At 35.6% G+C, this 72,089-nt stretch overlaps 1 pseudogene; it reads right to left on the reverse strand.

Moving 5' to 3' along the window:
• Nucleotides 1–20,620: 20,620 nt before the first annotated feature.
• Nucleotides 20,621–21,153, reverse strand: LOC115859382 (large ribosomal subunit protein uL6-like; annotated as a pseudogene).
• Between the last annotated feature and the right edge of the window lie 50,936 nt (nt 21,154–72,089).

Raw genomic sequence — 72,089 nt, forward strand, 5'->3', positions numbered from 1 at the left:
CAAAGGTCAGCTATATTAGTTTTACTCATTTTTAAATTTACTTACTATTTTAAAAAGGCATTTCTGAGAGGGCAGACAACAGAAGCAGGAAGAACTACAATCCTGCAGCCTGTGGGAAAAAAACCACATTCAGAGAAAGGTAGACAAGATGAAAAGGCAGAGAGCTATGTACCAGATGAAGGAAGAAGATAAAACCCCAGAAAAACAACTAAATGAAGTAGAGATAGGCAACCTTCCAGAAAAAGAATTCAGAATACTGATAGTGAAGATGATCCAGGACCTCAGAAAAAGAATGGAGGCAAACATCGAGAAGATGCAAGAAATGTTTAACAAAGACCTGGAAGAATTAAAGAACAAACAAACAGAGATGAACAATACAATAACTGAAATGAAAACTACACTACAAGGAATAAATAGCAGAATAACTGAGGCAGAAGCACGGATAAATTACCTGGAAGACAGAATGGTGGAATTCACTGCTGCAGAACAGACTAAAGACAAAGAATGAAAAGAAATGAAGACAGGCTAAGAGACCTCTGGGGCAACATTAAATGCAACAACATTAGCATTATAGGGGTCCCAGAAGGAGAAGAGAGAGAGAAGGGACCAGAGAAAATATTTGAAGAGATTATACTTGAAAACTTCCTTAAAATGAGAAAGGAAATAGCCACCCAAGTCCAGGAAGTGCAGCGAGTCCCATACAGGATAAACCCAAGGAGAAACACACCACGACACATAGTAATAAAATAAGCAAAAGTTAAAGACAAAGAAATATTATTGAAAGCAGCAAGGGAAAAACGACAAATAACATACAAGGGAACTCCCATAAGGTTAACAGCTGATTTCTCAGCAGAAACTCTACAAACAAGAAGGGAGTGGCATGACATGCTTAAAGTGATGAAAGGGAAGAACCTACAACCAAGATTACACTACCCAGCAAGGATCTCATTCAGATTCTATGGAGAAATCAAAAGACTTACAGAGAAGCAAAAGCTAAGAGAATTCAGCACCACCAAACCAACTCTACAACAAATGCTAAAGGAACTTCTCTAAGTGGGAAACACAAGAGAAGAAAAGGATCTACAAAAACAAACCCAGAACAATTAAGAAAATGGCCATAGGAACATACATTTTGATAATTGCCTTAAACATGAATGGATTAAATGCTCCAACCAAAAGACACAGGCTTGCTGAATGGATACAAACACAAGACCCATTTATATGCTTTTTACGAGAGAGCCACTTCAGACCTAGGGACACATACAGACTGAAAGTGAAGGGCTGGAAAAAGATATTCCATGCAAATGGAAATGAAAAGAAAGCTGGAGTAGCAATATTCATATCAGATAAAATAGACTTGAAAATAAAGAATATTACAAGAGACAAGGAAGGATGCTACCTAATGATCAGGGAACAATCCAAGAAGAAGATATAACAATTATAAATAAGTATGCACCCAACATAGGAGCACCTCAATACATAAGGCAACTGCTAACAGCTATAAAGGAGGAAATCGACAGTAATACAATAATAATGGGGGACTTCAAAACCTCACTTATACTAGTGGAAAGATCGTCCAAAATGAAAAAAAATAAGGAAACAGAAGCTTTAAATGACACAATAGACCAGATAGATTTAATTGATATTTATAGGACATTCCATCCAAAAACAGCAGATTACACTTTCTTCTCAAGTGCACACGGAGCATCATCCAGGATAGATCACATCTTGGGTCAGAAATCAAGCCTCAGTAAATTTAAGAAAATTGAAATCATACCAAGCATCTTTTCTGACCACAACACTAGAGATCAGAAATGAATTACAAGGGAAAAAAAAAGTAAAAAACACAAACACATGGAGGCTAAACGCTATGCTATTAAATAACCAAGAGATCACCGAAGCAAAGAGGAAATCAGAAAATACCTCGAGACAAATGACAATGAAAACACGACAATCCAAAACCTATGGGATGCAGCAAAAGCAGTTCTTTTATAGCTATACAAGCCTACCTTAAGAAACAAGAAAAATCTCAAAAAAATATATAACCTCACACCTAAAGGAACTAGAGAAAGAAGAACAAACAAAACCCAAAGTTAGCAGAAGGAAACAAATCATAAAGATCAGAGCAGAAATAAATGAAACAGAAACAAAGAAAACAATAGCAAAGATCAATAAAACTAAAAGCTGGTTCTTTGAGAAGATAAACAAAATTGATAAACCATTAGCTAGACTCATCAAGAAAAAAGAGGGACAGGACTCAAATCAATAAAATTAGAAATGAAAAAGGAGAAGTAACAACAGACACTGCAGAAATACAAAGCATCCTAAGGGACTACTAACAGCAACTCTATGCCAATAAAATGGACAACCTGGAAGAAATGGACAAATTCTTAGAAAGGTATAACCTTCCAAGACTGAACCAGGAAGAAATAGAAAATATGAACAGACCAATCACAAGTAATGAAATTGAAACTGTGATTAAAAATCTTCCAACAAACAAAAGTCCAGGACCAGATGGCTTCACAGGTGAATTCTATCAAACATTTAGAGAATAGCTAACACCCATCCTTCTCAAACTCTTCCAAAAAAATTGCAGAGGAAGGAACACTCCCAAACTCATTCTATGAGGCCATCATCACCCTGACACCAAAACAAGACAATGATACTACAAAAAAACAAAATTATAGACCAATATCACTGATGAATATAGATGCAAAAATCCTCAACAAAATACTAGGAAACAGAATCCAACAACACATTAAAAGGATCATACACCATGATCAAGTGGGATTTATCCCAGGGATGCAAGGATTCTCCAATATATGCAAATCAAGCAATGTGATACACTATTTTAACGAAATGAAGAATAAAAACCATATGATCATCTCAATAGATGCAGAAAAGGCTTTTGACAAAATTCAACACCCATTTATGATAAAAACTCTCCAGAAAGTGGGCATAGAGGGAACCCACCTCAACATAATAAAGGCCATATATGACAAACCGACAGCAAACATCATGCTCAATGGTGAAAAACTGAAAGCATTTCCTCTAAGATCAGGGAGAAGACAAGGATGTCCACTCTCAGTGCTATTATTCAACATAGTTTTGGAAGTCCTAGCCATGGCAATCAGAGAAAAAAAAGAAATAAAAGGAACACAAATTGTAAAAGAAGAAGTAAAACTGTCACTGTTTGCAGATGACATGATACTATACATAGGGAATCCTAAAGATGCCACCAGAAAACTACTAGAGCTAATCAATGAATTTGGTAAATTTGCAAGATACAAAATTAATGCACAGAAATCTCTTGCATTCCTATACTCTAATGATGAAAGATGTGAAAGAAAAATTAAGGAAACACTCCCATTTACCATTGCAACAAAAAGAATAAAACACCTAGGAATAAACCTACCTAGGGAGACAAAAGACCTGTATGCAGAAAACTATAAGACACTGATGAAAGAAATGAAAGATGATACCAACAGATGGAGAGATATACTATGTTCTTGTATTGGAAGAATCAATATTGTGAAAATGACTATACTCCCCAAAGCAATCTACAGATTCAATGAAATCCCTATCAAACTACCAATGGCATTTTTTACAGAACTAGAACAAAAAATCTTAAAATTTGTATGGAGACAAAAAAGACCCTGAATAGCCAACCAGGCTTGAGGGGAACAAAAAGGAGCTGGAGGAATCAGACTCCCTGACTTCAGACTATACTACAAAGCTACAGTAATCAAGAAAATATGGTACTGGCACAAAAACAGAAACATAGATTAATGGAACAAGATAGAAAGCCCAGAGGTAAACCCACACACCTATGGTCAACTAATCTATGACAAAGGAGGCAAGGATATACAATGGAGAAAAGACAGTCTGTTCAGTAAGTGGTGCTGGGGAAACTGGACAGCTACATGTAAAAGAATGAAATTAGAACACTTCCTAACACCATACACAAAAATAAACACAAAAGAGATTAGAGACCTAAATGTAAGACTGGACACTATAAAACTCTTAGAGGAAAACATAGGAAGAACACTCTTGGACATAAATCACAGCAAGATCTTTTTTGATCCACCTCCTAGAGTAATGGAAATAAAAGCAAAAATAAATAAATGGGACCTAATGAAACTTCAAAGCTTTTACACAGCAAAGGAAATGATAAACAAAATGAAAAGACAGCCCTAGACTGGGAGAAATTATTTGCAAATGAATCAATGGACAAAGGATTAATCTCCAAAATATATAAATAGCTCATGTTTCTCAATATTAAAAACACAAACAACCCAATCCAAAAATGGGCAGAAGACCTAAATAGACATTTCTCCAAAGAAGACATACAGATGGCCAAGAAGCACATGAAAAGCTGCTCAACATCACGAATTATTAGAGAAATGCAAATCAAAACTACAATAAGGTATCACCTCACACCAGTCAGAATGGGCTTCATCAGAAAATCTACGAACAACAAATGTTGGAGAGTGTGTGGAGGAAAGGGAACCCTCTTGCAGTGTTGGTGGGAATGTAAGTTGATACAGCCACTATGGAGAACAGTATGGAGGTTCCTTAAAAAACTAAAAATAGAATTACCATATGATCCAGTAATCCCACTATTGGGCATATACCCAGAGAAAACCACAATTCAAAAAGACACATGCACCCCAATGTTCATTGCAGCACTATTTACAATAGCCAGGTCATGGAAGCAACTTAATGCCCATCGACAGACGAATGGATAAGGAAGTTGTGGTACATATATACAATGGAATATTACTCAGCCATAAAATGGAACGTAATTGGGTCATTTGTTGAGACGTGGATGGACCTAGAGACTGTCATTCAGAGTGAAGTAAGTCAGAAAGAGAAGAACAAATATCGTGTATTAACGCATGTATTTGGAACCTAGAAAAATGGTACAAATGATCCAGTGTGCAGGGCAGAAATAGAGACACAGATGTAGAGAACAAACGTATGGACACCAAGGGGGGAAAACCGTGGTGGGGTGGGGATGGTGGTGTACTGAATTGGGCGATTGGGATTGACATGGATACACTGATGTGTATAAAATTGATGACTAATAAGAACCTGCTGTATAAAATAACAAACAAAATTAAATTAAAAAATTTAATAAAAAAGTCATTGCCAATGTAGTCTTTTGTGACTGGTTTGTTACTAAATATTGTCTTACTGAAATCCATTCATTTCTTAATATGGACCTGTATTATGTTCAATTTCACTATTGTATAATTTTCCATGCGTGAATATAGCATATTTGATTAACTATCTTCTATTCAGTGAATATTTAATTTGCTTCCAATTTTCTTCAACAGTGCTGCTTTGGACATTTTATATATCACTCCCATTGTACAATTTCAAAGGTATTTTCTTGGGTTACATACACTTATTTTACAAAAGAAACCCAATTTGTTTTCCAAAGTTATCATACAAATTTCCACTCCCACGAGCAATGTATATAAATTGCTGTTTATTCACATTATTTTGAATGCTTGGTACATTTCTTTTCTAACAGTATTATCAAACTGCATGATTTTTTCAACGCAACATGTACAAGATAGTATTTTAGTATCTTAAGTCATTTTGATTTTATAGCCTTGGTTTTTTGAGAACCTTTTTTTATATATGGTGCATATATATATTTTATATGTATACAAATGTGTATATATATATATATATATACCCAATTTACACATATAAAATTTATATATAATGGTTATATGTATATTTGCTATATATTAATCATATATATTTATATAAAATTTGATGAAGTCAGTTGGTGAAGCCATGTTGCACACACAAACACACACAGACATACATATACGATGAACTGACCCATTATTGTGTAGTGTTTAACTTTGCAGGCTTTGGTGATAGATATAGGTTCAATAGACTCAATTTCTAATTCTATTACTACAAGCATGGTTTCTTAATCTGCAAAATAGGATAATAATAATTACCTACATTATATGGGTTTTGAAATAATCAAATGATATCTGACCAGAAAGTAATTAATATATTAGCTAGAAAATGTAAAATAATCAGTGAAATTGATTTTGATATTATTGATATTGCCATTTAATCTCTATACTACATATGTCATAAATTGAACTTACATGTCATGTACTTAAATTTTTTCCCATCTCCCTCATGTTATTTTAAAAGATTTAATGGTTTTACTTTTAAAATGAAATATTTTAACTACAGGGAATTTATTCCAATATAGTTTTTTTAATCCTACATTTCCATATAGATTTGAAACACCAGTACCACATTTTAAAAAGATACACAAAACACAGCAGAATGGGTCGTTCTGCTTGGTGTGAAACACTGGGTTTTTTTCTACATCTAATTTTGGAAAGATTCAATTATGGGATATAGGAAGGGAATGAAAATGGCAGAGATTCGTTGTGTTTAAGAAACCCATGTTCCCAAGAGGCAGGGGAGAATTGAGTCCATTATTTTGCAGCATTATTGAAAATTACTCCATTTCCACTCTGGCTTGCGGAGCAGAGAAGAATTTGAGGCCATCTAGTTAACTATACGGCATTACTGATGTAATACATTCCATTGTAACCTTTCAGCCTAAAAGAAGTCATGTTTTTCAGTTTCTAACTTATTGCTAGGATCCAAACCCTTGTATAGGTCCAGGGTTTGATATATCTGGATAGACTGTTAATGTTTTCCTTTTAAAAGCTGTTTGTGCTATTGAATCTGCTCAATTCTCTTTAGATAAAGCAAACATCAAAAGAGAGACATGCTCTAGCATTCTAGAATCTCTGCTCATCTCAGTCATGTATGGATACAGTTTTAAAGAAGATGAAGAGAAACATAACCAATAAAGGCGGTTTTAGTAAACTATTAGAACATACTTTTCTATGAATTAAAACCTCAGTTTCCTCAATTTTAAATGAGTACATATATATTTCTATAGCGTGTGTACAGAGATTAAGTGGGAAAAATATGCCAAATTTATAATAAACACACAACAAAGATCAGTCATTTTGTTAATTATCAAATTCTAGCAAGGAATATACATTTTAAATTATTTATGATCCCTAATGAATGATAAATAGTATATATCTTACAGGTAGTTATAACAATCCCAAATCCTAAACCATACTGAGTAAAAACATGTTCGGTAATATGCCTGTGAATGTGCATAGTGCCCTTTTATGTTTTTTTTAATATGGAAATTAGTGTTTTATTTATTTATTTTTAACATCTTTTTTGGAGTATAATTGCTTTATAGTGTTGTGTTACTTTCTGCTGTATAACAAAGTGAATCAGCTATATGCATACATATATCCCCATATCCCCTCCCTCCTGTGTCTCCCTCTCCTGTCCCTATCCCACCCCTCTAGGTGGTCACACAGCACTGAGCTAATCTCCCTGTGCTATGCAGCTGCTTCCCACTAGCTATCTATTTTACATTTGGTAGCATGTATATGTTAATGCTACTCTCTCACTTCGTCCCCACTTACTTTTCTCCCTCCCCGTGTCTTCAAGTCCATTCTCTACGTCTGCATCTTTATTCCTGTCCTGCCCCTGGGTTCATCAGAACCATTTTCTTTTTAGATTCCATATATATATATGTTAACATATGGTATTTGTTTTTCTCTTTCTGACTTACTTCACTCTGTATGACAGTCTCTAGGTCCATCCACCTCACTACAAAAAACTCAATTTCGTTCCTTTTTTTATGGCTGAGTAATATTCCATTGTATATATGTGCCACATCTTTTTTATCCATTCATCTGTCAATGGACACTTAGGTTGCTTCCATGTCCTGGCTATTGTAAATAGAGCTGCAATGAACATTGTGGTACATGACTCTTTTTGAATTATGGTTTTCTCAGGGTATATGCCCAGTAATGGGATTGCTGAGTCATATGGTAGTTCTATTTTTAGATTTTTAAGGAATCTCCATACTGTTCTCCATAGTGGCTGTACCAATTTACATTCCCACCAACAGTGCAAGAGGGTGCCCTTTTATTTTTAACATTTAAATTTTGGAAAATCCAAGGTAGAAATACACAGAAACAGTTGAAAGAGAAAGCGTAGATGATTGAATCAAGAGAGAACATAGGGAGCTTCCCTGGTGGAGCAGTGGTTGGGAGTCCGCCTGCCGATGCAGGGGACACGGGTTTGTGTCCCGGTCCGGGAAGATCCCACATGCTGCGGAGTGGCTGGGCCCGTGAGCCATGGCCGCTGAGCCTGCGCATCCAGAGCCTGTGCTCTGCAGTGGGAGAGGCCACAACCGTGAGAGGCCCGTGTACCGCAAAAAAAAAAAAAAAGAGAGAGAGAACATAATGTGATTCCTCATGTATCCATCATACAGTGACAGTAAAGTCAGGATGAAAAGGTAAAGAGAAGAGGAGATAATATGGTGCATTCATCTCCCTATTCCCAGCACCTTAACATCCTGTTCGTCCTGTAGGGTTACTCTGATCTGTGTGACAATCTGCTTCTTGTGAACTAAAGGGCCATCTGTGTCTGCCTTTGTTGTGTTCTAATTGCCTGGTTCAGTTCCTGGCAGGTGACAGGAGCTCAATTTCCTGAATGAGTGAATCTGAAAGTGACTAAGTGAGTAAATGGATAAATTAAAAGATGTGTCAGCAGAAAAATCTCTTATTTAAGTTAATGTTAGAAGCTCTTATTCAATCTGGTAATGTGAGCAGTTTCCTTTGAATCTTTGCCCAAAGCCAACACAACAAGCACAATGTGGAGAAAAGAGGGCAGCAGCCTAAGGGACTACAAACTGGGTTCAGGGCTGAAAGCATGTGACTGTTTTGAGTAAGAGTAAATTCACCCACAAGAAGAAAGCATGGAAGTGGCCCGGGGTGTCTGTGGTTTAAAACTATCGAACGCTACCTCTCTTTAGAGACCAGATTCCACTCTTTTACCAAAACTACCAGATCACTCACTTTTAAAAATGAAATAATTATGTCTTAGATATGGGAGAAACACATTTTAAAATCTCAAATAAATTGTTTCACAGAATTCTTGCCTCTGCTTTTCCCTCTATAACTGACTTGAATTCTTACACGCTGTTTGCATTCACCATTTTACTTATTGGTTCTGTGTGATAAAGGAAAACAGAGAGTTGAAAAAATATCCTGCATATATATTAAGGGAGACTGCACATGAAGGGAAAACATAAAGGTACTTATGTCCTTAGCTTCACTCGCAAAAGCACTGTAGCTGAAATGCCCATCATCAATCATTCCAGTCTTCATCCTTCTTGATCAACGAAATGTTTGATAAACCTCTCTTAAACACTCTTCTATATGCTGAATCCTGTACCATTATGTAAATTGCTAATAGTTACTTAGGTAATTATCTGTAAGCTTTTATGCCTCAGGACCTTTGCTCATACTATCATTTTCACTTGGAACAATCAACCCACCCCTACTGTCCCACTCCAATCCGTCATGCCAAGCTTCACTTAAAGTTCATCTAAAGTGAGGGCTCTCTGTTTGAATTCCTATTGTACTTTGCTTTCCTTTCATATGGACTTTTTAATATTTTGCCTTTATTTTTATTTACTTCTTGCTTTTCCTATTAGAGTTGTCCCTCGGTATACATGGGGGTTTGGTTCCAGGAGCCCCGCGGATACCAAAGTCAGCAGACGCTCAAGTCCCTTCTGTAAGGGGGCTACTAATACAGTCTACTCTCCATATGCGAGGGTTAAGCAACTGCGATTGGCTGAATCCACAGCTGTGGAACACGCGCATACAGAGGGTCAACTGTATATACAATTTTAAGAAGTGTATTAGTATATTTACCTTTTTGCCTACCTCCACACTCAGAAACATAGTATTTTATGTAAGTAAATATTAAATAAGTATTGGTTGTTAGATGAATGAATTGCCATTATGATTTCATATTAGCAATAAATAATGGATACATGAGAGAGTGAGGCTTATGGTTGGTTTGGGTAGAAGGAGAAATCCCAAGGAAATATGGGATTATTAAATCAAGTACAAGCCTGGATAATGGTTAGTTACTTAAAATAGATCTTTTGAAGAGGTATTTGAGGATAGTAGAACATGAAGAAAAACGGCATGATATCCTATCCACAGTTAAAGTGATATGCAAGCAAAACTCATGCATTTAGACTGGGTCATTATAACCGAGTTCTGTCTTGTTCCTTTTAGAAGACAGAGTGTTAGCCATCCACAGGGGGGGAAGAAAAAAACATTGCAAGTATTAGTGAATGCACCGTATTGTTAAGGTAGACAATAAGAGAAATCAGCTGAAAGAAATGAGAGATTTCTAAAAGGTGCAGTTATCACCCTATCACGTATTTTAACATACTTTCTGTTCTATTGAATATATTACTTTTTTATTTCCCTCAGTCTAGAATCTATTCAGAAGTGTATATATATATATATATATATATATATATATATATATATATCCTTGTCTTTATGTTTCCCCTTGAGAATTGATCATGTTTGGTAGCAAAAGGAAACCCTTATAGGCTATTCAGGAGCAAAACATTTTGTTTTTTAATAATTCTTTCTCAGTATAAAAACTATCAAAGGAATCAGCAGGCAACCTCTCCATGGCAATTAGTGAGATCCATTTGAATTGTATGCTTCCAAGAAGCACCTCTTGGGGCCACCCTCCACCGCCATGTCTCCCCTGGGTGAATTGTAGTGTCGGCCTTTGTCTAATGGAGCATGAACATAACATATCACAAAGCAATCAGGACACAACTGGAACAAGCTGGTTTGAAATAAAATTGTAAACTTAGGCTGCAGTTGCTACTAAAGTACTACTATTTATTGTATGCAGCAGTTTGATGACCTAATGATGTGAATCCAGCTCAGCATTTGGACAGTTTTGGAAAGTGAAAGAATAATTCCCATTATTGAATGGGAATTATAGTGACAACACACAAGGTCAACAGCAACATGATCCAAAGTGTATGCGGAAGCTTTAGTTACATCCATGGGGATAAACAAACAAAAGAAACATTAAGAGGCCTGAACTGGAAAGAGATTTAATTCTGGAGATAATAGAGTTAGTTTAGTTTAGAGAAATAATGTGAGTGGTGATTTTTCATTTAAAACATGTGCTTGATGTTACTAATGATGGTTAAGTATATGTGGCTTCATAAGAAATACAGCATTCTTTAAATGGGTGAACCATTGATTCAACCAAAGAACACCCCCTCCTCCTCTCCCCTGAACTTCTGTTATTGACAATAGACCTTGGCCTTTTGGAAATTTTAACTAACTCCCATTGGCTACATTCTCCTATTTTGTAACAGGGCAACATGAGTTACATACACATCAAGAACATGGGTCTGATGACACTGTGAATGTTTTTCATTAGAATTTTTTTTTTTCAGCAAAGACCACTGCTTTGTTAAAGGCTATGTTCTCAGAGTAAAGCAAAACTGTAGAAAATTGACATCTTTAACTTAAGGAAATCATTTTCCTCACTAATGTTGCATAGACACAATTGGAATGATTCTATAAAAGTGTCAACAGGTTTGGCTGAGAAAACACACATTTTGGTATTCTCTCTTGCAAAGTAATGATTTCAAAGGTTGTGGTATCACAGAATGAGGACTCTTTTTAAAAAATAATTCCTGGAATAACTAGGAAATCTTATTAATTTACACTTTTCATTATTGATATCCATCTGGTTTTAGAAAAGTTTATATGCTGTACGACGGCAGTATTTAGAAGTTTAGGCACCAGAATTTTACTGTCTCGGTGTATTCACTTGCCTAATATTTTGGAGCTATCACAATAATTTTGGATATTTAGTGTAACATGTACTAATAAGGATTTTGAGCAGTGTACTGAATCATTATTAAATTAAATTATGTTCAGTTTTAAAGGTAGAACGCAGATCATGTACTGTTTAATATGCTTTCTAATTATAACAAAAAATAAACCCAGGCAATTCTGTCATAATAAGCCCTAAGCTAGAATAACAGTTCATGAATTGTTAGTAGCAATCCATATTTTAGCAAACTCGTTTTGAAATAAACATACACTCCATGACCCATCTAAAATTTGGTCTGGTTCACTTGTTCCCCCACTCTTTTATCTTCTTGGGAAGAAGACTTATACAAAATAACACTTTGGAGCTAATTAAAAATGGCTAGTCATTATTCTGGATGCCTCAACCTTAACTGATACCTTTATTCAATTAGAATTTCTATAAATTTTATCAAATAACATCTTCTGATTTTCCACTGTTAATCTCTCTATATCCCTACAACTGTGAGACTCAACTGCTTCCTCCCTATTTATTGATTGCCTGCAATGTGCAAAGCATCGTGCTACACATCGGATATGACTGGAAAGCCCTTCGTGGAGTCTGGATGAAATTCTAACTTTGATAACTGCTACTTTCCTTCAGTCTGATACCTTAAACTGTCCCGTTGATCATATCACACTAAAGTTTATGCCTTCACATTTCTGATAGAATTTACTTTTTAAAGTCATTAACAGTTGTAAAATTTAAAGTCACGGAATGGTGAATGTAGTAGTTAAATTTTATAGCTAGAATTTCTTTTTTAAAAAAATATGACTGCTTTATGGTGTACAAATTAGTCAAGATGGATTCTGATGTTCTCAGTTTAATGCAGTGGTTCACCGGTAATATAGGATTATTATTTCAGTCACAGTCTGGTTCAAAAATTCATTTCTTTCTGCTATAGCTGTCTCAAACAACTGAAGGAGTCACAACTGGGTTTGGAATATTTGGGAGGATTGGTGTCTAAGCTCCTTACTTGGATAAGTCTTATAAAAGTGTATTGCATTCATATACTGTTCTTAGTGTTGCCACAGATGCCACTCTCTCCAGCATTTTTTGGGTCTCACAACTAAGGCTGAGCCAATTGCCTCTCTGATTAAAGTAGTTTTTGTTTGTTTCTTTCTTTCCCCAACTGCCCTCAGCAGTAGACAGTGTACTTCCTTCTCAGTGTCGTCACATTTTTTAACCAAGGGACTTACAAATGTAGCACTCCAGCTTTGTTCTCACCTCAGCTAATCTCCCATTTCCCATTCACAGTCCCAGTGAAGTTTCCATTTTTTCCAGATCCTCAGGAGCCATGAGGACTCTGAGGGTTCATGCTTACCGGTAAACGCTAGCTCATTATTTTTGTTAATCTAAAAATATCTTTATTTTGCCTTTTTCCTTGAAAGATAATTTCACTTTGTATACATGCCAGAGTGACATATTTTTTTTCAAAGTTCTTGGTGTATTTTTTTCAGCTTTATTGAGATAAAATTGCATACATTTAAAATATACAATGTAATGTTTTGACACATATACACTTTGAGAAATGATTACCACAATTAGGGTAATTAACATATTCATCACCTCACATAGTTACCAATTTTTTCAATGTGTCTGGTGAAAATTCTTAAGGTCTACTGTCCTAGCAAATTTTAAATATACAAACCTACAGTAGATACACAAAAGGTAGCAAAAAGGGAATCAAGGCATACCACTTTGGAAAATCATCTATTCATAAAGGAAGACAGCAAGAAAGGAAGAAAGGAATAAGGGAAATACAAAACAGCCAGGAAGCAATTAACAATATGCCATTAGTAGATCCTTACTTATCAATAATTACTTTAAATGTAAATGGATTAGATTCTCCAATCAAAAGGAATGGCATGGCAGACTGGTTAAAAAAATCTGAGACCCAACTAATGCTGACTGTGAGAGACATTTCAGATTTAAGGACACACATAGGCTTAAAGTGAAGAGGTAGAAAAAAGTTATTCCATGTATATGGAACCCAAAATAGAGCAAGCGTAGCTATACTTATGACAGGCTGACATATATTTTTAATTAGCAAATTGAGAAAATTTCCTGCTTACTTCCTTCCATTGTTAAATTTCTTACTTCCATTGTTCCTTTGAAAAAGTGTGTTGTTAGTATATATGTTATTTCTTTTAAATAATCTCTCTTAAATTTCTGGTGGTCATTAACCTCTTCTCTTTTGGTTTTGTGTTCTGAGATGGTAGTTTGATCTTTCTACTTTTCTCAGGGGGAGGGGTTGCTTTTAACATGCTTAACTGGTAATTCATTGAGCTTTGTTAATATGAGTATCATCGTTATTTAAATTAATTTTTGGATATTCTCATTTATTAGCCCTTAAAATATTGCCTCTTCTATTCTCTCTCTTTTCATCATCTGGAATTCAAGTAAGATATAAAGTCTTATTACCTTAACTATTATTTCTATTAATTTCTTATCCATATCCTCTGTGGCTTTTTCTCTTTGCCTTTAGGAAAAAAACAAAAACAAACACAAAAAAATCTTAGTTTTACTTTTGGTTTACTAATTCTTTGTTTAGTTGTGTTTGTGTTTAATTTATTCTTAAACAATCCAGTTAATTTAAAATTTCAACAATTATGTATTTATTTCTAGAAGGTCTATTTGGTTGTATCTCAAAATATGCTTGATTATTTTTAATAACTCTTCTCTAACTGATAAGAGTTCTACTTTCACTTTGTTTTGATCTCTGAGGATTTCTTTCTTGCCAGTTCAACAATGAATGAAAATGTTTATCTTTAAAAAGATTTTACTTGCACTTTTATTAATTTTTTTTAAGTGAGAAGATTGATCAGATTAGATTGCTTCCATAATGTTGATAAAATAATTTGCAGGGTTAATTTTACAGATTTTTCACTCAATAAATGAGTCTCATTCGGAGACCTTCATAAACTTCCCTGTGTAGAGCTTTCTTAATATGGGACATGGGGACTGGGATAGGGCAGGAGTTCAAAACCAGTTTTATATTTTTGTGACTCTGTGCACATATGCCTGGTATCTTTCAGGTCTTGAGATAATTTATACTTACCCTGGTGGTTTGTTCTACAAGCAGGCTCTTTCCCTCAAGATTGGATAAGATTCAGTAAAATGGAAAAAGGACTCCCTGGTCATCCAGCCACACTGGGGTTCATACTGGGGCTTACCTTTGAAATTTTGTTATAAAATTCCTTTATTCTTGCTCAACAACTGAAATGTTCTGACCCCTGTGACCTGTCTACATGTGTATATCTTTTCAGGTAGAAAACTTAACTTGTTAACTTCAATTTCTTGAAATGTGTTAATGCCTCTGCATTTTGAATAAAGAAGTAGTAAAGGAAAGAAAAGAAGACCAAATATCATACACCATGAGCCTGCATTGGACGTACAAGGTCTCATGCTCTCATTCCCTTTGCTGCTTCCTCTCAGGCCTGGGCTATTTCTACTTGGAGTGGTAAAACCAGACACTAATGTGGACAAAATAATGGACTTAGAACGCTGTGGGTTTTGATCAATTTGGTCCGACTGGACAGCATTAAAAAGAGTTGTCTTGTATCTCACTGGAATTTTACCTTGAGCTTTTAGGCCAGTGTCTCTGAGAAACAACTGGCCTTTGTTTAAACCTGTGTTATCCCAAAGACGTCCAGGGAAATAATTTGGCTGCTCAAGAACAGAATTTGTAGTATCGGGAATCCTGTGAATTCAGCTTCTACTTTTCTGTCTCTGAATAACTAATGCAATACATTTTAAAAGCCATCTCACTGAAAATGTCAAGAGCTCACCTTGGGAAATCAGGGATAATGTCTGGTAATTTGTTTATCATGCTCCTTCCCATAAACATAGCCCCCATCGATTCAACATACCAAGCAGTTTTCCCTAATTTGAAATGAATAGAAAACAGATAATAAAAATTGATCCATCAGGTAAACACAACAGAACCACAGTTAGAGAAAGAAAGAATTATTGTAAAAGTTTGTCTCCCATTTTTAATTCAGTAAATTCCTTTTTCCCTAGGAGACAGCCGTGCTATTACACAGTAAGGCATGTTTTGATAAGGGTTTCATTGCAAAACTGAAGAGAAACAGAAGTCGCAGGAGATAGGATCGCTGGGTGCTGTAGTGGTCAGCCTTGGGGGTATAATAGAATCACCTGGGGAGCTGTTCTAACAAAATACTGTTAGGTAGATCCCATCACCAGAGAACCTGTTTTAGTTTATCTTGGATGCTGATTTGAGACACCCAGAGGCATGAAAGCTCTAACATGCAGATAAGAGTGAGAAAAACTGATTGTGAATTCCTTGATCCTAGCCTCACATTTGGTGTGGAGTAAGTGCTCAATAAGTGTGTAGTGTGAGCAAAATGAGTAACAGTGAAATTTGTTAACAGACTGACAAATGCTGACTATGGGGCAGAGTGCAAGCATAAAGCCCCTAGGGAGCTGCATACACAAGAAGAGTTATAGCTTTTCACAGGCTCTTTTCTAGGGTAATCGTGAGAAATACTGGGGACAGTGCTGCAGATGGGAGAAAGCATTCCACTCGATGTCCCGATGGAAGGGATAAGAAGAACTAACCCATGGGGGGGATGGGCAGCAATCTCTTTTGCCCACAGGGCACAGGTGAAGACCTACTGTAGCTAGGAAAAAGAGAAAGGGGGGAACCATTACAGATCCCCTACATATAAGAGTTACTTCACTGGGGGAGGGTTCAGATCACGGAGACCAGTCCTGAGATCAAGAAACACAATGGCTACAGAGGACAGAGGAGCCCCGAGAAAAGTCCTTCCCTATAAGCAGGCTAGCAACTGAGGAGTAACAAGCACCAACAGTCTACTGCTGAGACAGAAACAACTGCATAGAGACAGACCCATTTTGAGGTGCCAGCACACAGAGGACTACAGCAGGGGAAGGTCATTAAAAAAAAATTCTTCAGCAAACTAACCACAACCCCAAGGACAAGATAACAGTGGGGGAATTTGAAACAACAATGAAACCTACACAATTCAATTCTTGGATAGGTTAAGTCAACACACCCCACTCACATACTAGCAGAATATGCATACACATTTCTAGTCATAAATACAAAGTAGAAATTTCACACTCAAATATGATCTAACTGTTAAAACAATGACGGAGATTTTTAAATATTTTTAAAATTTAAACATTTAAAAATAACTTGATTAATATGTTAAAGGCTCTAGTAGAAAAGGTGTCCAGCATGCAAGAGCAGTTGGGGAACTGCAGAGAGAAATAGAAACTTTAAGAAAGAATCAAACGGAAATGCTAGAAGAATGGTAGCAGAGATTAAAAAAATGCTTTTGATGGGCTGATCAGTAGACTTGACACAGATGAAGAAAGAATCAGCGGTGATAGGTAGATAGAAATTACCCAAATTAAAGCACAAAGAGAAAAATAGAGTAAGTAAATAAATATATAAATAAAATCTTAATATAGTATATATAATATATATAAATATGCAAGCAAACAAGATCACAGTCTCTAAGAACTGTGGAAACATTTCAAACAATTTAACATACTTGTCAATGCAATCCTAGAAGCAGAAGAGAGCATATAGTATAAAAAAAGGTTTGAGGACATTGTGTTGAAATATTTCTAAAAATAATGCATGAAAGCAAACCACGGATCCAGGAAGCTAAGTCAATTAAAGAGGATAAATATCAACCAACAAACAAATGTATACACATCATATGCACATTATTACATTATTGCATATTAAAGATAAAGAAAAAACCATGAAGGCAGCTTGAGAATAAAAAACATATTGCATAAAAAGGAAATACTGTTTAAGTCATAAGATAATGGATTAACAGCTCCAAAATGCTGAAACAACAATAAAACTACTGCCAATACTGAATTCTATGTATAGTGAAAGTATTTCTCACCAAAAATGTTGAAAGGCTTTTCAGACAGACTAAAGCTGAGAGAAATCACTACCAAGCTATCTGTACTACAAAAATGTTACAAGAAGGTCCTTAGGCAGAAGCAACAAACAGAAATGTGAACCTTTAAAAAGAAATGATGATCAAGAGAAATGATTAAAATAAAGGTAAATATAAAATGTTTTTCTATTTTTTAATCTCTCTAAATGAAAAATGAATGTTTAAAGCAATAATAGTACTGATGTGTTGCAGAGAATATATAAAAAGTAAAGTCTATAACAGGGATAGCACAAAAAACAGAGGGAAAAATTGGGAATATATGATTTATATGTTACATGTGAAGTGTAATATCCATTTCAATCTACACTTTGATAAATTACAGAAATATATTGTTAATCCTAGATAAAGGGAACATAAAGGTAGTCAAGAAAAATCCATAAAAAGGAGAAAAAAAGGACAAAAAATTGGATAAACAGTATATAGCTATATGTCAAATTTTAATACCAACTATTTTAAAAATTGCATTGAAATTGCATTGAGAGTAAATGATCTATTCACATTAGACTGTATAAGAAAATAGGTCCTGGCTATATTCTGTCTACAAGAATCACACTTAAAATAATGTTACATACATTGGTTGAAAATAAAATTATTGAAAATATACATCATGCAACACTAAGCAAGAGAAAGCTTTAGTGACGATAGTGAATCAGGAAAGGTAGACTCTAATCAGGAACACTACAGGGGGAAAAGTCTGTACACCTACAAAGAAAATCTCAGGTCCAGATAGCTTCTCTGATGAATACTCTCAAATGTTTAAGCAAGAAATAATACCCATTGTTAACAAAAATTTTCAACAGAAGAACACTTTCCAACTAACTTAATGAGCCCAGTATTATCCTGAAACCAGACAAAGACAGAGACACATCTTTTCTCAGAAAACTCATCATAGGAAAAGGAAAAAACAAAATTCACATGAAGATTGAAAAGAAATAAAACTACCTCTGTTCTCAGACTACATGATTGTCCACATAGAAAATCTCAAATAATCTATTAAAATATTACTAAATCTAATAAATAAATTTAGGATTTTCATAGAATACAAAGTCAATATGCAACATCTATTGTGTTGCTAGAAACTAGAAATAGACTATTATAATAGAAAATTTAAAAAAAGAAAGAACATTTATAATAACATCAAGAACAAAAAATATTATACATCTAATAAAATATATATGTGTAGAGATTATATGGTAAAAACTGCAGGACAATTTTGAAAGCAATATAAGAAACCTACACTAGATCAATGGGGCACCATTCTTTAAAAACAAAACCCAAAAACCAAAAAATAAAACCCTTCCTTCTACTTCATTCTCTATACCAAAAATTTTCTTGAATTTTATCACTAGGAAATTCTGGTAGGCATCAAAATGATATATAATTTAAAATAATTTAAAGGATTCCATCAATACTAGTGTTGGAGTCCACCCACAGAAGGCTTTAAAAATCCTTCTTATCATTTTTCTTCTGAATATGCCTTACAGAAGACACCTGCCTATATGTCTGACAATGCAATCTCCACATTCAAAGCAAATTGGCACCCATTTGAAAAAAAGGTTGCTAAAATGAGTTTTCCCCTCTAACAACTGATCAGTTTATTTTAGACAAAAATAAGTGTAAATCAAGCTATGCTCATATATTTCAAAACTTGTGTACAAAAAATAATCAGAACATGCATTGCTATATCTACTGCCACTGTAACTCCATTTCTTACACTCTGAAATGTAGCTTCTATGAAGGAATAAATGTTTAATTCATAGTTAAATGAACATTAATTATCCAACAGACTGAAAAGTCGTGGTTCCTACAGTGCTTGTATTTGTTCAATTTTATAAGTTACATAAAAGTCTTATTCCCTGAAAAAGATTCTTGTAATTTTTACACACTCTCAGTATATTTATTTAAATGTTTAACCTATTTATATGCGTTAACTCCTGTTACACAAATGTTGTTGTTTTAATTTTTCCCATAACATCACTACTCTTTTCTATTATTTTTCTCTTTTCTGTTGCTGTGGCCTAGTTTACAGCTCTTCATTACTTTTTTCTACGCATACTTACGATCAATTGAATCTTTAATATCAATCTATATTTTTCAAACTACCTATTTCTCTTTAGTTTTTCTGTAAACATATATCCCAGCTGATCTCATTGAGAATATTTACATATTTAATTGACATGTTTGACACACTTTAGATTGTCAAATTTACTGTGATGTTATTCAGTTTAATTTTTCATAGCAGTTATGCTCTCACCTTTCTAGTGGTTTCTTCTATTAGGTCATTCTGTTTTATGAGTATCAATTATCATTTTGGTAAAGTGTACACTTGTGATGCTCTAAAACTCAGGCCCTGGCTCTTTCCTGATGTGGCAAAAGGAGGTACTCAAGGATCTAGGCTGGATGGAGTTCCCCATCTCAGTAGGCTCCCCCTCCCACATACCAGGAGACTTTGCCTCAGAGAAGTTTCTTTCATTTCTGACAGAGCATGTCTCCAAGACAGTAGGGATACTTCACAAATTCTCAAATATTTAATAGGCTCCTCATATATTTGCTTCCAAATAGTTCCATGTGCTGCATCTTGTTTTCTGCCATTTCTAGATTGTTTAACAGTGTCCAGAATCTTTTATGTGTTCAATAATATTTGACGATTAGATGAAAGAACAAGCAAATACATGTTTTAAATGAAATAATTAATAACTCATTCTTGATAAATGGTACTGTAACAAGCATCGATTCCTTTTTTGTTCTTTTAATGCAGGGCTTTGTTGCATCTTTAAAATATCACAAATAGATCTTAAGAATCATCTGGCTTCTTGTTTTTTCCATAGCTGGACAATTCTTAGATATTATTCATCAGCCTGTTGAACTGTTCCTTTTCCAGAATTATAGACACAATCCAAATTTTTTTTTAACTATTGTGTTTTGCTGAATCAAAGTATCTGAGTATGACACATTTTCAATGTGTTTCCTTCAAGAATGAACTCATCTTTTGGGGTTTGAGATACTGAACAACAGATGATTGGTGTCATCCAAACGTTGTGGATATATTTTTTACCCAATAAATTTCAGATGTGAACAAGAGACCCATCCTCCAGAATAAAAACATTGATGGGAAGTGAGCATATGTAGACCTCAGCTTGTAAAGGAAGCCCAGTGCAATATCCCTGTACATGTCTACGGAGGGTCAAAACCATAGCCAGTTCCTTTCTACTTCCCCATCATTTGTCAACCTGGAATCTATTTTTCTTTCCAAGGAGACTTTTTTATGTTGATGTGATTGAAGTCCTCTGGGGTCCTTCATAATTACTGTGTGTCTCTTCTGAGCGATGTCGACATTCTCTGGAATGTCAATAATCTGATTGCTGAGAACGGTTTTCATTCTTGCAGGAAGCGGATTTCTCTTAGCATTCACCTGTTACGTACAAGTGACTGATAGATTTAAATTTTGGTGGCCCTGCCTATAATCACACCCTTTAATTAGCACTTGTTTGCTGCAAAATGCAAAACAAATAGGAGTGTTGGTGTTGACCTCTCAAAGACAGTATAGGATCCGAACCAACATACATCTCACTATTATAGAAGGGGTGACGTGAGTTATATGAGTTAGCTGAGATAATAATTCAAATTCATTCCAGAAGTTGTTTGGTACACCTTAAGGACTGATGTCTTACACAGTTGCTTAGCTGGCTGTTTCTTACATAAGCTTTGATAGTGACTAGAAAGTAAGTAAGGTATTAATGTGTGGTTAAGCCATAGGTAGCCATGATACAATGTGAAGAGTAGTAAAATAAATGCTCCAAGTGGCATGAAAGCACAGTGGAGGAATATGTTAGTTTGGAATAGATTTTTATAATACACAGCTCTGTGAAATCTTTCTTTTAGTGAATAATATGCTTTTAAAGAATCTCCCCACCTGTCCCCCCACCTCCTCCCACTCACTTTGTTCTGCCAGGTCCTCCTTCTCGGCTACTGAATTAACATTATATCTTTACTACACACACACACACACACACACACACACACACAGATGCTTATCTTGTTTCTTCTTATAAGAGCTAAGGTTTTGTCAGTTCAAGTTAGACAGTAAAAGCCTAAAATGCTTTTCTTAAATATATCTATTGTTGTTTGCTTCTGAATGTAAATTAGGTATTGAGTATTACTTCTTCATTTAAATGTGATTAACTTAAAAATAAAGTTAAAATAAAGGGTTAAAAATAAACCCTTTCCTGATCTGATGACATATTTATGCCACAACCTTTTATTTCTCAAGAAATAAAAAGGTGCAGAGGAACCAAGATGGCGGAGTAGAAGGACGTGCTCTAATACCCTCTTGTGAGAACACCAGAATCACAACTAGCTGCTGGACAAACATCGACAGGAAGACACTGGAACTCACCAAAAAAGATACCCCACATCCAAAGACAAAGGAGAAGCCACAATGAGACAGCAGGAGGGGCGCAATCACAGTGAAATCAAATCCCATAACCGGTGGGTGGGTGACTCACAGACTGGAGAAGACTTATACCACAGAAGTCCACCCACTGGAGTGAAGGTTCTGAGCCCCACGTCAGGCTTCCCAACCTGCGAGTCCGCCAACGGGAGGAGGAATTCCTAGAAAATCAGACTTTGAAGCCTAGTGGGAATTCACTGCAGGACTTTGACAGGACTGGGGGAAACACAGACTCCACTCTTGGAGGTCACACACAAAGTAGTGTGCGCATCGGGACCCAGGGGAAGGAGCAGTGACCCCAGGGAAGACTGAACCAGACCCACCTGCTAGTGCTGGAGGGTCTCCTGCAGAGTCGGGGGTGGCTGTGGCTCACTGTGGGGACAAGGACACTGGCAGCAGAAGTTCTGGGAAGTACTCCTTGGCGTGAGCCCTCCCAGAGTCTGTCAATAGCACCACCAAACAGCCCACGTGGGTTCCAGTGTTGGGTTGCCTCAGGCCAAACAATCAACAGGGAGGGAAACCAGCCCCACCCATCAACAGTCAAGCAGATTAAAGTTTTACTAAGCTCTGCTCACCAGAAAAATAGTCAGCTCTACCCACCACCAGTCCCTCCCATCAAGCCTCTTAGAAAGCCTCATCCACCAGAGGGCAGACAACAGAAGCAAGAAGAACTACAATCCTGCAGCCTGTGGAACAAAAACCACATTCGGAGAAAGGTAGACAAGATGAAAAGGCAGAGGGCTAAGTACCAGATGAAGGAACAAGATAAAACCCCAGAAAAACAACTAAATGAAGTGGAGATAGGCAACCTTCCAGAAAAAGAGTTCAGAATAATGATAGTGAAGATGATCCAGGACCTCAGAAAAAGAATGGAGGCAAAGATCGAGAAGATGTAACAAAAGTTTAACAAAGACATAGAAGAATTAAAGAAGAAACAAACAGAGATGAATAATACAATAACTGAAATGAAAACTACACTACAATCAATAGAAGAATAACTGAGACAGAAGAGCAGATAAGTGACCTGGAAGACAGAATGGTGGAATTCACTGCTGCAGAACAGACTAAAGAAAAAGAATGAAAAGAAACGAAGACAGGCTAAGAGACCTCTGGGGCAACATTAAATGCAACAACATTTGCATAATAGGGATCCCAGAAGGAGAAGAGAGAGAGAAGGGACCAGAGAAAATATTTGAAGAGATTATAGTTGAAAACTTCCCTAACATGAGAAAGGAAATAGCCACCCAAGTCCAGGAAGTGCAGCGAGTCCCATACAGGATAAACCCAAGGAGAAACACACCACGACACATAGTAATCAAATTGGCAAAAATTAAAGACAAAGAAAAATTATTATGAAATTATTATGAAAGCAGCAAGGGAAAAATGACAAATAACATACAAGGGAACTCCCATAAGGTTAACAGCTGATTTCTCAGCAGAAACTCTACAAGCCAGAAGGGAGTGGCATGATATACTTAACGTGATGAAAGGGAAGAACCTACAACCAAGATTACACTACCCAGCAAGGATCTCATTCAGATTCTATGGAGAAATCAAAAGCTTTACAGAGAAGCAAAAGCTAAGAGAATTCAGCACCACCAAACCAGCTCTACAACAAATGCTAAAGGAACTTCTCTAAGTGGGAAACACAAGAGAAGAAAAGGATCTACAAAAACAAACCCAAAACAATTAAGAAAACGGTCATAGGAACATACATATTGATAATCACCTTAAACGTGAATGGATTAAATGCTCCAACCAAAAGTCACAGGTTTGCTGAATGGACACCAAAACAAGACCCATCTATATGCTGTCTACGAGAGACCCACTTGAGACCTAGGGACACATACAGACTGAAAGTGAGGGGATGGAAAAAGATATTCCATGCAAATGGAAATCAAGAGAAAGCTGGAGTAGCTATACACATATCAGATAAAATAGACTTTAAAATAAACAGTGTTACAAGAGACAAGGAAGGACACTATATAATGATCAAGGGATCAATCCAAAAGAAGATATAACAATTGTAAACATTCATGACCCAACATAGGAGCACCTCAATACATAAGGCAGGTGCTAACAGCTATAAAAGAGGAAATCGACAGTAACACAGTAATAGTGGGGGACTTTAACACCTCACTCACACCAATGGACAGAACATCCAGACAGAAAATTAATAAGGAAATACAAGCTTTAAATGACACAATAGACCAGATAGATTTAATTGATATCTATAGGACATTCCATCCAAAAACAGCAGATTACACTTTCTTCTCAAGTGCGCACGGAACATCCTCCAGGATAGATCACATCTTGGGTTACAAATCAAGCCTCAGTAAATTTAAGAAAATTGAAATCATAGCAAGCATCTTTTCTAACCACAATGCTATGAGATTAGAAATGAATTACAAGGGAAAAAACGTAAAAAACACAAACACATGGAGGCTAAACGCTATGCTATTAAATAACCAAGAGATCACTGAAGAAATCAAAGAGGAAATCAGAAAATACCTCGAGACAAATGACAATGAAAACACGACAATCCAAAACCTATGGGATGCAGCAAAAGCAGTTCTTTTATAGCTATACAAGCCTACCTCAAGAAACAAGAAAAATCTCAAAGAAAAATATAACCTCACACCTAAAGGAACTAGAGAAAGAAGAACAAACAAAACCCAAAGTTAGCAGAAGGAAACAAATCATAAAGATCAGAGCAGAAATAAATGAAACAGAAACAAAGAAAACAATAGCAAAGATCAATAAAACTAAAAGCTGGTTCTTTGAGAAGATAAACAAAATTGATAAACCATCAGCTAGACTCATCAAGAAAAAAGAGGGACAGGACTCAAATCAATAAAATTAGAAATGAAAAAGGAGAAGTTACAACAGACACTGCAGAAATACAAAGCATCCTAAGGGACTACTAACAGCAACTCTATGCCAATAAAATGGACAACCTGGAAGAAATGGACAAATTCTTAGAAAGGTATAACCTTCCAAGACTGAACCAGGAAGAAATAGAAAATATGAACAGACCAATCACAAGTAATGAAATTGAAACTGTGATTAAAAATCTTCCAACAAACAAAAGTCCAGGACCAGATGGCTTCACAGGTGAATTCTATCAAACATTTAGAGAATAGCTAACACCCATCCTTCTCAAACTCTTCCAAAAAAATTGCAGAGGAAGGAACACTGATACCAAAATCAGACAAAGATATTACAAAAGAAGAAAATTACAGAGCAATATCACTGATGAATATAGATGCAAAAATCCTCAACAAAATACTAGGAAACACAAATCAACAACATATTAAAAGGATCATACACAATGATCAAGTGGGATTTATCCCAGGGATGCAAGGATTCTTCAATATATGCAAATCAATCAATGTGATACACTATTTTAACAAAATGAAGAATAAAAACCATATGATCATCTCAATAGATGCAGAAAAAGCTTCTGACAAAATTCAACACTCATTTATGATAAAAACTCTCCAGAAAGGGGGCATAGAGGGAACCTACCTCAACATAATAAAGGCCATATACGACAAACCCACAGTAAACTTCATTCTTAATGGTGAAAAACTGAAAGCATTTCCTCTAAGATCAGGAATGAGACAAGGATGCCCACTGACACCACTATTATTCAACATAGTTTTGGAAGTCCTAGCCATGGCAATCAGAAAAGAAAAAGAAATAAAAGGAATACAAATTGTAAAAGAAGAAGTAAAACAGTCACTGTTTGCAGATGACATGATACTATACATAGAGCATCCTAAAAATGTCACCCGAAAACTACTAGAGCTAATCAATGAATTTGGTAACATTGCAGGATACAAAATTAATGCACAGAAATCTCTTGCATTCCTTTACAATAATGATGAAAAATGTGAAAGAGAAATTATGGTAACACTCCCATTTACCATTGCAACAAAAAGAATCAAACACCTAGGAATAAACCTACCTAGGGAGACCAAAGATCTGTATGCACAAAACTATAAGACACTGATGAAAGAAACTAAAGATGATACCAATAGATGGAGAGATATATCATGTTCTTGCATTGGAAGAATCAATATTGTGAAAATGACTATACTACCCAAAGCAATCTACAGATTCAGTGCAATCCCTATCTATTTACCAATGACATTTTTTTATGGAACTAGAACAAAAAATCTTAAAATTTATATGGAGACAAAAAAGACCCTGAATACCCAAAGCAGTCTTGAGGGAAAAAAAAAGGAGCTGGAGGAATCAGACTCCCTGACTTCAGACTATACTACAAAGCTACAGTAATCAAGACAATATGGTACTGGCACAAAAACAGAATAGAACAAAGGAACAAGACAGAAAGTCCAGAGGGAAACCCACACACCTATGGTCAACTAATCTATGACAAAGGAGGCAAGGATATACAATGGAGAAAAGACAGTTTGTTCAATAAGTGGTGCTGGGAAAACTGGACAGCTACATGTAAAAGAATGAAATTAGAACACTCCCTAACACCATACACAAAAAGAAACCCCAAATGGATTCGAGATCTAAATGTAAGACTGGACACTATAAAACTCTTAGAGGAAAACATAGGCAGAATACTCTTTGACATAAATCACAGCAAGATCTTTTTTGATCCACCTCCTAGAGTAACGGAAATAAAAACATAAATAAACTAATGGGACCTAATGAAACTTAAAAGCTTTTGCACAGGAAAGGAAACCATAAACAAGATGAAAAGACAACCCTCAGAATTGGAGAAAATATTTGCAAACAAATCAACGGACAAAGGATTAATCTCCCAAATATATAAACAGCCCATGCAGCTCAATACTAAAAAAACAAACAACCCAATCCAAAAGTGGGCAGAAGACCTAAATAGACATTTCTCCAAAGAAGACATACAGATGGCCAAGAAGCACATGAAAAGCTGCTCAACATCACGAATTATTAGAGAAACGCAAATCAAAACTACAATGATGTTATCACCTCACACCCGTTAGAATGGGCATCATCAGAAAATCTACAAACAACAAATGCTGGAGAGGGTGTGGAGAAAAGGGAACCCTCTTGCACTGTTGATGGGAATGTAAGTTGATACAGCCACTATGGAGAACAGTATGGAGGTTCCTTAAAAAACTAAAAATAGAATTACCATATGATCCAGCAATCCCACTACTGGGCATATACCCAGAGAAAACCTTAATTCAAAAAGAGTCATGTACCACAATGTTCATTGCAGCACTATTTACAATAGCCAGGTCATGGAAGCAACCTAAATGTTCATCGACAGACGAATGGATAAAGAATATGTGGTACATATATACAATGGAATATTACTCAGCCATATAAAGAACGAAATTGAGTCATTTGTTGAGATGTGGATGGATCTAGAGACTGTCATACAGAGTGAAGTAAGTCAGAAAGAGAAAAACAAATATCGTATATTAACGCATGTATGTGGAACCTAGAAAAATGGTACAGATGAACCAGTTTGCAGGGCAGAAGTTGAGACACAGATGTAGAGAACAAACGTATGGACACCAAGGGGAGGAAACCGCAGTGGGGTGGGGATGGTGGTGTGCTGAATTGGGCAACTGGGATTGACATGTATACACTAATGTGTATAAAATTGATGACTAATAGGAACCTGCAGTACAAAAAAACAAACAAAAAAAAACAACTAATACTAAACTTTCTTTGGGTTATTTGCATGGAAATATGTTAACATAAATTTTTCAGACATTACATGAAATTTCTAAAAATCTTATATGTTCTGGTATAATGTTATAAGTCATAATTCTAGTTATTACTTTAAAGTGTATATCTCAGAAATAACTAAATTTCCTTGTCAATTGCATTATTATGAACTTTCATCAAATCTTTAACCATGGTCATTTTTAAGTCTTTTGTAATTTACAGACAGTTCCGGGTACACTCTGATGCTTTTGCAAAAATGTTCCTATAAAAGGTTTTCATCTTCAAGGAATTCATGGAAAAGACTCTCAAAAGTACAGATTTCTGGTAACTGACTATACTGCTGAACTGAATAAATAAGCATTTCCAGAACTCTAATGGAAAACTAATGAATCCATAAAAGTGTTTACAAAAGATCAAGATGAAAAAATATTTAATTACATGGGACTGTGTGAACTGATGAAGATGATTATAATTTTTGTGACTTTCTGTTCGAATAAAAAAAAATCCCACAAGAAAAAAGAAATAAAAAAAAAACCTTTGTTGTACTGACAACATACATTTTAGTGTAGGCTGACAAAAAACATGCAAGCCCAAATAATCACATTAAAGCCATCTTGTATCAGAAGAAATGTGCATTAATTTTTGGAAATAATTTCTCATGTAACTCTAATTCCTAAAGAATTTTTGGAAAATATGTTAAATTATAAGTGCTTGTTAAAGATGTTACTTTATGTCTCAGAATATTCTGGTGTTGACAGTTTTAAGAAAATCATTTTTCCAGGCTTAGTAGAAATACGTAAGTAGTCAAATAGGCCATGATATATCATGTATCACTGGGGAGAAAGAAGAAAAATTATCAAAGTTTAGAATTCCTCAAGTCTGGTAGAAATGAAGCTACTAACTGTGACAAGTCTCTGCCTTTTCTGCTGCTCAGAATATAGCTGAGAATTGGGAATTATGCTTGGTAATAAGCTCTTAAGCACATCTGTAGTGTGGATAAAAGTTCTTACTTGGAAAAGTGATGTTCATTCAACTAGAGCTGATTTTAAACGGATAGAATATAGGCCAGCAGATTTCTGTGACATACTCATAACCTTTCTGTAAATGTGCTGCCTTTATTTTTTATATCAAATGAATATAGGGGTTTCAAAAGGTATTATTCATAAATAGGATATAGTTCCTCAAAGGGGAAAAAAACTAGCCCATAACATACTGACCCTTGGGAAATAAAACACCAAATCATTTCTCCTTTGGAAGAAGTTCTCCTTTGGAACTCCAAAGGAAGCCTATATCTTTTCATCAGTCACTTTTTCAAAGGAAGAAATCACTTGAGTTTCACCATCTATCTGTACGTATTAGGTTGTCAATTTGGTTTGAGTTTTCATCAGAGTTGGGTTAACAGCTGGAAGGAAGAGTTGTCTAATCCAAACATTCACCAGGGGGTCATGAGAAAAATCTGTTACATGTGACATAGGACAATGGTTCTTGTTCAAGAAGAGACTTTGAACATTTGTAACGGAAAGGCTACTTTTTGTAAAAATTGTTCAGATAATTCTCACAAATGTAGAATTGAAAATTCTATTTAATTGAAAAAGAAGTCTAATTTAGTAAAGGAGAAATCTTTTCTATATCTATTCATATTATTAATTAAGGAAGTTTTGTAAATTAAGTAATTACTACAAGGCCCCAAAGGAAAATATAGTAAGAATCCAAAAACTATCAATGCTAGAATCTAATGCAAAATAATAATTCTACATAATAAAATACACATATTATTCCTAGGTTTGTTAGAGCGAATGACAGAAAAAGGGTTTGAGGATTACTATGTCACAAGTGACATATATCTTTAAAAGAAAGAGTTGAACTGAATATGATAAAATATTAATGTTTACTAATTTGGCAGATGGCAATACAAAGGTCTACTACAATTCATTTCTGGGTTTTTCTATATGTTTTAATATTTAATAATATTTAATATTTTTTAGTTTTCTTTAGTAAAAAATAATGACAATTTTGTAAGAGAAAGCAGGACTTTATTAATGATGTCATGAAAAATAATTTTGACAAAACCATAATATTTGTGTGGTTCAATGTAGATCAGAAATTATTTCCTGTTAGTTTGACTTTCTCATAAAAACCTAATAAAATACTGCACCATCACGAAGAAGAAAAAAAAAAAAAAGCATATCCAGTTTAGAGTTAGAACAAGAAACTGCCTATGTGAAGAGTAATCAGAAAAAAAAAAAGTATATCTGTTTCATTGATTTTTCAAGGAATGTTGTATATTTACAGATTGAAAATCTTGGGTCAAATAGTATACAAGTTAATGGATTAGAGTTATATAAAGCACAACTCATAAGATTATTTATATTTTGTTACACCAATCCCGTGTTGTATTGGAAAAATGAAGTGCTTGTGTGTGAATCCTATATTACTATTGACCTTAGGTAGCTCCTTGAGAGACAGAGGTCTTTCATCCTCATCTTGTATTACTCATTGGATACTAAAGAAAGTATTACTCCATCTCTTTACCACACAAGCTATAAAATTTAAACCACAAGTTATGCAATAACTTTCTCTTTTAATAGTGAATACATTCATATGTATATGTTCTCTTCTAAATTCATGTGTTCTATATCTCATAAGTCAACTTGACCTCCAGCTTGCTATGCCAATTGTAAATATTCCTCCTGACAATTGCTGTTAGCATCATATGGTGACTGGAAATTGTCTTCACTCTCACATTCACCAAGCATTAGGTGTAGAAATCATATGTTTTTCTGGTCCTGTTTGAACAGATTGAACTGTTTCTTGATAGAGATGTTTCAATTACTTTTCCTGTGTGACTACTCCTCAAAATTTAAATTCACTTACCTATCAGGATGCATCAAACAGAGATTTGAAACATGTTCATGAAATACTCTGAGCAGTTACACATAATAAACTATCAAACTGCTCTAATGTGTCTTCTCACAGTCCTTTCAGGAATATTTCATTCATAACAGCAAAGTCTTCTTTTGCAACATACAAAAGCTTCCAGATACATATCTCTGTACAAAAATGTGTCACAGGCAATGTTTAAAATACAGAAAGAGTCAATAACTATATTACTTGGCATCCTGTTGTGGCTCCCTATACAAACAATACAATCAAAGCACACTGTATTTTCTTTAAAAGTTTTTTTTAACATCTTTATTGGAGTATCATTGCTTTGCAATGTTGTGTTAGTTTCTGCTGTATAATAAAGTGAATCAGCTATACGTATACATATATCCCCATATCCCCTCCCTCTTGCGTCTCCCTCCCACCCTCCCTATCCCACCCCTCTAGGTGGTCACAAAACATGGAGGTGATATCCCTGTGCGATGCAGCTGCTTCCCACTAGCTATCTAGTTTATATTTGGTAGTGTATATATGAGATCATTTCAAATTGTAGAAAATAATGAATGTAATTGCATTATTCAATTATTTGTAAATGTTCACTTATCTATGTAATGTTTTCGTTACAGACCTGCAGGAGGAGGTAACAGGGAGAGCGACTAATCTGACTGATAGGAAGAGTAGGAGGTTAACATTCAGGGTATTGTTTCACATTCAGGTGGGACAATAGATCAGAGGTGACTCTATGCGGTCTAGGCTTTCACATATTGCTTTCTTTTGGATCTTCTTTGATCAGTAACATGAGGTTGTTCCCTTTCTCTAGGCAAAGGTTGTTTCTACTGTCTAAACATCTTGCAACTTTTCTATCTTTGACTAGATGGCCAGGTCAGTTTGACCTTGATGAGTTCATTTGCTAATCTGTGATTGAGGAATAGTAGCTCCACCCTGTTTTGTCAGAGCTTAAAATTTCACTAGTGTATATTTTCTGAGACATTCATGAATATATTAGTGTAGAAGAAGAAAAACAGTTGGTATGAAATGGAACAATCAGAAAGTGAGAGGTCATGATAATTACAATATCATTGCTAAAATAATTCTTTTTAAAGCTGAAGTCCAAGAAGTCGAGAATATTTTCAAAACAGAGAACAAATTAAAACATGTTAGAAAACATTACATAAACATTTTAAAAATATGGAAGATCAGAGAGTTCTAGCATCCATTTAATAATTCAGAAAAGGCAAAGAAAATAGAAAAAAAAAATTTTAGAAATTTCCAAAGCCAAAAGTGACGATGATTTCCTGAAGCTGCAAAATGTGTCTGACTGTTCACTTTAGAGAAATATGAGTGGGAAAAAAATGCAGAAAGAAAAGTTTTCTCTGAAGTCATCGGAACAGCAATTTTACTGAAAGTAAGGTTAAATTCCAAAGATATGGAGAGATGATGGATGGATAGATAGATAGAAAAAGTTTTCTGCTCACCATGAATCTGATTGATATCAGGATTATCAAGTATAAAACTGCATGCTAAAACAGAGATAATAAAGATGGGTTTCTAATATTCTAAAAATTAAACTTAGAACTACTTTTCCGTCAAGTATAAAAGTTTTAACAAAAATATATTATACTCTGTGTAACCTATATGAAGCCCATATACATGTAAACATACATTTATTTAATCTATGATACAACCAAAAATAATCAAAGAAAAGAAGTTGAGTCAGCTTCAAAAAAGACAATGAACTGATTTACGGGTGAAATGAAGAGACAGTCTAGTAGAGTAGATGCATAGGAGGATATCCACAAAAACTCCTATAAAAACAACAGCAATGTTTTCACAAGTAACATGATAGGATGCTAGATCTAAGAGATGGATGGGAGAAGTTCACATTTCTTTTGTTAAAATCATTATTTTTATGTTTATTTTCTTAAGTCTTTATTGGAGTATAATTGCTTTACAGTGGTGTGTTAGTTTCTGCTTTATAACAAAGTGAATCAGCTATACATATACATATATCCCATTGTCTCCTCCCTCTTGTGTCTCATTTCCACCCTCCCTATCCCATTGAGCAGAGGTAGTTTATCTAAAGGCAGCTCCCTTCTCACCACTGCAAACTTCAAATTTTATGCTCTGCTCAGCCAGATGGCTGTTGAGACTTGGAGGCAACGGTTGCAGTTGCAGCTTTTAATCTGCTGAGGAAATCGTAGGAGAGGGACGCTGGACCCTGTTCTCTGTGAGCTGACAGTCTCCTGTTTAGCAGCATCAGAGCACAGTCCCAAGGACAGAGGGAAGTGTAGCCCAGGACTTGGGGATTCTTTTGACCCAAAGAGGCAATATTCTATCTGTCCTAGACTGTAGACCTGCCATGTCTGTCTGAATCCCCAAATTTCTCTAGTGAATCAAACAGATATGTAGCATCATCTCTGTCCTTTAGATACTGAACAGGCAGGAAGGGTTTACGGCAAAGGAACTTACGACAGGACATGACAGTCCCCAAATTATCCTCTTGTCTTTTCATCACTACAGAATGTCTGATATTAAAAACTGTCCAACGATCAGACATACTACCTGAACCATCAGACCAAATGACCTAACAGAGGACCTGTATCAATACCTGAACATAAAGGAAACAAGAATGAGAGGATCCCATTGATTTCAAAAAGAAATTAAATAACTTATTTGTGAACTTAAAATATGATTTTGTAGTAAAAAATATCATTTGATGAATAGGTATCAAAATTAATGGTTTGAAAGGTCAAGCACAGGTTAAAAATAGGAAAAACTAAAACTAAAAAATACACAACCTCCACGATAGATATAGAACTACTCAGGTTATCTCATAATGAGTGACTACTGGTAGTTTTGTCTTTCAAGAAATCTTTCAATTTTATCTAAGTTATTACATATGTAGATATAAAGTTGTTTATAACATTTTCTTTTTTTATTATCTGTAGAATCTGTTCTGACATTACCTCTCTCATTCTTAATACTGGTAATTTGTGTAATCTTTTTTTCTGACTGGTCTGGCTAGAAGTTTATCAATTTTATTTGATCTCAAAGAACCAACTTTTGATTTCATTATAATTTTCTCTATAATTTTTCTGTTTTCTATTCATTGATTTTGCTCTGATCCTTATTGTTTTTCCAATTTATTTGGGTTTAATTTTCTCTTTCTTTTCTAGTTTATTAAGGTCAAAGTTGGGGTCAAATAATTAAGGAATTTCTTCTTTTTTAATATCAAAATTTGGCATATTGTGTTTTTTTCCTTCAACTTAAAATGATTTCTAATTTTTATTTTGATTTCTTCATTAAAACATCAAATTTCCTATTGATCACATGATGAAATTTCCATCTCAAACATTTTATTTTTCATCTCTAGAAGTTTGATTTCTATCACTTTAAAATTTTCTTTACTATTAATTCTAACATCTGTGATCATTCTAGATTGACTTTGATTTATTACTTTATATTTGAATTATGGTGTTTATTATTGTGTTATTTTATATTCTAGTAAATTTAAACTAGGTGCCAGTCATTATGATTGCTGTTAGTGTCATATCTAAAAAATCTTCGCATAACTCAAGGTCATAATCACTTTCTCCTATTTTTTTTTTAGAGTATTTATAGAATTAGATTTTGTAGTTAGGTCTATGATTGATTAGGATTTAGCTTGTGCACATGGTGCAAGGTATGGATTAAAGTTCTTTTTTTTCTTCTTTTGAATGTTTGATTGTTCCACTTTCATTTCTTGGATAGACTATTCTTTCTGTACTAAATATCTTTGTAACTTTGCAATACATGTTTAATAAACATTTTAACATCCTTGTCTGCTAATTCTAAAATCTGAGTCAATTCTTGAATGGTTTCAATTGATTATCCTCCTCAGTATAAGTAGTTTTTTTGTTTGTTTGTTTTGCTTACCTTATAATTTTAATTGGATGTCAGATATTGTGAGTTTTATCTTGGTGAATTCTACATATTTTTGGTTTCCTCAAATATGATTGAGCTGTTTTCTGGGATGCAGTTAAGTTACTTCAAAATAGCTTGATCTTTTCAGGTCTTTTCTTTTTGTAAGATTTAGGCAGATTCGGAGCACTGCCCATTTTGGGCCTAATTATTCCACACTACTGAGGCAAGGGCCTTATGTATAGTTCATACTATGACCTATAATGCTTGAGGTTCTCCAGTCTGACTGGTGGAAATAGGTATTATTTTTAACCCTGTGTGAGTGAGTGTCAGACAATATTTCCAATAATCTTTTGGGTGAGTCTTCCCTCAGTAGTGGGTAGTTACTATACATGTAGGGGCCGTTCAATATTCAGCTGAAAACTTGAGGGGAATCCTCTGTGTATCTCTGGAGTCCTCTCTCTGTGCATTTTTGTTCTCTAGGTAATTTGACCTGCAAACTCTAGTTACATTTGCCCCCTTCATTTCTCAGCTCCATCTACTCAAATCAGGTAGTCCAGCATTCTGCTCTGGGTCCCCATCCTATATCCCATCCTGAAAACTCCCTGAAGGCTTTAGCCTAGGAAATCATAGATATATCTTTAGTCTGGGGAATATATAGACTGTGTCCCTTTCTCAGGCATCGGTCTACCTCACTGACTTGTTTCCACTGTTGTAAAAATCTTTATTCCATATAATTTGTTTACTTTTTTTTTATTGGCTTTGGTGGGAAGGTAAATCTTGTCTCCGAAACTCTATTTTGATGAACAAGCAAAAGACATGATTTTTTTTTTTTTTTTTTGCGGTACGCGGGCCTCTCACTGCTGTGTCCTCTCCCGTTGCAGAGCACAGGCTCCGGACGCGCAGGCTCAGCGGCCATGGCTCACGGGCGCAGCCGCTCCGCGGCATGTGGGATACTCCCGGACCGGGGCACGAACGCGTGTCCCCTGCATCGGCAGGCGGACTGTCAACCACTGTGCCACCAGGGGAGCCCAAGACATGATATTTTTCATAATAATACAATTCAAGACAGGGATGAGTGGGAATTGTTGAAAAGGAAACAATAAAAAAAGATAATTACATTGATAATTTTTGTTTCACAGCAAAAACGAACTTAGCAGGGAATGTGGTTTTATGGAAATTTGTTTGTTTGTTCTTTAATTTATAACAGAGTTTCTTGGACTTAATCTGTCATCCTCTTATCTGTTTTATATTTTCAACAAATATTCATGTCAACACAATGGATATAGTTTATATGATCTTGAACGTGAGCTTCACTGTACTATAAGTTATTCTTTAAAGGGCACTTAAAATTATCTTGTTGCAATTTTACTATGTGTGTGACTATTCCCTGCTAAAGTTCAACTATTATATCTTACTCATTTCTTTGTTTCCAACATTATTTCTCCATAAATATGTTTATGCCACCAACATTCCTAATTTTACTCCACACGTATGTTATCGAACATATGAAAATAATAAAAATGTGAAAACTGCTTAAAATATATATTTATTAATATAAAATATATTATAATTATTTCCCATTAATCAAAATATGTGCACTGGTAAACCAACAGTAAATAAAAGTGTTCAAGTTCTAGTGATTCTAGGAACCTGAAACTGAGCTAAATCCATATTATAATATTAAAATTCCTAATTCAAAGAGTTACTAGAAGCAAGGGTAGACAAAAAGTACAATAAGATTTCCAAAAGAAAACTAGTCTGTGGGAGAAATTAAGTATGTTTTTGTTTAAAACACCAAAAATACATTTTAAAGCCTCTAAAATTTATTTAAGATAACAAAGCATGTATTAATATCTCCTATTCATGGTCAGAAATTTAACTAGAGCAGAAAATAATGATAGAGAAATGTTTTGAAAAAGTTAAAATGATTCATATGACCTCTTATGAATTGCACGTAATGATAACAATAGGTACCTGACCTGGACTACAGTTAGTTCTGCTTAAATTCTGTTAGACTGTCTTTCTGAAAGAATTAGTTTCTGCATGTTGTTCAGATAATAGGTAGACTCAAGTGGAGAAACACATGGGATGTGCAGTGAAGATATTTTACACCTCAGATATTCAGATGCAGACTGATGGACCTCTGGTCACACTGTAGAATAAACTATTTATTACATGTACTGTTTAAATTATTATGACAGCATGGGCAAAGATTTAGAAATGCAGTACTGAACAGCAGCCTGGTTTTCTATCTATGGTTCTACAGTGAAGGCAAAAGCATGTGGAGGAAGAAAATTTCCTTAAACAATTTATGGTAAATTTTCATTCAATGCATTACCAGAAAAATGCATATCAATTTTCAGGACAGATTTATCAGCTTTTTAGAGATCACAAAAATCTCTAAAATATATGAATGTTTTTATATAGTAATTTCGGTCCCTCGCTAAAATTCTTCCCACACATCCTTCCCAGCCTTCTTAGTTCATTTTTTTCTCTGATTTTCCTTATTGTGAAATTCCAGGAATGAAAAAAAATGTTATAACCTGGAATCCCTGTAGCTTTCTCAAGCATCATGTTCTATAGCTCATTTTTAACATTTGGCCCTTAAATTTCCAGTATATTTTTGTAGATATACCAAACCTTTGAAAGAGCAAATCATGCTTCATGTAACCAAGGAAGTGACTTTAATGGGTTAACAACATATTACTAAAGCCAGATTATCAAGAGCACTTTATACTAAATTAGAACAACTGAAAATTATCCTGAACACCCTGCAGGATCAAAACACAAGCATAAAAACAGATCTGTGACTAAAAAAGCATATTTTAATATGATATTAAATAGAGATTAGCAGGTATTTCTTACAGCAACAGGAGACGTAGACTGAAAGGGTGGAGAGTCTGCAGGTAGGGAGAAGAGCCTATGTGATGAAATGTGAGTTGTAAAACTTGAAAATGCTCTTAATTCTGAATTACATCATAGGTGGGAAGTATTGTTTAAACACTAGCTTCCCAAGCCAGACTTGGGAAGGTCACAAACTGAAGTGTTATCTTTTTATGCTGCAAACGTATACAGTGTCCAAAGACATTTTGTGTCCTCTTTCTCTTGTTCGGACAGATGTTGAAAGAAATTGTCTCTAAAATATTATTTAGCCTTAGAAAAAGAGGGAAATCTTGTCATCCACAAAAACACGGATGAACCTGAAAGGCACTATGCTTAGCAAAATAAGCCAGAGAAAATGAATACTGCGTAATATTACTTATATAAAAAGCTGAAAAAAAAGTCAAATTCATAGAAACAGAGACTAGAAGGGTGGTAGCCAGGGGTTGGGAGGTTGGGGAAACAGGGAGAAGCTGGTGAAGAGGTAAAAACATTCACTTATAAGATAAATAATGTTTGAAAGTCTAATATATAACTTGGTGACTATAGTTGATAATACTGTATTATGTAATTTGACATTAGCTGAGAGAGAAGAACTTGTGTTCTCACACACACACAAAAAAGCTATATATGTGAGGAGTGGACATGTTAATTAAATCAGTGATGAGAATCCTTTCACAACGTATACGTATATCAAAGCATCATGCTGTACACCTTAAATATATTATAATTTTATTTGTTAATTATGCTTAATAAAACTGAAAAAATAAAAGCATTTAAGTTAAAGCACAGTTATTTGACTTCAAAACTCTTGCATTGTCTTTTTTGCCCCAGCTTTATTGAGGTATAATTGACAAATTAAAAATGGTATATATTTAAGGTGTACAGTGTGATGATTTATAATAGTATACATATTTTAATGAAAGGATTACCGCAATCAAGTTAATTACCACATCTATCACCTCACATAGTTACTTTTTTTTGTACCCTTGCAATGTATATCTGTGAGTTTGGGAGGGAAGTACTATGCATTTACATAGAAAATTATGCAAAATGACTACATGTAATCTTCTGAGTTGTTGCAGTTCAAATGTTAGTAAAGATTTCTGTTTTGATTCTACTTAAAGAAGCAACTTTATCAAAAACCCCAAAAGTTAATCTAGGCTTAGACACATTTCATTGTAACATCAGAAAATCAACATTAAAAAGAAAATATTAAAAAACTGCTGGTCAGAAAATAAATGTTTCCTCCAAAGTACCAACACTTAAACTAACAGCATCTTTTGCCTTACCTAAAAAGTCATTGTTTATATTAGTTGGGATAAACTAATATCACCAAATAACTCCCAAGTCTCAGTAACCTAACAAAATCAACTTCTGGTTTTTGCCCATAATAAATTCCAACGCAGTTTCAGCATACAGCTTTCCTTAGAATCAGAGACCCCATCTCCCTCCACGTTGGTAACCCTGAGACCATGGAGGTTGCCCATGGGAACCTCTGTGTCTAGACAGTGGATGAGGTAAGGGACAGCGTGGAGTCCCCACACCCACCCTTTACTGTCTCACTTTTATCCACATTGTATTCACAAACACCAGCCACCGTGCATCTCCTAAGTGAGAGGCTGGGCTAAGCCTAGCTGTGTTCCCAGGGAGAAGGGGAGAATTCATGCACTTTATGAGAATTGGCAGTCTCTCTATATTATTAGAAGCAAGCAAGGAAAAATCAGTCCATCAAACAAGAGTGAGAGTGAAAATATGTAACTATTCACCTGAAAACAAAATAAACACTAGGAGAAAATAGCATCCCCAGGCAGTTATTGAAAGAACTACTAAAGAATCTATGACAAAAAATGTTTCAATATACATTATCATAGTGTGAAGTTTAAAGTAACATATATACACCTATATACATATATATGCTATTATTTCTTTTAGATTATGTGTTATGTTTTGTAATTTTATTTTTCTGAGAGATGTTCTTGTTTTTTTCTTTTTACTGACGAGTGTTCCATTACACATATGAATAATAGCAACTTTCTTATTGTCGCTGTTGTTTTGTTTTGTATTTTTAGTTTTAGTTGTGTATTACTAATATTGGAGCTTTAATCAGAGGCTATATCCTATTTGATGAAACTACCTAAAGCCTTACCCAAATTGATTTTACAGCTTGCAGGATTCTGTTATGTTACCTATACCCAAAGTCATGATGCAATCTTTTTTTCTACACTAATATTTCTGTGATAGTAGGTCATGATTTTCCCCAGATCTCCTCCTGAAAATTGATACAAATACAGAATTTTATCAGGTGAGTCGCTGATTTTTCTAACAAGGGCCTTTCTTTACTCTAGCATGGGCCCTAAAGTCCTTATGCAAATGAAAATACTTCTTGAATTTATGTGTCTCTAAAATGCTTCTGTCAATGGCAGGGAAGACATATCTCTGCCATCCAAAGATCTTATTTCTGCTTATTTAGTTTGAAATCTTGGGGAAGCTTATTTAGTTTACTAAGATGAATGATTCAGGCCCCCCTAAAACTTATGTTAATAGGTATATGATTGATATCCCAGGCTTTATGATTCACCGTTTCCCATATATGTGATACCTGAACAAAATACACACCGCTAACATGAGCAGAGCTGGGCACCTGAGAGATCCCGGTAGTCTGTAGCAGAGAGGACTGTAATACTCCATCAAAAAGCTCAGAATTCGGGCTTCCCTGGTGGCGCAGTGGTTGGGAGTCCACCTGCCGATGCAGGGGACGCGGGTTCGTGCCCCAGTCCCGGAGCATCCCACATGCCGCGGAACGGCTAGGCCCATGGGCCATGGCTGCTGGGCCTGCGCGTCCGCAGCCTGTGCTCCGCAGCGGAAGAGGCCACAGCAGTGAGAGGCCCGCTTACCGCAAAAAAAAAAAAAAAAAGTTCAGAATTCCCAAGAAGTTTCCTTTCATCTACTATTAGAATTTTTCTGCCCAGTATACCATATATTGCATAGGAAGTCCATTTAGTTGACAATTTATTGGGCAATAATCTAAAAATTATTTGTTTACCATATTTCATCAACTCCATGTTACCACTCACTGTTATTTGTGTTAATATGTCATATACAAGATCGGATTATAATTATAATTCTAAGCTGTTGATTGTGAGACATTTCTTGATTACTGACATGCAAATTTGTGAAAAATATGTATGTTAATTAACATCAATATAAAATTTTTTGAGCCACCAGTCAGACAAGCTCGCTGTTCTTCAATGAAATAATGGAAAGAATTGATTTTGCAGACAGATTTTTCATCATTAATTTATTGTGAATATTATATGCAATCTAAAGCTATAAGTGCAGCTGCATACTGTCATGTATCATACAGCTGGGACTCGGGACCAGATTTCCAGCTGGACCTGTTGATTGGCTCTTTGGGCAATACTGTAACAATAAATACCCAGACTTCAGAGAGTTCAACTGGGCATGTAGGTTTTTTTATTTTTATTTTTATTTTTTGGCCGCACCATGCAGCTTACGGAGTTTTTATTTCCCGGACCAGGGATCGAACCTGGGTCCTCAGCAGTGAGAGCACGGAGCCCTAACCACTGGACCGTCAGGAAATTCCCTGTAGGTTCATTAGCTGTGCCTCCACAATTAACTGGTCTGTAATCTCATATAGTAAATGTCCACTGCTGGCAAAAATGGACTATCAACATTTTTTTAGGAACTTCAAGTACACATTCAAAGAAAGCTAAGGAGAACTTAACAGTACGATGTGCTGCCACTTTGATGGATGGTCCTTAGTGTAAGATACTACCTCCAAAGGGCCATGTGATTCTCTTTAAATAAAAGTTTATAAATTTGCCTGGTTTATTTGTCTTGTGCATTCAGTCACATGTAACAATAGAGTTACTCAGGGAAATCTCGGGACAATAGAGTTCCAAGGGACAGTAAAATAGTATTTACAGGCCACTGAGAAATAGCATATTTCAGTGCTATTTTTAGGGTTGGTAAGCTATCAAGTCAATATGTAATTGCTTTTAAACCCTTACGTCAGGAAGTAGAAAAACTCCAGAGTAGGGATCAGTCCATGACGAGGTGTTACCAATAAAAGTGTATTTGGGTGTAAAGTAAACATTTTTTCTGCAGAAAATGACTTCAAGTTAAAAAAGGAAATTCAAATTATTTAATTTGAATTAAACTATATAAATAAAAAATACACAAAATGTAGAATAAATCTCAAGACATTACAGTTCTGTGTAAGGGGATACCAACAAACTTTCAAACCTTACTCAGTCTCCTGAAACCTTCTCCCAGGCCCATCTGTGCACTTCCTTGTTAAATCCAGTTTTAGCAAGAACACTGCTGTCAGTTTAACCACCGCCCTCCTTACCCTGGATGTTTCCTCCTAGTAATTTTCCAACCACTTACCCCACCCTGCTCCTTGGCTATAAACTCTCACTTGCCTAGGCTCTATTTGGAATTGAACCCAGTCTTTCTCCTGCACTGTAAAACCCCACTGCACTGGTCCCTACATCTATCGCGATGGTCCTGGATAAAATCTGCCTTACCATCTCTAATAAGTAGCACTGACTTTTTTTTCTACAATACCTGCTGACTTCTTATAGAGATATAGAAAAAAATACATATAAATGCTATCAAAAATGTAATACCTGGGATAATGAAAAGAAAAGCAAACAGTTGTTTGTCCTCATTGGCACACTTGATTTAAGTCACCGTACTCCCTCTGAGGCTCTGTGAAAGCCATGGGTATAAACCTTTGGTTGGATCATGTTCAGGTAAGAGATGCTCAGTGAAAGACACAAAGAATCCCAGTTTAGAGATGTTAAAGATTCATAAACAATAATACCCTGGAGTTCTTACACCTGAAATGCACTTGTTAGCACCTAGTAGCCAGAATCGCTCCCTCTATCTTTCTTAAATCTTAAACTAAAAGTCAAAGCCCTAGACCTTTCAGAAGAGCTGTACACTGAGCCAACCCCATGTGCACAGCCTTCTCATCACAACTTTCAGTGTGGTAAGTCACAGGATTCTGTTCCAGATTCATCCCTGCACACACAGACTCTTTGAGAGACAGGAGCCCGAATTCTAGTTTCAGTGTAGATATGAACACACAGTATAATATGGGAGCATGGGGCATGTTTCAGCCACAGTTTCACAGATGGGCATGAATTACTTAAGTAAAAACTGTCAGAAGCCACAGTTCAGATGCCTCTTCAGTAGGAACAGTCACGGTGATTTTTTGCTTGTTCTCCATACCTATTACTGTTATAAATGTGACTGGCAAGACTTCAGATATTCAGGCTGTACTGCTGGCAGATGAACACCATAAAATGCATGCACAGGCCTACTGCACATACAGGTTGATGGCATAGATAAACCAAGTGGTACAGAAAATAGGAATTTGTAAAGTCAGTTGGAGAGAAATTGGTAGCGGCAGTTTTTGCATCCTGCCCCAGAAGGTCAGACTGAACAAGAATAAACATTTGTAAACTGAGCAAAAGTGAAGGAGTAGCTGAGGACCTTGGGAGAATGACTAACATATTTGAATGCCATTTGGGAATCAAAGCCACAGAAATGCTCTTCGGGGCCATATTTGTCCATGGCCTCCACTCCAAAGTTCAAAAGCAATTTTTCAATCACTTTACTGAGCAGAGCTGAGATGCAGAGATTCTGCACAGACTGAGATGAATGACTGATCACTGTGGAGGCTGTTGGTCAAAAAAATGGAGAAGAGACAGAGTCAAAATTGATGGCCCTCAATGTGGCATTCCTAAATTATAAAGAAAAAGAATGTGGGACCAGCAGGATCAAGGAAGGAGTGTCAGATATGAGAAAGTCAATAAAACTGAAAAAATGCTTCATGAGACTTTGTTCTTCCTGGTGTCTAATATTGCAGTAGCCAGTAAAGACACCAGAAAACCCAGTGTTTTAATTTATTTTATCAAGCACTCTCAAAAGATCTTCTGGAAATAAAAACTGTCAAGTTTAAATACTTTGACAATAGTGTGTGAATCAGAATCCATCTTATACTCACTTCCACTTGTATTTCTAGAACTCAGAGCTCCTTGTTCCAGTGAGAAAATATGTATCAGCAAATGGACACTAGGCCAACTATGTTGTGAAAAATAATATTTGTTTCCAGGTCCACTCTACCTCGCTGAAATTGTCCAGGCTCTTTGTAGAAAGGGAACATATCTCTATACAAAGCAATATAGACACTCATTTCAATGTAAAGTTTGTAAAGGAATCACAAATATCTTCTGGATTCAACCCTGTTCATTCCTTCTACCATTACAGATACAGTACGAATAAGAAATTAAATTAAATTATAAAATATATGTTAGGTAAAAATGTGCCATTCTGTAACCTGAGGCAATCTCCTTTGCCCTAATGAGTATGAGGGCAAACTCCCAAAAGGAAATACTCCTCTGAGCTGTACAGAATCATGAGCAGGATAAAACAGCAGATTATCCTTATCAATTCTCATTCTAGATAATATCCTAAGTTATCTCTCTCATAACTATGTTGCAAATTCTTGTGTAACTTGTGCATCATGTAAAATCTTATCATTCATATAGTCTGAAAAATATTTCCAGACCTCTAACTAACCTTGACTATCAGCTACTTCTTGCCAGGTGGGCCCAGTTTACACATGTCAAGGAGATGGTGGGTTATGGAATTAAACAAATCTGAACTAAAAAGATTCTTCTAATAAGTAGTGACTTTCTGTTCAACTATATTTTTTGAGACTCTGAGCTCCAAGTTGGCAGGCTCATTCTTTCCTGATGAAATCAGAATTTGCTGAATTATTTCTCTGTGCTGTATCAGCTGCCCTTATAAACATATTTGTTTAACAGCTTCTTGCTGCTTATAATTTTCCCCCAAAGCTCTATTTTCCTAGGTACAGATACCTCTAGTCAAGTAATGTGCTGACTGGCACCAAATATTGTGGGTGGCCAGACTGAGATTGCCAAAAACCAATGTTTTACATATATCACAGCGCAGAGATTGTAAGTACCAAGAATGTTAGCCTGCCCAGCCTGCCTTAAGCAGTTTCATTTTGCCTTATCATCTACCAATTTAATGAGTTCCCTAAAATCTTACTGGGTACAAATTTACTAAATTAGGCCATCTACCCTTCTGAAGATGTCCACTCACTGAGAAAAGTGTACACTGCCTTGTATTCACAAATTGAATTTTCTATGTGAACTTGATCAGAACATACAGAAATCCCTGCTAGAAAAATAATCAAGCAAATAAATCAGATCCAATTGTAAATCTTCCAGGAATGTTTCTCAGCTTGACCTAGACCATTTCCAATTTAAAATACAAATAAATTTTTGCATTTTTGCTGACAAACTAGCCCTTATCAAAAAAAGACAGTTTTTCACCCTTATTCTCACCAGTCTATCTCTTTGGGACTAAGGTCATTTTTTTTTGCTGGATAGTCTAGTTTTTGAACAAACCAAGATCCCATGAAATAGTAGAAGATTACCAATGATAAGAAGAAAGTTAGTCCTGGTTAGTGCATAATCTTTGTGTGCATAAAATCACTTGCCAAGGGATAAAGTTGTGGGAACGTGACCCAATCATATTGACAAAATGATTGTGTTTTTGAACAACTTTCTTTCAAATGACATTTCCTACAACTTGACTTATGCCACTGAGACTTACTATTTCTCAAATAATAACTACTTCTAATATACCTTCAACATAGATATTAAGCTATTTATAATCACATTAAGTGTTGAATTGAATCCAGAAAGGTTATTCCTGTCTAAATTTCCTTCAAAGTGAAGAACCAATATGACATGATTTTGCTTACCTAACTCTATTACTCAGTTTTTGTTAAAATAACATTGCATTAAAAAGCAGCCTAAAAGTGTTCTTTCTTCTTCATTTGTCTGTGGATTGGGTAGAGAAGCTCTGTTTCAGGCCTACAGTCAGTTGGCTTTGGCTTTAGGTTCTGAGTTCCATTCAGATATGCTCCATACTTCTTTACATTATCTTTAGATCAGCAGCTAGTTAGTGTACACCCTTCTCATGGTGGGTCACCGAAGTTCAAGAGAATAGGCAGAAACAAGCGTAGCCTCTTGAAATCTTGACTCTGAACTAGTATGACTATAGTTTCTTTACCAAGTCCGCTGATCAAACAAAACCCATTGCTGAGCCAAACATCCATGCATGGGGAAATATACTGTGCACAAATCTTACCTTGCATGGTACCATGCTAGGAGGGAATAAATAAAGAACTATAATCTGATCTGCTATAGCAAATGTAAATACTGGAAACTAGGCTTATAAAGCCTCCCTTGAACTTGCAAAGGACCCTGTACTGTGGAAAATATAGCAGAAGAAAATATCTAGTGTGGCTTCATGTGAAATCTAGGGATATGCTCTAATAGAAAAAAGAGAGGAATAACAGTCATGGTAATTAAAACGCAAACTCCCATGAGGCAAAGAGAATCATGATTCAGAATCAAGAATAAGTGAATTGAAAAAATCCACTTTACCTAAAGAACCTTTGAATAGTAGAATCATTTCATTGCAGATTGCATAGGGAGGCTTCAACATGTTATTCATTGGAAGGAACGATCACAAAAGTTGAAAAGAAGCATGTATTATAATCAACCAAAGGAGCATTTGTTATAATCAATTCCTTGTTTCTTCATATATAAACACAAACATACTCAAAGCAATATAAACAAAGTCAGTCTGCTAGAACATGTGTGAGTGTGATACGAGTCAGTTGCCAAGACTGAAACCCATGGACCCAGTAGGTAACAGAATCTCAAGTTATTGTATTTGAGAAGGAAAGGATATTTCACAGAAATGAATACTGTGATTAATGACATCTTGTGACTTTCCTTTGGGGAAGCATTGGAATTTGTTTTTCATTTATTTGCTTGTTTTTTATTAAATGGTTAGTTGTTTTATATTAGGTGAAGTTATGATATTACTCTACTTCAGAAGTTTAAATATGGCATGATTTTGTTAATCAGTATTAACTAGTTAAAGGGTAGGTGAGAGCACATAATAATTATTGGTTTTTTCAACTCCAACTCAACCCCCATCTCTCTGGCAGTCTAGCTCAAGGTTTGTGTTAGGCATGTCTTAAATATATTTTTCATAAACAAACTAGAAAGCTTTTTGTTACCTGAAGCCCAACTGATGCATGTAGCAAATCATTCTGATAGATTTTCTGATATTGAGTTGTTCTTTCCTTCTATAATGTACTTTACTTGCTTATGATGACTTAATTTGTAAATACACATATATATTCACTGATCTACTATTTTCTTAAGGATATCATGTTAAAACTTAAGGTTAAAACAGCTATATATTTTATTCTCCTACACTGTTGTCATTCTTTCTTGAAATCAGTGTATCAGTCAGGGTTCTCCAGAGAAAGAGACCAATAGGATGTATATGTATATATAAAAGGAGATTTAGTATGAGGAATTGGCTCACACAATTATGGAGGCTGAGAAGCCCCACGGTCTTCATTTGCAAGCTGAAGACCCAGGATAGCAGATGGAATAATTCAGTCTGAATCTAAAGGCCTGGGGATCAGGGGAGCTGATGGTATAGATTTTATGCAGATCTGAATTCCTGACAACCAGTAACATGAAGAGAAGAAAATGGATGTCCTAGCCCAAGCAATCATGGTAAATTCTTCCTTTCTCAGACATTTTATTCTATTTAGGCCCTCAGTGGATTGGATGATGCCCACCCATACAGAAGAGGGCAAACTGCTTCACTGAATCTACTGATTCAAATGCTAATTTCATCTGAAAATATCTTCACAGACATGCCCAGAAATAATATGTAGCCAAATATCTGGGCACCCCGTCACACAGCGTTGACACACAAAATTAACCATCACATCAGGATTATTTTTTAACACACAAAATGACTTGGGCATCTCACTCCCTTTTTATTATTTTGAAAAAAAAATCAAAAACCAAAAAACCTTTCCTAAAAGAGAGTATCTTGGTTTCTTGACATATTTTCATTACTTACCCATAAAGCTATCTGTCATACACACACACACACACACACACACACACACACACACACACAGAGTATATTTAATATGGTTTAGTTAACAGTACTTCCATTTTAATGTTTATATGTTTATTAAGATTTTTCATTGATATCCAACAATTCTGAATTTTCCAAAAATCTATGACTTTCATTTAAATTTCCTAATTTATTAGTGAATAGTGGTTCATGATGGTCATTTCTACATACCCGTTTTATATATTATTACTAACCTTTCATTTTATATATTCAGACTTTTCTCCCTTTCTCTCATCAGTTATTTTTTTCCTTTCTTTATTTTATTTATCTAAATAGATAAAATCAGTCATCACATTTATCATGTTCTAAATTCCTGTATATGTGAGTCTTTTTATTGTTTATTCTTTTTGCTGCCTATTTTTGATTTGATATTACATTGTTTTAATTATTAAAGTTTTAGAGTAGTTTTTACCTGATGGTCTAGACTCAAATGCTCTGGCTAGAATGTTCCGAGTTAAAACTCTTCATTAATATTTATTTTTAAATTTCAGAAACTTCTTGTATAATTCCAGAGGAAAAAACTCAGATGGTACTTTTATTCAAATTGCTTTAAATTTATATGTTAACTTGGAAATATTTTTATTATGTTGAGTTTCTCACTTCAAGAACACAACATAATTTCTCATTTGTTCACACTTACATTTGAGCCTTTCACAAGTGCTTTGAGATTTCTTATTCTATTTTGGACATTTATTAAAGTAATCTTTTGGAGCTCTATGTATTCTGTCTTTTATTAATATATATAAAGTCTATGTCTATATATTAATATTGTAGCTTGCTATTTAGGACTTTTCTTATTGCTTACAATAGTTTTTCAGCTGATTATTTTATCTGCCACTCAACAGATACATCCAATTAAATATTAAATACTCATGATGATTATAAGCATGGCTTCTTGTTCCTGATCATACAAAGAACATGTTTACTATATTTCCAATACAGGGAAGATGGTGGATTGGGGATGTTTATGTGTATTTATAACCATAATAAACTTGTTAAAGAGGCATCCATTCATCCTTTCCTCTATTATTCATTGTTCTCATCATATATGGAGAAATATTTCCCCTTAAAAAAGGAAGTAATTTATTAATATTTTCCCAAGTTTTGTAATATATGTACATTTTTAAATAATTTCACTTAAGTATGATGTATCACTTTTTGATTATGACATTGGATTCTGTTTGCAAATATTTTCTTAGGAGTTCTGCAACAATATTCATGTGAGTATCTTTGATGTTTCCTTAAAGTCTGTAAGTATGACTTGTTAGAGACTTCTTTTGGTCCAAACCAAAATTTTAGTATTTATGTTATATTTACTTAATTGAAATTACATTTTTTGAAGAAAACTTTTGTATGTTATGAAATAATTCAGTTAGTTTTGAAATATTCTTTTTATTTAAGGTTTTGGAAAATTTTCCCTGTGGAACTGTCTGAGCATGGTATTTTGGGAAATGTTAGAAAACCTTCTCTATTTCATGAAGGGAAGTTGATCTATTTAGACTTCTATTTTATCAGAGGATAGTTTGGTAAGTTTTATTTTAAGTAAGGTTTTATATGCATTAGAATAGAGCTGTGCACGGTTGAAATTTGTTATTATTTCAAAGTTTCATCTATTTTAATGTTTTTTTTCCTCCCTTGCTCTTTTTTTACTTTGTCTGTACTTTATTCCTGTGTCTCCAGATTAGATATTGAGAAATGTATTGCTTTCACTGGTTTTTGCCTATGGGCAAATTTTTACATTTACATTTATGGTCTATATTTTTCTGTTTTCTAACTCATTAATTATCTTTTTTTAATTTTTGTTTATTTACTTATTTACTTCTTTCTGAAACATTTTCTAGCTTCAGATGAATAATTCATGTATTCTTATAAAAAAGTATTTAAAGCTATTAATATATATGTATATACATAATGACATAAGTGTTTCAAGATGCTCATTTCTGAGCATTGCTTTAGCTCTACCCATAGAGTCTAATATGAGATGTTTTCATCATTATTATTTTTTGGAAATCATGCTTCTCAGTTTGTAGTTCCCCAAGGACCTGAGGTTTTTCTCCTTGGTTTTCTGTTTGTTTTATGCAGAGCCTTCAAATTCCAAAATGAAATTAACTGTTGCTTCTAAATTTATGCTTTTTAAAATAATACAGGATAGTTTTGTATGGGGCATTTCTAGTTTGAGGGACTTACTGACAACAACAACTTACAAGGTAACAACTTACTGTTGCCTTGTGTGACATTAGCATCCCATATACCACTTGAGATGATTCTCCTAGCCACATGGGAGTGAGCAGACTAATCTCAGAGTCCAGCCACAGTGCAGACCAGACACCATGGAAGAGAAAGAAGGATGAAGATGCAGAAGTAATGATCTCTGTTATGTCTCCATTTAATTAATCATTTGGGTCCTGCATAATTTGGATAGGTCCTGAAGGATGACTGTAATCTACCTCAAGTTCAACCAAGGAGTAGGAACAATTGAAGCTATAGTATTTAACGTAGAACCTTTGTTAGAACAGATTAATATGGCCTCAGGTCCATGATTTGTGATCACTTGATTGGGCAAATGTATTTTTTTTCCCTATTCTAATCAGAAAAGAGAAGCAGAAACAGATTGCACTCATATGGAACAGAAAAAACAAACACAGTTTTGCTTGATAATACTCTAACTCTCCAGCTCTGTCATAATTGTCAGAAGAGATCATGACCATCAGGGTATCACTCGCAACACTCCATTGATTCATTATATTGAGAGCATCTTTTTGATTGAGCAGGGTGACTAAGAAGTAGCTAGCAATCTGGAGGCCTTGTTAAAAAATATATGCCCCAGAAGCTGGAAATAGCCCCTACAAACATCTAGGGACCATCCACTATGGGAATGTTTTTGGGATTCTAGTCGTCAAGTGAATGCTGGGATATCTCCCCAGCCTTTGGTTTCCCTTTCCACAAAGAAGGAAGTATGATACCACCTTAGGCTAAGAATAGAGCTTCTGCCTGTACCCAAGGTGACAAGAAAACTAACCACCTTTGAGAATGACCTGGATTAGGAAAGGTCTCCACAGTAGGTCCAGGCTACACTGCAAGCAGGCCTGTTGTTTGGGATTTCTGTTCTATTAGAATCATCATGTATGGGAGAAGAGGCAATGTGAGTTTATGGCAATTCTCAGGAGGAGGCTCACAGTACAAACCTTGGGCTCTGAAGCAAGGCCATGATATCTGAAGAGGAGAATCACATGTCAGTTGATTTGTGTTATCAAAAAATGGTGGATTAGAATGCTTTTCCATGAGGCAACAAGAGATGATGTATCTAGATAGTCCATTGCAAGCTGGGTTCTGCCAGTTACCCTGAATCATAAAGTCAAGTGGTCCCAGAAGCTGTCCAATATAAGATGGAAATATTCTTAGCAGGACCAGTGGGCATGAATAAGTTAAGCAGGTAGCCAAAACCCTTGAAAATTAAGCCAAAACTTCACATTTGAACTACAGCACTTCACTTAGATTATACCTAGTTTTTATGGAGGGACCTATATGACCAACTAAAATGATAGGGAGGTGCCAAGTTTTTTTTTTTTAATTGAATGGATCAGCTCAACATTTGGGTGCAATCCAAAATGGATGGTGATTTCTTTATAGATACACTAAGCAGTAGCTTTGAAAGACAGAAGGGGAAAAAAATATCCTCCCAATTGGCAGAAATCTAAGCTATGCACTTTGTCATCCACTTTGTGTGGAAGGAGAAACAGCCCTAGATTAGAACATGTGTGGACTCGTAGATGGTGGAGAACAGCCTGCTTGGCTGGCTAGAGGCTGAAAAGAAGGCTGAAAGCCGCAGGCTTGCCCCGCATCCGTACCCCTCCATCTCCCTGGCCTGAGTGAGCCAGAGCGCCCGAATCAGCCCCTCTTTTAACCCCGTCCTCTCTGAGCAAAGAACAGATGCCCTCAGGCGACCTACACACAGAGGCGGGGCCAAATCCAAACCTGAACCCCGGGAGCTGTGCGAACAAAGAAGAGAAACGGAAATCTCTCCCAGCAGCCTCAGGAGCAGCGGATTAAATCTCCACAACCAACTTGATGTACCTGCATCTGTGGAATACCTGAATAGAAAACAAATCGTCCCAAATTGAGGAGGTGGACTTTGGGAGGAACTGTAACCTTGGGGTTTGCTTTCTGCATCTAATTTGTTTCTGGTTTTATGTTTAACTTAGTTTAGCATTTATAGTTTACTATCATTGGTAGATTTGATTGGGTTGCTCTCTTTTTATTGGGTTGCTCTCTTTTTATTTATTGATTGGGTTGCTCCCTTCCTTTTTTTATATATATACATATATAATTTTTTTCACTTTTCCTCTTTTTGTGAGTGCATATGTGTATGCTTCTTTATGTGATTTCGGCTGTATAGCTTTGCTTTTACCATTTATCCTAGGGTTCTGTCTGTCCGTTTCTTCTTTTACTATAGTTTCTAGCACTTGTTATCATTGGTTGATTTCTTTTTTGGTTTGGTTACTCTCTTCTTTCTTTTTTCTTTTTTTATTAGTTTTTAATTTCTTTTAATTTTCAATAATTAATTTTTTTTTTATTTTAATAACTTTATTTTATTTGCTTCTTTCTTTCTTTTTTTTTTCTCCCTTTTCTTCTGAGCCGTGTGGCTGACAGGGTTTTGGTGCTCCGGCTGGGTGTCAGGCCTGTACCTTTCAGGTGGGAGAGCCGACTTCAGGACATTGGTCCACCAGAGACCTCCCCGCTCCATGTAATATCAAATGGCGAAAGCTCTCACAGAGATCTCCAGCTCAGTGCTAAGGCCCAGCTCCATTCAACAACCAGCAAGCTACAGGGCTAGACACCCTATGCCAAACGACTAGCAAGACAGGAACACAACCTCACCTATTAGCAGAGATGCTGCCTAAAATCATAATAAGGTCACAGACACCCCAAAACACACCACCGGACATGGTCTTGCCCACCAGAAAGACAAGATCCAGCATCATCCACCAGGACACAGGCACCAGTCCCCTTCATCAGGAAGCCTACACAACCCACTGAACCAACCTTACCCACTGGGGACAGACACCGAAAACTACGGGAACTACAAACCTGCAGCCTGCGAAAAGGAGAGCCCAAACACAGTAAGTTAAGGAAAATGAGAAGACAGAGAAACACACAGCAGATGAAGGAGCAAGGCAAAAAGCCACCAGACCAAACAAATGAAGAGGAAGTAGGCTGTCTACCTGAAAAAGAATTCAGAGTAATGATAGTAAAGATGATGCAAAATCTTGGAAACAGAATGGAGAAAATACAAGAAAAGTTTAACAAGGACCTAGAAGAACTAAAGAGCAAACAAACAATGATGAACACCACAATAAATGAAATTAAAAATTCTCTAGAAGGAATCAATAGCAGAATAACTGAGGCAGAAAAACAGATAAGTGACCTGGAAGATAAAACAGTGGAAATAACTACTGCAGAGCAGAATAAAGAAAAAAGAATGAAAAGAATTGAGACAGGCTTAGACACCTATAGGACAACATGAAACACACCAACATTCGAATTATAGGGGTCCCAGAGAAGAACAGAAAAAGAAAGGGACTGGGAAAATATTTGAAGAGATTATAGTTGAAAATTTCCCTAATATGGGAAAGGAAATTGTCAAACAAGTCCAGGAAGTACAGAGAGTCCCATACAGGAAAAATGCAAAGAGATACACAAAAAGACACATATTAATCAAACTATCAAAAATTAAATACAAAGAAAAAATATTAAAAGCAGCAAGGGAAAAACAACAAATAACACACAAGGAAATCCCCAAAAGGTTAACAGCTGATCTTTCAGCAGAAACTGTGCAAGCCAGAAGGGAGTGGCAGGACATAGTTAAGGTGATGAAAGGGAAAAACTTACAGTGAAGATTACTCTACCAGCAAGGATCTCATTCAGATTTGACAGAGAAATTAAAACATTTAGAGACAAGCAAAACTAAGAGAATTCAGCACCACCAAACCAGCTTTACAACAAATACTAAAGGAACTTCTCTAGGCAAGAAACACAAGAGAAGGAAAAGACCTACAATAACAAACCCAAAACAATTTAGAAAATGGTAATAGGAACATACATATCGAAAACTACCTTAAATGTAAATGGATTAAAGGCTCCAATCAAAGACATAGACTGGCTGAATGGATACAGAAACAAAACCATTATATATGCTGTCTACAACAGACCCACTTCAGATCTAGGGACACATACAGACTGAAAGTGCAGGGATGAAAAAAGATATTCCATGCAAATGGAAATCAAGAAAAGCAGGTGCAGCAATTCTCGTATCAGACAAAATAGACTTTAAAATAAAGACTATTACAAGAGACAAAGAAGGACACTACATAATGATCAAGGGATCAATCCAAAAAGAAGATATAACAATTGTAAATAATTATGCACCCAACATAGGAGCACCTCAATACATAAGGCAAATACTAAGAGCCATAAAAGGGGAATTGACAGTAACACAATCATAGTAGGGGACATTAACACCCCAATTTCACCAATGGACAGATCATCCAAAATGAAAATAAGTAAGGAAACACAAGCTTTAAATGATATATCAAACAAGATGAACTTAATTGATATTTATAGGACATTCTATCCAAAAGCAACAGAATACATTTTCTTCTCAAGTACTCATGGAACATTCTCCAGAATAGATCATATCTTGGGTCACAAATCAAGCCTTGGTAAAGTTAAGAAAATTAAAATCATATCAAGTATCTTTTCTGACCACAATGCTATAAGACTAGATATCAACTATAGGAAAAAATCTGTAAAAAATACAAACACATGGAGGCTAAACAATACACTACTAAATAACCAAGAGCTCACGGAAGAAATCAAAGAGGAAATAAAAAATACCTAGTAACAAATTACAATGAAAACACAAAGACCCAAAATCTATGCGATGCAGCAAAAGCAGTTTTAAGAGGAAAGTTTATAGCAATACAATCCTACCTCAAGAAACAAGAAACAACTCAGAGAAACAACCTAACCTTACACGTAAAGCAATTAGAGAAAGAAGAAAAAAAAAACAACCCAGAGTTAGCAGAAGGAAAGAAATAATAAATATCGAATCAGAAATAAATGAAAAAGAAATGAAGGAAACAATAGCTAAGATCAATAAAACTAAAAGCTGGTTGTTTGAGAAGATAAACAAAATTGATAAACCATTAGCCAGACTCATCAAGAAAAAAAGGGAGAAGACTCAAATCAATAGAATTAGAAATGAAAAAGAAGTAACAACTGACACTGCAGAAATACAAAGAATCATGAGAGATTATTACAAGCAACTCTATGCCAATAAAATGGACAACCTGGAAGAAATGGACAAATTCTCAGAAAAGCACAACCTTCAGAGACTGAACCAGGAAGAAATAGAAAATATAAACAGACCAATCATAAGCACTGAATTTGAGGCTATGATTAAAAGTCTTCCAAGAAACAAAAGCCCAGTACCATATGGCATCACAGGTGAATTCTACCAAACATTTAGAGAAGAGTTAACACCTATTCTTCTCAAACTCTTCCAAAATATAGCAGAGAGAGGAACACCCCCAAACTCATTCTACGAGGCCACCATCACCCTGATACCAAAACCAGACAAAGATGTCACAAAGAAGAAAACTACAGGCCAATATCACTGATGAAAATAGAGGCAAAATTCCTCAACAAAATACTAGCAAACAGAATCCAACAGAACATTAAAAGGATCATACACCATGATCAAGTGGGGTTTATCCCAGGAATGAAAGGATTCTTCAATATATGCAAATCAATCAATGTGATATACCATACTAACAAGTTGAAGACTAAAAACCATATGATGATCTCAATAGATGCAGAAAAACCTTTTGACCAAATTCAACACTCATTTATGATAAAAACCCTCCAGAAAGTAGGCATAGAAGGAACTTACCTCAACATAATAAAGGCCATATATGACAAAGCCACAGCCAACAATGTTCTCATGGTGAAAAACTAAAACCATTTCTTCTAAGATCAGGAATAGGACAAGGTGGTCCACTCTCACCACTATTATTAAACATAGTTTTGGAAGTTTTAGCCACAGCAATCAGAGAACAAAAACATGTAAAAGGAATCCAAATCGGAAAAGAAGAAGTAAAATTGTCACTGTTTGCAGATGACATGATACTATAGACATAGAGAATCCTAAAGATGCTACCAGGAAACTACTAGAACTAATCAATGAATTTTGTAAAGTAGCAGGATACAAAATTAATGCACAGAAATTTCTTGCATTCCTATACACTAATGATGAAAAATCTGAAAGAGGAATTAAAGAAACACTCCCATTTACCATTGCAACAAATAGAATAAAATACCTATGAATAAACGTACTTAAGGAGAGAAAAGACTTGTATGCAGAAAACTATAAGAAACTGATGAAAGAAATTAAAGATGATACAAACAGATGGAGAGTTATACCATGTTCTTGCATTGGAAGAAAAAACATTGCGAAAATGACTACACTACCCAAAGCAATCTACAGATTGAATGCAATCCCTAGCAAACTACCAATGGCATTTTTCACAGAACTAGAACAAAAAATTTCACAATTGGTATGGAAACACAAAAGACCCTAAATGGCCAAAGTAATCTTGAGAAAGAAAACCGGACCTGGAGGAATCAGGCTCCCTGACTTCAGACTATACTACAAAGCTATAGTAATCAAGACAGTACTGTACTGGCACAGAAACATAGATCAATGGAACAGGATAGAAAACCCAGAGATAAACATATGGTCACCTTATCTTTGATAAAGAAGGCAAGAATATACAATGGAAAAAAGACAGCCTCTTTAATAAGTGGTGCTGGGAAAGCTGGACAGCTACAGGTAAAAGAATGAAATTAGAACACTCCCTAACACCATACACAAAAATAAACTCAAAATGGATTAAAGACGTAAATGTAAGGCCAGACACTATCAAACTCTTAGAGGAAAACATAGGCAGAACACTCCATGACATAAATCACAGCAAGATCCTTTTTAACCCAACTCCTAGAGAAATGGAAATAAAAACAAAAATAAACAAATGGGACCTAATGAAACTTAAAAGCTTTTGCACAGCAAAGGAAACCATAAACAAGATGAAAAGACAACCCTCAGAATGGGAGAAAATATTTGCAAATGAAGCAACTTACAAAGAATTAATCTCCAAAATTTACAAGCAGCTCATGCAGCTCAATATCAAAAAATGAAAAACAACCCAATCCAAAAATGGGTAGAAGACCTAAGACATTTCTCCAAAGAAGATATACAGACTGGGGCTTCCCTGGTGGTGCAGTGTTTGAGAGTCCGCCTGCCGATGCAGGGGACACGGGTTCGTGCCCTGGTCCCGGAAGATCCCACATGCCGCGGAGTGGCTGGGCCTGTGAGCCATGGCCGCTGAGCCTGCGCGTCTGGAGCTTGTGCTCCGCAACGGGAGAGGCCACAACAGTGAGAGGCCTGCAAACCACAAAAAAAAAAAAAAAAAAAAAAAAAAAGATATACAGATTGCCATCAAACACATGAAAGAATGCTCAATATCACTAATCATTAGAGAAATGCAAATCAAAACTACAATGAGGTATCACCTCACACCAGTCAGAATGGCCATCATCAAAAAATCTACAAACAATAAATGCTGGAGAAGGTGTGAGAAAAAGGAACCCCCTCGCACTGTTGGTGGGAATGTAAATTGATACAGCCACTATGGAGAACAGTATGGAGGTTCCGTAAAAAACTAAAAATAGAACTACCATACGACCCATCAATCCCACTACTGGACATATACCCTGAGAAAACCATAATTCAAAAATAGTCATGTACCACAATGTTCATTGCAGCTCTATTTACAATAGCCAGGACATGGAAGCAACCTAAGTGTCCACTGACAGATGAATGGATGAAGAAGAGGTAGTACATATATACAATGGAATATTACTCAGCTATAAAAAGAAATGAAATTGTGTTATTCGTAGTGAGGTGGATTGACCTAGAGTCTGTCATACAGAGTGAAGTAAGTCAGAAAGAGAAAAACAAATACCATATGCTAACACATATATATGGAATCTAAAAACAAATGGTCATGAGGAACCTAGGGGCAAGACAGGAATAATGATGCAGACCTACTAGAGAATGGACTTGAGGATATGGGGAGGGGGAAGGATAAGCTGGGACGAAGTGAGAGAGTGGCATGGACATATATACACTACCAAACATAAAATAGAGAGCTACTGGGAAGCAGCCTAATAGCACAGGGAGATCAGCTCGGTGCTTTGTGACCACCTAGAGAGGTGCAATAGGGAGAGTGAGAGGGAGGGAGACACAAGAGGTAGGAGATATGGGGATGTGTGTATATGTATAGCTGATTCACTTTGTTAGAAAGCAGAAACTAACACACCATTGTAAAGCAATGATACTCCAATAAAGACGTTAAAAAAATAATATCAAGCTAATTTCCACACACAAAAATTGCCAACTTTAGTACAGCAAACATCATTCGTTCTAGGAGGGATAGCAGACTGCACAGACGTCATGTGTGCTCACGTGTGTGGCAGCAGGGAGTCCACACAGTCACGTGGAACACCACCAATGAACACATAGGACCTTTACCTACTTCCTATGGTATGTGGTGCACAGAACGTGATATAGAGGAAAATTAAAAGTTATTTTTGATTGGTTTGTAAGAGAGAAGTAATAGTCACAGGAAATATCTAGGTTCAATAAGAGAAGAAGAATAGACGCTCATCCTGAGAAAGGCAAAAGAAGAAAAGATAAAGGAGAGTTTGCAAATAAGACACTGTGAGTTTGACAGAGAATGGTGGAAGATTTTGGAGGATAGAGAGGCCTCTGAGATGGGGTCCCACTGATGGGTTGCCTAGCAACATGCGCAGAACAAGTCATTTGATGATGATGGACCCAATAGGCTTAGGCTTCTGCCATGACTGAGGTCAGATGATTTGTAGGGCATGATGAGATCAATTGTGAAGATGTCTCAGGGAGAATGTATGGGTGGGATCAATGTTAACTTTATGGCTTCTTCTTTCTCTCCTCTCCACAGGGTTTCATCTTTAGTCAAAATAGAGGTGGTGTGACAGGGACATGGGGTGCTCAGATGGACTTCCCTGAAGTCGTCCTGTAGGGGGAGTCCTGGCCAGAGACAAGCCCATGTATCCAAGCATCTGAGACCTGCAGGTGTCTTGTATACATTATTTCCAAGGGTGATCCTTCTTACCAGACACACAGCTCTGCGTACCATCTTAACACTTTGCTGTTTACTCTCTTACATCTCTCGGTGGTGATGTCATCAAGAGTACTAGTATTTCTCTATATTCATTTAAGTGATTTTAAAAATGGAATACGGGGCTTCACTGGTGGCACAGTGGTTGAGAGTCCGCCTGCCGATGCAGGGGACGCGGGTTCGTGCCCCGGTCCGGGAGGATCCCACATGCCGCAGAGCGGCTGGGCCCGTGAGCCATGGCCGCTGAGCCTGCGTGTCCGGAGCCTGTGCTCCGCAACGGGAGAGGCCACAACAGTGAGAGGCCCGCGTACCAAAAAAAAAAAAAAAAATGGAACACGGGGTCTGACTCCGTTTTTAGATGTTTGAGTGCTGACACTTGTTAAGCCTCACCCTCCTGCTTCCCGTCTACCCCACCGCTGGACAAACTGATAAAGCCTGGGTTCTCCCCTCTTTGGTGTAGGTAAGAAATTCAAATAGAAAGTCCCTGCCTGTATGTGGGACCTCATCCCAACCCTTCCCCTTTACCATAGTAAAACCCCAGGCAGTGTTCTTGCTCTCAAGCCATCTCAGACATGCTTTGGAGGCCTGCCCTGCTTTCCCCAGAGACCTCATTTATGTACACAATAACCTTTTACACATCCTCAGTGTGTGTGTCATCATCAGTCTGAACAGCCAAACCAAACTGTGTGTAGGGATGCTTCTGCTTTTGCAGGGTGAGGTCGACAAGCACAGGCAGACAAAAAAATGTCCTGATGATGGATGGAAAAGAACATCTGTATTTTCAACATTAAAAGGAACCATATTTTCGACTTTCAAAACTCTAATGGCTTTAATATTGATCTCAGATAACATTTCAAAACAAGATACTTTGTCATAACGTATCAAAGTAAATATAACAGGATACTGAGAGTGAATGTTTGTGTGGCTTTGGCAATTGGCAAGGGAACACATGGCTAAGCTAAAAAATAAAATAAAATAAAAATCAATCCTACATTCTAAATAAAGCTGCAAGCACTGGGGGTAAAAAGTCCTCCAAGGGTTATTAACTGGTAGGCCAACTAACTTTGCTGCACTGACCACAACCCCAGTGCTATATCCACTATGGAGTGTTTCCCTGGACCCATAATAGCAGTTACTTTACAGAGAGGAGGGACTGGATAAGTAAATAGTCAGAATTAGAGGCATGCATTATGGAAAAGTTGAGAATATTTCAACTTTTAACCTGTTCACCTGTTAAATGAAAGCGAAATGTTCCAAAAAGCCAGGTTATAAAAGAATCATGTGTAGATATTGAGGCCCTTTCAAGGGAGTTATTTATTGTATACTTATGTCCCGTAAGATGTCAGTTTAGGCATTGGATCTGATGTCTCCTGCACTTCTGGGTAAGAGTAGAGACATTGAAGAGAGAAATGCTATACAGACACCAAATAATTTCATAAAATTTTTCATGGTAATGATACTTTTTCTGCTTGATTCTATTCAAATCTGGAGTTGGTCACTTCTAAATAAAAACATTCAGTAACAGACAAGTATGTGACAGTCTAGACATGGTGTAGTGACACAAGTCACTTATGGTGTTGAAACAATCTTATTAATAAATCCTTTCCTGTGATCTCGTTGTGTAAATGGGAATTACTAGATTTTATTTTTTAAATCCTTTTTACTTATTACATACCTCATTGCAAATTTCATGGTAAACTATACACTCCTTAGTGCAGATATTGATATTAGATGTATTTATACTTCAATCCCAATTCCTACACTGCATCTCACTAAGCAGATGTTAATTATTTATTAAAATTGTTAAAATATTTTGTTAAATAAAGGTATACTTAATTTTAAATTCATATTATGCAGCACTGAGACCTACTGAAATGCTCTAAGAAGGAAAAAAACAATTATTTCATTGCTGTTCATTCTTAGATAAGTTATATTTCTTATTTGAGCCTTAATTTCGTTTCGAGTAAGATGATGGTCTTGTATTAAATGAGTGTGATCTGGGGACACTACCTGTGGTAGTGTTTAAACCATGGGCTCAGCAGGCAAATAGCTTGGTTTTGAATTCTGACTCTGTCTTTTAATAACTGTGAATTTGATAAGTTATTTAAACTCTCTGTCATATTTATGACAGGGATACTTGAGTATTAAGTGCTAAATGCTTATGAGTGTACCTGGAATAAAAGTACATCCCTATCTATATTATTTGTTATTATGAATTATTGTGTTAATAATTAGTCCTAAAATTTTAGAAGAAATTACCTGGTAGACCACTTACCAGTTAAAGCACATACAAAATATCTTATTTCAGCATATAACATAGGAAACAACAGAATCTAGAATATAAAATAAACATGTATTCAACTAAGTTTTTTTTAAGTGATTTGAAGGCACTGCAGTTACAAAATTGTTACTAAAATCTTTAGCTTTTTAAGTTTTTTCCTTAATAGATGGATTATATCCTGAAAAACTATCCATTTGGTGAAGTCAATTTCCATGCATTTTTTATAAGATCAGAACACATTTTTCTATTTAACAACAGGAAATTGGGGAAGCAGATGAAACATGAAATTGAATCTCATGAGAGACAAAGGCAACAATTACAGTAAAATCACTTTAAGGCAGTTTTAGGAGCCAATCCCTCAAACAGCATTAACAGGAATATTCTTGGGAGAAGTATGAAAAGATATATTGACAAGTAACGGATGAACTCGTGTTATAATCAAAAACTTTATCTTAAGAAAGTATTTTGTATTTGTATTTCCCCGTATGAATTTAAATGGTATCCATGTGTTATGTTTCTCTTCCCACTGAGGGCTATCAGGGCTGCTCATTATAGGTTTGTTTTTTTTTTGTTTGTTTGTTTTTTTGCGGTACGCGGGCCTCTCACTGCTGTGGCCTCTCCCGTTGCGGAGCACAGGCTCCGGACGCGCAGGCTCAGCAGCCATGGCTCACGGGCCCAGCCGCTCCGCGGCATGTGGGATCTTCCCAGACCAGGGCACGAACCCGTGTCCCCCGCATCGGCAGGCGGACTCTCATCCACTGCGCCACCAGGGAAGCCCTCATTATAGTTTATGGACAAGTGTATACTATATATTTTTACTTCAGTTTCCATACAAAATTCTTGTTTTCATTGCTCACTAGGGAATAAATGGGACTCTCCCATGATTTAGTACCAATGGTATTATTCCTATAGAACATTTTTTGGACCATTTACAAAATTAAAATATCAGTGCATGATCGAGTTTGCATAAAGGACTGTGGCCGTGTGCTAGAGAAACTCTGCTTGATGCATGTTTCTGATTAATCAATCCTCTCATCTTACACTAACTTCACTCCTAGGTCTCCTGATCCAGCTTATGCAACTATTGCTCGACATATAATTATATCCTATAATTTACTGTTTGTTTATCATATCATGTGATTTTTCTGTTGATTAACCAACTATGACATGAGATACTCAAGACAAGTTAGTGGCTTAAGAGTGTATTTCTCTCCCACGTGATGGTTCAGGGCACATGTTCCAGGTCTGTGTGTAATTCTCCTTCATTTGTTGATTCAGACTTAGGACCCTTCCATCTGCTCACTCCACGCTCTCCAAGGGCTTACTCACCATCTACATGGTGGAGACCTGCTAGCCACGCCTAGGCTGCAGATGGCAAAACGGAAAGGGACGTGTGAAGCTAGTATGCTGCTGACTTAAAAGCCCTTGGTCAGGGCTTCCCTGGTGGCGCAGTGGCTGAGAGTCTGCCTGCCGATACAGGGGACACGGGTTCGTGCCCCGGTCCGGGAAGATCCTACATGCGGTGGAGCGGCTGGGTCCGTGAGCCATGGCCACTGGGCCTGTGCGTCGGAGCCTGTGCTCCACAACGGGAGAGGCCACAACAGTGAGAGGCCCGCGTACCGCAAAAAAAAAAAGCCCTTGGTCAGAAACAAAACATTTCTGTCTACATCCTATGCCCTTGCCAAGTGGTCAGACACGAGTGAAAGAGTAACTGAGAAATGACGTCCAACTGTGTGCTCATGATGAAGGGGTGGTGAGGAATTTTTTAGAGAGAGTCAACAGTCTCTGTCACCCCATTAATTTCCTTAACTTTTACTATGACAAATGTTCTCATTTGGTATTTAAGGTATTATTAGGAGTCCTTAGAAGGGGAAATAGAACACCCTAACAATATTTCATTACATTATTGCTTGATAACACGTCAAAATGAAGTGATGCAGGTGTTATTCCCTTGTGTATTCAGTCTGTTCTCCTCACCCAGAGGGCAGGGTGTGCCTTGTAAACTCAGGATGCAGCACGGGTCTGGAATAGACTATGAATATGTTCAACACCTTGGTTATGGCGTGAAGAAATGTGGCCAGGCAAAATTAAGATGTTCTTACTACTTAAAAAGATGGAACTGCTACTATCAATTAACTGTGCTTTGATCATGACACCAGCGTTTTGTCACATATTTCTGACACTAAATTTAAACAAGAATATGTGTAAAGAGGGTATCTGTCAACTAAAAGCAACTTACTAAAGACTGACTCAGATGAAGTAGTAGTTCACTGCCATGTCATATGAAGAATGATAGCCAAACTAAGACTAATTAGCCTATAGGAAAACAACAAAACACATGAGAATATGACAGCTGTTTCAAAGAAACATATATTGCTGTTTCCGGAGCTCTGAAGAAAATCTATATTTTTTGGTTAGAAGTTCTTAAGTTCCATTTAAATAAGTAACTTTAAGATATACCAGGAGGAGTTGACCAAGATGGTGACAGAAGGCTCGTGAGCTTCCTTCCTCCCACGAACACATTGAATGTACAACTACAGGAGGAAAAATTGCCTCTGAAAGAGATCCAGAAACTAGCTGGGTCACTCCTACAGATGCAAAAAAAAAAAAAACCCCTCATAGAAAGGAGTAGGAAAGGCTGAGACACAGACCCCAGGGCTGACACGGCACCATACAAATGGGAGGGGCCCCCAACTCCTAGCTTCTCCCTGAGAAGTAAAGGGTTTGGACCCCACATCTAGACCCCCAACTTTTAAGACTCCCACTGGAGAGACTGGCTTCCAAAACATCTAGTTCAACACCAGTAATCAGGGCAACGAAAGTCAAAACCAGAGTCAGATCACCTTGCACCAATTAGAATGGTTATTATCAAAAGCCCAAGAGATAACAAGTGCTGATAAGGTTGTGGGGAAAAGGGGACTCTTTTTCCCTGTTCATGGGAATGTAAATTGAAGCAACCACTATGGAAAACAGTACAGAGTTTCCTCAAGATTAAAAATATATCTAACATATGATCCAACAATTCTACTTCTGGGTATGTATCCAAAGAAAATGAAATCAGTATCTTTAAGAAATATTGGCATTGTCATATTTATTGCAGCATTATTCACAACAACCAAGGTATGCAAACTACCTAAGTATCCACCAGTGGATAAATGGATAAGGACAGGGTGGTATGTACATGCAATGGAATATTATTCAGCCAGTAAAAAAGAGGGAAATCCTGCCATTTGGAACAACATGGGTAGAGCTTAAGGACATTATGATAAGTGAAATAAGCCAGACAAAGAAAGACAAATATCTCATAGTATCACATTTATGTGAAATCATAAAAAAAAAAAAGTTGAACTTATAGAAACAAAAAGGAGGAAAAGGGTTGCCAGAGGTTGGGTCATAGAGGAAATGAGGAGAGGTTGGTAAAAGGGTACAAAATTTAAGTTATAAGATGAATAAGATCTGAGGATCTAATGTATTATATGGTGATTGTAGTTGATAACACCGTATTATATAAATGAAATTTACTAAGGGAGTAGAACTTAAATGTTACCGCAAAAAAAAGAAATATAAAAAATCCCCAGTCACTTGAAGGTGTCATAGAGTAAGTCAGATTCTGAGTGTTTCATACAGATAGCATCTATGCATTCTATTTGTGGTAGGATAACAACATCTATAACTTATGTGAAAATCTTAAAATCCTAGATCAAAGCCAATGTAAAGATTTAAATACTTTTACTCCAAAAGGGAACTTCATGGTAAAGACTGCATCAACCTAAATGTTAGCTTTCTCAACAAGTTTTGAAAGATAAATGATATTTAAATCATTTCAAAAATATCTTTACTAATTATAATAAAAGGAATACATTGTTATGTAAAAGAACAAGTAAGTTTACCTTAGTATATTAACTTCAAATGAACCAATAGCATCATGTTTTATTAAATATATATATAATTTATTCATGTATATTTTATTGATTCCCTAAAAAACACATCATATTGTGGAGATTGTAAAGATAAATCATAATTCCAGAGATCAAGGGACTTATAATCATAAAATTATAGAAAAGTTGCTACAACTCTGGTTCTATTATATACACATAGTCATTTTTATAGATTCATTCCAGATTCTTGATCAAAAATGCAATTATAAAATATAACATTTGGGGAACAAAAACAAAATTTTCCACAAATTTATTTAGGGAATCTGACACATAAAATCATATTTTAATGTACATGTTTATGTTGTCAACTTTATAATATGGAAAATGTTATTTTTATTAAATTTTTATTAAAAGAACTCCATAATGACTGTCTTGGAAATGCCCAACAAAGACAGTCGTTGTGTGTACATTGTTACCAGGCACTGAGGTGCTTTTGGAGCATTCTATGTTATTTTTCTAGTCTTAGTCGTGTAAATAACCCCTTTATAACTTTTCTTCATAAAGTCACACTGTTCCTCAAGACAGAGATGTCATCAAATTTCTGGCTTTGTCCAGCTTGCAACTACCTAATTTTTACGACATGTTCCTAAGTAGCTCAGAGAATCAGATAATAACTGAATTTCCTTAAAAACATAAATATATTTCAGTAAACATCTGAAGGCATTCTCTCTTCAATTAGGTGACACTCAACAAACAGTATTTGGTTTGCTAAATGAGAAAGTAAAATCATTCAAATAAATAAGCAAAAGTCATATTGCAAATGTTTTTGTAACCTGCCTCCATCAATAAATTTAATATAACAAAACTGACAAGCTATTTTGATTTTATTTACTCTTGCCTTGAATTTTAACTCTTAAGTTACAACAAGACAATATTAAGAAAGCCAAAATGAGTGAAGATGTATTACTGTATCACATCCATTATTGCAAGAGTTTCCATTCTCCAAAGCAATGGAGGAGTAATGCCCTTTTCAAGTGTATCAAATGATCTCCACATTTGCAGACAAGCATCTGTTAACAACATAAATAAAATGCAAGTAAAAGCATAAAATATGTAGTTACATGGGAGCAACTATAAAAAGCATTTCTCTTTAATTTTCAATAAATTGTCCATGGCTCAGCTACAGAGAGTGTCTATAATAACTCTTTGTGGAAATAAATGCAATTCATTCCACATCTGCAAAATATCTGGAAATATAATAAACATAAACATACTTAAAATATTTTTATCATTATTTTACCAGATGTAACATATTTAATTTTAGTTATCATTTGTGTGTGGATGGATTGATGGAATAGAAATTTATGAGCCTGTATCCATCATGTATCATCAATATCTATCTTAAATTTACTTCATAGCCCATAATGCATTATATTACCACACTTCCCTTCTTACTACTTCTCTGTATTTATGCAGCAACAATTGGCATCTTTAATTTTCAAATAACTGGAAATATTAGTTCCTCTGAAAGTGACTGAATTGAAAAAATATGACACAACCTCCTTGTAACATTCTAACGCAGTCGGTTGGCTAAGTTTCTGGTCATCTGCCTCTTCTTAGGGTTGGAGTTAAGAAGACAGTGGTTTGTAATTAAAGACTTATCTGTCCATCTTTCTACTCTTATTGCCTCTTCTGCTTGATGTTTTGTGAGATTGTATCTTGCAATTAATCACTTCAAAATGAAGTTCATAAAAATTTCCCACAGACTTTGGTCAATGTTTTCACATTTCATCAATTTCCAGTGTTCATTCTAGTATTTTAATTTTCTACATCTTCATGAAAATCTACTGGGAAGCTGGGGGAGACGGTAGCAGAAACATCTAGAGGATCATGATATTGACCTTTCTCTTGGGTGGGCTCCCTAGGAAAAAGACTTGGAGATGGCATGTGCAGGAAGTTTACTGGAAAGTTCCTTTGTGATGAAGGCCTGTGGGGAAGTGAAGGAAGTAGGAGAAGAGAAATTATTGAAAAACCCAGAAGTTGCAGCAAAGACTTCAGAAGATCCCACAACATCTTCTAGAACTGGGACGGCCCTTCAGAACTGTCCCACCTAAAGGCAAAGTGGGTGACCACTTATATTCCCTACATTGACTAGTCATGGGCCGCAGGCTGCTCCAAGAAGGGGGCATGAGCTTAGACAAGGCTGAGAGAAACTTCCACAGAGTGATTTGGCTAAGAGCTTGAGATGCCACTGCTTTCAGCTCCTAGAAGAAACAACGCTCTAGTCTTAAAGAAGAAATCTTGATAACGCACCATGGCGTCCACAGCTATCGTACATATGACATCACTATTGGTTGAAAATATTCTTAGGGGTTACCTGTTCCTGTCAGAACCATTTATAGTGTCTCTTGAGTGGTGGTTCCAAATTCTTGCTAAGTTTTGATATGGAAAGGTGCAAACCACAGCTCAACATATATATATGTTGAGCTAAAAAATTAAACATATATATTCATTTATATCTAAATAGGTAATTGTATCTAGCCAATTAATATCTGAAATAACAAGTGAAGCTACGCCTGAACTACATGACTATTTATGGTATACACAACATGTATATGAATGTATTTACATACTTAAATACACATGCGTATTTATATATGTATATATGCTTGTGTCTATGCATGTATGTACGTATATAATTGTATATTGACTGGGTGACTCACTATGCATAAGAATGTCTCTATTAGTTCGTGACACAACCTAAAAACCCATATTTATTCTTAATATAATATAGATATTTAAATCTAATCTTTAAAATAGGAGCCAAACATGTTAGGTCTAATAATAAATCACTTTTTACTTATCATCTTTTTAAAAAATTGTAGTAAAATACATAAAATTTACCATTAACCTTTTTTTTTTAAGTGTACAGTTTAACAGCACTAAGTACATTCACATTGCTGTGCTACCATTACCATCATCTATCTATAGAAGTCTTGTTATCTTGCAAAATTGAAACTCTGTACCTATTCTAAAATACTCCTAATTCCCTCCTACTCCAAGCCCTTGCCAACCATTATTCTACTTTCCGTTTCTATGAATCTGATTACTCTAGGTACTTCATATAGGTGGAATCATACAGTATTTGTTCTTTTGTGACTGGCATATTTCACGTATCATAACGTCCTCAGGGTTAATCCATCCTATAGCACATGTCAGAATTTACTCCTTTTTTAAGGTTGAACAATATTCAATTGTATGCATATTGCACATTTTGTTTATCCATTCATCCATCAATAGATACCTGGGTTACTTCCACCTTTTGGCTACTGCAAATAATGCTGCAATAACATGGGTGTACCAAATATCTCCTTAAGATGCTGTCTTCAATTCTTTTGGGTATATACCCAGAAGTGAAATTCCTATATCATATGGTTATTCTATATTTAATTTTTTGAGGAACTGCCATACTGTTTTTCATAGCAGCTGCACCATTTACATTCCCATCAACAGTGTACAAAATTTCCCATTTCTCCACATCTTTGCCAACACTTCTTATTTCCTATTTTTTGATAGTAGTCATACTTATGAATGTGAGGTGGTATCTCATTGTGGTTTTGATTTGCATTTCCCTAATTATTAGTGATCTTTAGCATCTTTTCTTATGTTTATTAGCCATATATATATTTTCTTTGGAGAAATGTCTATTCAAGTCCTTTTTCTCTTTTTTAAACTGAGTTTGTTCTTTTGCATGTGTTATTAAGATGTAGGAGGTCTTTATATGTTTCTAGTATTAATTCCTTTACAGATTTATGATTTGCAGATATTTTCTCCCATTTTATGGGTTTCCCTTTCACTCTGGCAAAATTGTTATGTTGATGCAGTTCTTTATCTGTAGGCCTTATTTTCCTTATCTCCTTGATACATTTTTCCTCAGCAGTTAAGCTTACACACCCCAGGCATGCATCACTAAATTCCTTCAGACAATTTTTCATAAACTGTATAATAATATTCACACCTTATCTCTGCAAGTAGTGATCTACACTGTTATAATAATACTGAGCAATTCCATCAAATGTGTTTATTTTCTCTATCAGATTTGCTCTTCTGTCTTCATTGTAGATTTAATTTTAATATTGGAATGGCAGTAACTCTGTTATACTGCAGTAGACAATCAAAACAGATATAAGCTTTTCAAGCAAGTAAAATACTTATGTAGTGGTTCTCAAGGAAAAATCTTTAATTCCTTGAAACATTTTCATCTATTCTATGCCTTAGAATACCAAATTTATTAACTTCTGATTACCATTCCATCTTTATAGTAATTATATCCACCTTGTCTCTAAAGGTTAAGTGATACAACTTGACATCTATTTTAGAATTTTATCATGCCTGTTGAAAATAGGGAGCCTAGTTTCACAACATTATCTCTACTATCAGCTGTGGCTTACAGAATGAGTCATGCTGACCTAAACAACAAAGGCAGTGTACATTTCACCAGAAAAATTCTTATGAGCCCAGTGAACAGATAGCTCTTTGGCTTTCTCAAGAAACAAAGTCATCCTGTGGGTTCTCTTACACATTTTGAGTTATTTGATCATTTTCTCCACACCCTGCAAAGGGATTTGTTTTTTTTTTTTACATTTTTATTTCAGGTGAGCCATCACATTTGCAAGTTTCCAGGATCGTTGGTTTCTGGTGTTATAGAAAACACTTAAATTCTAAACCAAAGAAGCGTCTCTCTCTCCATAACACATTTTAGTTTATCCAGACTTAATTTCTTATTTCCTGATATTCCATAAACTCATGGGCCACTCACAAACATGCTCTCAAACTCTCTCATGATTAATTACTGCATGTTACTTTGATTTACCAAGGTTGCTTTGGTGTTCATGCCATTGTGTACAGAGCTTGCTAGTCATACCAGCAGATTCGACCTCACGACTGGACTTATGGCCAGGAGAGGTAAGTATTGTCTTACAACTCATCTGTCTCACAATTTCAGGGTAGATGTGGTATGTCCAGTGAGGAAAACTTGGATAGGAATCAATACTGTAAAATGTCAATCCACAATTCTCCCTGAGTCCCAGTTCTACCACTAAAAAAAGTGAATGAAATGATTTGGAAAAAAATGAAATAACAATTACAATATGGAATAATTACCTTTATGCTGAAAATAATTATTTTAAAAATTAAAATAAAGATGAACAAACTGGACACATCCCAGCTGATCTAATACTCAACAAGGGTATTAGATTAGCTAATATCAAAAGTGTACAAATATCAAATTAAGAAAGGTCAAGAGAAACTCACAGAACAAAGACATTTAATAAAGGAGAAACAAAATATATCTCTATATATATATCTAGAAACCCAGATGAAATGTATGCTTTGGAGAAAATATGGTATAGAAAAACCGCAACCGGAAGATACAGAGAGTGTAAACAATTTAAAAGAACTTCCCAGTAAAATGCCCAAGAATTGTACTTTTTTTCTGAGGGGAATTTTACCAAATCTTTAAAGATCAGAGAATAAAATCATACCTAAGCTGTTTCAGAGAATAGAAAAGAAAGGACATTTTCCAATTTGTATGGGGGCATACTGAAGTGTAATTAATGTAAATGATAAAACAATACTCTAGGTCAATATCACTTAAGAATATCAATAAAAATTATTATCAAGCAATCCCACAGAATATTAAAGATAATACATTATGACTAATTACATTTTTGAAATTCAATGATTGTATAGATTAAGAAATCCTTTAATATGATACATTCTATTTATAGAACTTAAAAGTAATAATCATTTCCATGCATACAAAAGTATATTTTAAAAAACTGAACTTCTTCAACAAATACCTGAGATAGTATCAGTTTTACAAATGAAAAAATTGAGGTTCAGATGGTTTAAAGGATTTTGTTGCAGATGACAAGCTAGCAAGTAGGAGGTATGGGATTCCAGCCTTCACCCTCCTGATTCTAAATGTCACTGTAACCCAGCTCTCACCAGTGGGCAAGGCTTTCATTCACATGCTGGGCAAATTGCTCTGTGCCAGGCACCATTCTACATGCTTTATTTCCATCATCCTATTTAATCCTCCCAACAGTCACATGAGATAGGTAAGATAATTCTCCCTGTTCAACAAAAATGGAAACAAGCCCAGAAGCGTTAAAAAAAAATTCAAACTTCTATTAATTATAAAAAGAAGCAATAAAATAGTATGATGTGACATATGGTTATTACCTCTTTATATTATAAACTCAAGAGTCAGAATCTTATTGGTCAATGCGTACAAACTTGCAGCTATAAGATGATAAAGTTCTGAGGATTTAATTCACAACATTGTGAATATAGTTGACCATACAGTTTTATATTTTTAAAAGCTGCTAAGAGAATAGATCTTAAAGGTTCTCACCACAAAAAAGAAATGGCATTATGTGACATGATGGTGGTGTTAGGTAACACTACAGAGGTAATCATATTGCAATATATAAGTGTATCAAATCGACACATTGTACACATTAAACTTACACACTGTTATATGTCAATTATATCTCAGTAAAGCTTGAAAAATTGTATATAAATAGAAATAAAATTATTAAAAAGAGAGAGATCCCACCAAGCTCTGGAGCCCTTTCTACCATGTGAGGACACAATGAGAAGTATGTCACCTGGGAGAGGCCCCTCAGCCAACCATGCTGGCATCCTACCTGGGACTTTCAGGCTCCAGAACTGTGAGAAATAAATTTCTGTTGCTTATAAGCTACTCAGTCTGTGGTATTTTGCTATAGCAGCTTGAACGAGCTAAGACAGCACTATAATAAAAATTATTAATGCTACATCTCTGATTTCCATCAGATTTTATTTTGTTAGTCTCCACAATACCATGCATGCATAAGTGTTGTGAGAGCAGGAAAATTCTACAGAATCCATAGAATGAAACTAGAGCAGTTAATAAACCAAACGCTG

Source organism: Globicephala melas, chromosome 13 (assembly GCF_963455315.2).
Source record: "Globicephala melas chromosome 13, mGloMel1.2, whole genome shotgun sequence".
Classification (NCBI taxonomy): domain Eukaryota; kingdom Metazoa; phylum Chordata; class Mammalia; order Artiodactyla; family Delphinidae; genus Globicephala; species Globicephala melas.